The sequence below is a fragment of the Colossoma macropomum genome, unplaced genomic scaffold, assembly GCF_904425465.1.
Source record: "Colossoma macropomum unplaced genomic scaffold, Colossoma_macropomum, whole genome shotgun sequence".
NCBI classification, from domain to species: Eukaryota; Metazoa; Chordata; class Actinopteri; order Characiformes; family Serrasalmidae; genus Colossoma; species Colossoma macropomum.
In genome coordinates this window covers 29321754-29382701 of record NW_023494796.1, presented here as the reverse complement: position 1 = coordinate 29382701, position 60948 = coordinate 29321754, and the positions used below count along the sequence as shown (strand labels likewise).

The 60948-nt window shown below is 40.8% G+C and overlaps 1 protein-coding gene across 1 annotated transcript; it reads left to right on the top strand.

The window, feature by feature from the left end:
* Positions 1 to 4058: 4058 nt before the first annotated feature.
* slc30a6 (solute carrier family 30 member 6) lies at positions 4059 to 55526 on the top strand. The gene is made up of 15 exons (XM_036583269.1): positions 4059 to 4242; positions 5760 to 5806; positions 8185 to 8271; positions 13320 to 13404; positions 28715 to 28757; positions 28875 to 28940; positions 33231 to 33311; positions 34785 to 34820; positions 36388 to 36482; positions 41763 to 41811; positions 48570 to 48689; positions 49358 to 49460; positions 50396 to 50443; positions 52248 to 52316; positions 53499 to 55526. Exons 1-15 carry the CDS (start codon positions 4059 to 4061, stop codon positions 54063 to 54065), a joined length of 1680 nt encoding a protein of 559 aa, XP_036439162.1. The 3' UTR covers positions 54066 to 55526.
* The last annotated feature ends 5422 nt before the right edge of the window (positions 55527 to 60948 follow it).

Below are 60948 nucleotides of genomic sequence, written 5' to 3'. Positions count from 1 at the left end.
TAGATATTGCATGACTGTACCCTTTGGGAAATAATAATATATGAAAAGTGAAGCTAAAAGCTGCATTATGTAAGATGTTTTTTGTTAATACTGAAAGAAATAGTCAGGAGAAAAAAAAAAACAAGCTAAAATGGTGTGTACATGTCTGTGAGTCGCCCTGTAAAGCCGGAAATAATCAAATCAGAGGTGTTGGGTCAAATTTGGTGGGTGTTTTTTAGACCTGGACGCATGCAATTACACATTTCCACCAGAGAGGTCTCCAGATCCCCCAAACTTACATAGTACGGCTTTAAACAGCGATCTTGGCCTTTATATATGAAGAGTAAAATCATTTTAGGTAGAAATGAATGTCTTAATGGACTTCATTTCTTTCTTTAAATTTGAACGCTATGTATTTTTGCTGAATCGAATTTTCTTATAGAGATGATCACTTATTACACAAATACAGTGGCCTGTATTGACAAAGCTCCTCAAAGCAGAAGCAGCAGATCCTAGATCAGCACCCCTAGTCGGAGAAGCTTTCTGAAAATGGTGCAGTGTTTTTAGTACTGGACATTTTTCACTCTTACTATACAGCAGTGTAGTTACTTGACTTGTGGGAGTGAGCGATGAATGAAAAAGGAAAACCGGTTAGGAGAGCTTGTTGAACAGGTTACTCAGCGTGAAGAAACCTCAGCATAAGTGGAAACTTACCTGGAGCTTGCATGGACAGAAAGAGGAACACTGAAAACAATCTGTGTTGAAAATCTGGGCTTTTTTATCATCAGAAATGTACTACAGATGTCATGTGAATGAAATATAGTTCATTTTTATTATTTTCGCTAATGACTCTGAAGATCTCAGTTAATGTGAGGAAGAGCGCAGAACCACACTAGAACAGAGACTTTCCAGGAGAAGAAATGATAAAACAAACATTTGTTGCCGCTGAAGCATCAGCACCGCTATGGTGGGTGAGTTAGCAGCCAGCTAATTGGCGAAGCAACATGGGACCCCTCGAAATGAAACACAATCGAGGAATAAGGAACTGAATGTAAAGGACTAAAACAGAGCTGAGTGACTGAATGCGTATTGTTGTGTGTACAGCGCTGTGCCTTTATTTATTTTACCACTCATTTGCTTCCAGTCAAAACAGGCTTTAAGTACAAGTTATTGATTTTACAGTATCAGGAAAAAGCAGAAAATGTATATTTAATACAAAATTACACAGAATTCACAACAAGGATAAAAAACATAAACATAAAACACAAGTTGGTTGATCATTTTCTGCTTTTGGAAGAATGTCTACAAAATAAAGTAAAATTTTGATGTATGTACTTAAAATGTATTTTTTCAAAATGTCTGCATAATTAAGTTTTTCGAATAGGAGAGACTTAATCCCATATAGGAGAGACTTAACTCCAAATAGGAGAGACTTAACCCCATATAGGAGAAACTTCACCCCAAATAGGAGAGACTTAACTCCAAATAGGAGATATTTAACACTATATAGGAGAAACTTAGCTCCAAATAGGAGGGACTTAACCCCATATAGGAGAGACTTAACTCCAAATTGGAGAGACTTAACCCCATATAGGAGAGACTTAACTTCAAATAAGAGAGACTTAACTCTGAATAGGAGAGACTTAACCCCATATTACAGAGACTTAACCCCATATAGGAGAGACTTAACTCCAAATAGGAAAGACTTAACTCCAAATAGTAGAGACTTAACTATAAATAGGAGAGACTTAAATCCAAATAGGAGAGACTTAACTATAAATAGGAGAAATTTAACACTATATAGGAGAAACTTAGCTCCAAATAGGAGGGACTTAACCCCATATAGGAGAGACTTAACTCCAAATTGGAGAGACTTAACCCCATATAGGAGAGACTTAACTTCAAATAAGAGAGACTTAACTCTGAATAGGAGAGACTTAACCCCATATTACAGAGACTTAACCCCATATAGGAGAGACTTAACTCCAAATAGGAAAGACTTAACTCCAAATAGTAGAGACTTAACTATAAATAGGAGAGACTTAAATCCAAATAGGAGAGACTTAACTCCAAATAGGAGGGACTTAACTCTGAATAGGAGGGACTTATCTCTAAATAGAAGAGACTTAAATCCAAACAGGAGAGATTTAACTCAGAATAGGAGGTACTTGACCCCAGATAGGAGAAATTTAACCCCAAATAGGAGGGACTCAACATCGAATAGGAGGGACTTAACTATGAATAGGAGAGACTTAACTCCAAATATGAGGGACTTAACTCCAAATAGGAGATGATTAATCTAATTAAATAATAAATCAGTTAGCATTACTGCTACTGATTGGTAAGCGTTACTGCTACTGAGTGCTGATTAGTTAATATTACTTCCACTGAGTGCTGATTGGTTAATATTACTGCTACTGAGTGCTGATTGGTTAATATTACTGCTACTGAGTGCTGATTGGTTAGCATTACTGCTACTGAGTGTTGATTGGTTGGCATTACAGCTACTGAGTGTTGATTGGTTACCATTACTGTTACTGAGTGTTGATTGGTTGGCATTACTGTTACTGAGTGCTGATTGGTTGGCATTACAGTTACTGAGTGTTGATTGGTTGGCATTACTGTTACTGAGTGTTGATTGGTTGGCATTACTGTTACTGAGTGCTGATTGGTTGGCATTACTGCTACTGAGTGCTGATTGGTTGGCATTACTGTTACTGAGTGCTGATTGGTTGGCATTACTGTTACTGAGTGCTGATTGGTTGGCATTACAGTTACTGAGTGTTGATTGGTTGGCATTACTGTTACTGAGTGCTGCTTGGTTGGCATTACTGTTACTGCTACTTAGTGCTGATTGGCTGGCATTACTGTTACTGAGTGCTGATTGGTTGGCATTACTGTTAATGAGTGCTAATTGGTTGGCATTACTGTTACTACTACTGAGTGCTTCTTGGTTGGCATTACTGTTTCTGAGTGCTGATTGGTTGGCATTACTGTTACTGCTACTGTGTGCTGCTTGGTTGGCATTACTGTTACTGAGTGATGATTGGTTGGCATTTCTGTTAATGAGTGCTGCTTGGTTGGCATTACTGTTACTGAGTGCTGATTGGTTGGCATTACTGTTACTGAGTGATGATTGGTTGGCATTTCTGTTAATGAGTGCTGCTTGGTTGGCATTACTGTTCCTGCTGATTGGCTGGCATTACTGTTACTGAGTGCTGATTGGTTGGCATTTCTGTTAATGAGTGCTGATTGGTTGGCATTTCTGTTAATGAGTGCTGATTGGTTGGCATTACTGTTACTGAGTGCTGATTGGTTGGCATTTCTGTTAATGAGTGCTTCTTGGTTGGCATTACTGTTCCTGCTGATTGGCTGGCATTACTGTTACTGAGTGCTGATTGGTTGGCATTTCTGTTAATGAGTGCTGCTTGGTTGGCATTACTGTTACTGAGTGCTGATTGGTTGGCATTTCTGTTAATGAGTGCTGCTTGGTTGGCATTTCTGTTAATGAGTGCTGCTTGGTTGGCATTACTGTTACTGAGTGCTGATTGGTTGGCATTTCTGTTAATGAGTGCTGCTTGGTTGGCATTACTGTTACTGAGTGCTGATTGGTTGGCATTTCTGTTAATGAGTGCTGCTTGGTTGGCATTTCTGTTAATGAGTGCTGCTTGGTTGGCATTTCTGTTAATGAGTGCTGCTTGGTTGGCATTACTGTTTCTGCTGATTTGCTGGCGAGCTGAGCAGGCACCATTATAAACTCCTATAACTGGAGTTCAAAAGCACTCAGAAATATAGCAGCAGTGTTAAAATGTTTTATCCTGCTCTGTGTTCAGGAAATGAATGCATTCTTCTGTATCAACTTTTTAAGCACTTACAAACTCAAATTCTCCATATGAACCTATTCATTCTGGACTGGCTCGGCAGCGCCCTCTAGCGTCAGACAAAGCGAGAAGACACAACTGAGCGTCGCTTCTCTCCACAGACTCTCCGGCAGCGGTAGGTGGTGGTAACGTGCCGCGATGTAGCCTGTGAGTAAACGCAGAGCGGGGAAAGAAGAAGCGGAAGTCCCTGCCGAAAACATGGCGATGGACGGTATGTCCACGTCTCCAGCGGGGCTCTCGTTCCACAATGGTTCTGACTTTTATCCGAGGAAGCTGGGCCCGAAGCCGGACGTGGTGCCGTCCGGCGTAACGGAGAGGAAAGTCGGAGTCGTAGACAAGCCTGACATGGTGGCGGTGGATGTCATTAACTTCCAGGACTCGGGTATGGAAGGAGCGCAGCTGCTAACCGAGCCGCCTGACATTTCTTTAAACGCTTCTTGGTCGAATTTTCCCGTTCCACCTTAAATGGTGCAGCAGTTACATGTACTGCTACGGCATTTAAGGTGGAACATGGAAATTCGAATATGAAGCTGACTTCAGCTTCGAGCGGCTAAGCGGTCAACCCGGCTAAACACTGAACTCACTGGCTGTAACTGTGAATAGTCGTGTTTTAGTCTGTTTTTGGGGAATTTAAACATCGTTTCGAAGTGACTGTTTACACTGTTTACACTGTTTACCACGTCAGAGCTGCGGGATAGCTAGCTAGCTCTGTGTTATGATACATGGCTTGTTTAGCTACTTGCTAACGCTAACTGAGTTACCTGTAGAGCAAAACTTCAATCATAACACCTGATATTGTAGATCTGTGTAGGTCTAACGTTTGAGTTCAGCTTTGTATCCCTGTTTTTAATCATATGAAAACTGTGCAGATAGTTTGACATTAAATCTCCTCTCATTGTCCACTTTATCAGCTCCATTGACCACATAGTTTGACTTTGTAGTTCTACAGTTACAGACTGTAGTCCATCTGTTTCTCTGCATACTTTGTTAGCCCCCTTTTACCCTGTTCTTCAGTGGGCAGGACCCCCATGGACCTTCACAGAGCAGGTACTATTTGGGTGGTGGATCATTCTCAGAACTGCAGTAACACTGACGTGGTGGTGGTGTGTTAGTGTGTGTTGCGCTGGAGTGTTTAAACTCTGTGTCCACTCACTGTCCACTCTATTAGACACTCCTACCTTGTAGGTCCACCTTGTAGATGTAAAGTCAGAGACGATAGCTCATCTGCTGCTGCACAGTTTGTGTTGGTCATCCTCTAGTCCTTCATCAGTGGTCACAGGACGCTGTTGGCTGGATATTTTTGGTTGGTGGACTATTCTCAGTCCAGCAGTGACACTGAGGTGTTTAAAGACTTCAGCAGGACTGCTGTGTCTGATCCACTCAGACCAGCACAACACACTCTGTGAGGGTCCATGGGGGTCCTGACCATTGAAGAACAGGGTAACAAAGTATGCAGAGAAACAGATGGACTATTGAATAAAATGTCAGCAGTTAATGACAAACACTCTGCTCTCCCACAGTACATTAAATATATCAAATATCCGTTTGATGTGTTGGTCACGTTGAAACGTCTATCAGGTGCTGATATAGATCTGCCGACACTAATATGGTTGTGATGTCTGTATGCATTGCTAAGAAACAAAATAACTGCAGTCGGCTTTGGCGAAACAGAAACGTACACAACAAGGGCAGTTTATAGAGAGCCTTATAAAAACATCATATTCAGAATAAATATAACATAAATTAGGTATATTTGTGGAAGTTTTCAGAGGTCTACAGAGTCAACCCTGTTCTTGAATCGGGTTGCGTTGAGTGACTAATTGAAATCACAGTTTTTGTGCAGCCCCAGGTCTACGTGTTGAATAGTATGGACAGTTTTTCTTTGTTGTTTGTTTACAGACACACCTATACACCGGAAGAAGCAGGAAACAGACACCTATGTTCTGGTAAGTTCTTTATAGTCTGCGGTTTGGATTTGCTCTGCCATGCAACAGCAAATATATTACACTCTGAAGGTTCTGAAGGCGTTAACATGATATCGAACGTCTTGAGAAGCCGAAGGGGCGTCTAAAGACAAAATACAGTGCCGCACATCAGATATACTGATATTCTGTAGTGATACGTTTATTCCAGTAGGCGTCATTCGCTATAAAGGTTACATTGGCCAATTTTGGTGAAAGTTAGCGAAAAAGCCTTCATGACAGATGGTGCCTAAAGGAATAAGCATTTATGAACAATTACATATCAGTTATATCAGTTGTCATGACAGCCTTATGTGGGTGTCATGTAGCCTTATGAACTCTACAGTAAAGTGTTACCAAAGTGTCTTCACTCTTACGTGTTTGTGTGCTGTTCACATTTAAAGCATTTAGCAGACGCTCTTATCCAGAGCGACTTACAAAAAGTGCTTTGTCTATCCAGAGAAAGTATCTTCGCTAGTTACCAATAGGTTAGAGAGAAAGCCAGTCCTGAGCTCAGATACTGCTAGAATCAGAAAGTCATTATAGACACCTAGAGAAAAAGGAACAGAGTTAAACACAGAGCAGTGCAATACAATACAATACATAAGTGCAGTACAATGTTTAGGGTGTATGGAGTAAGTACTGATCGCGGAGTCTGATTGGCTTGAGTTTTGAAAACGATTTTGTCTGTATTTCTATTTTTCATTTTAAAAAATGAAAACTTTAAACCTGTAAATCTGTGTGGCCACTCTGTAGCCTTGCATTTAAAATATACCAGAAACTTGAGCACACAGTACACAGCATGTATAAAGACCCATTTAGGTGGTAGGCTAAGAATTAAAACTATCCTTTTTATGACACTGATAAAAGACACCCCTGTTTGATGGATGTTTAGTATTTGCTGATAAGAAAGAGGGGTTTTTATGATTTATTGTTTCAGCATATCAGCTGTGCTCTAATACAACAGGCTTATCTCTTGGCTTATCTCTAATGAGGTTTACTAACCATATTATTCATATAACTCATGCAGCTTAAAGTCATTGACTGAATTAGACGTGTTAGCAGGGAAAACACAAAAGTCTGCCGTTATTTGGGGTTACTGTGACGGGACAGTGGACTGTGCCGACCAACACTTGGTGCACCTTAAATTACAAAGCCGTTCCGTATTTTGTGAAATTTTAATATTACAGTACCGTAACAGAGAATAAGAGTGTTGTGGAGATTTTTCTTTGTCCTGTTCTGTAGTGTCAGTGCAGATGACGTCTGTTGAAAGTCTTGAATTGAGTTGTCTGTTGTGATAAAACAGGTGTTGGAGCATGTTTTAGAGCCCGTGTGTCAAACGCAAGGCCCGCAGGCCAAGTCAGGCCCATGGCACAGTCTAATTTGGCCCATGAAATTAATTTAATTTTCTAATATTATTAGCCCGTTTCACCCTGAAATGCGCTACAGTCTTCAGCAGCTTCTTTTCTTAAAAAAGAAAACTACTGAAAACAGTAGATTTTTATTTAGAGTTGTGTTTGAATAAGGATTCAGTGCCTATTTTGCTGTTGCAGTTTTGGCATATTTTAATAAACAAAATCAGGTCATGGCAAAACGTTAAATAAAAATTAAATAAAACACAGCTGCCCACGGATTTGCTGAGATTTTTTTAATATGGCCCTTTTATTGGTTGAGTTTGACACCCCTGTTTTAGAGTGCAGGCCTTTGGGCTGCCTGTGCAGTAATGAGATTCAACACTAGATGGCGGCATTGTGTAGGCTGCTGGTTCTAGTTCGTCAAGGGGGGCTCAATATTGTTTCCTTGCCTCCCCTATTAGTGCAGGTTTATGTTAGTAAGTATTACTTTCAAACCAGAACTTTTCAAGCAGACGTCTATCAATTTTGACCCCTGATGAACAAAAACAAGAGGACAGTAGATCTAAAAACAAAGTCAGACATGCTGAAAATGCTGTGGAATAAAACTAGAGCACAAATTTAGCTTTTTTACCAGCATTTTATGAATTTAGGGTTTTAGCAGAAAGACATTTTGGCAAATCTGCTGCAGAAACATTTAATAAGTATTAGCAATGATGGCGTAAGTCAGTCACTGAGTACAACAGATCTAATATTTTTTGTTTGACATGAATAAACATCCACTCTTCCGCTTCTGTATGCTGTGTAGGGTGTACGAAGTTAATACTGAGCACTGCGTCTGGTTTGAAAGAGCTTTGAAAAATGATTTTATTTGCATTTCTTTGACTTTTTAAAACTGAAACCTATAGATTTGTGTTGCCGTTCTGTAGCTTTACCTATAAAACTTAATGTAAGTGTGCCCACGCACTCCGCGGCGCTTATAAAGCCTCTTTTGCTTGTTTATTCTCACAGGGCACCATTCACCCCTTCCGCAAGAAGCACAAGTCCTTCGTGGGAAAGTTCGTTCAAGAGTTCAATCTGGTTGCCTCGGATCGAAGGGTGAGTTTCTCGCGTGGTCACGCCCACCTGGCTCACCTCGTGAGTTGTCTGCGCTTTGTGGGACATGAGGCTATTAATTGTTTGGGTTTATAGTTTAAGCGGTTTACTCACCCAGCAATGAAAGCAGACCGAATACTAGCAGTTGGATTTAATCCTTCAAACCTCAGTTTGTGTTCCCGGAAGTCATCAGTGCTCTTTAGCCAAATCAGCACAACTAGAGTGGCTTTTTGTGACACATTGCAGCAAACAGGTTGTAACACTGGTGGGCTGAGGAGGTTTTCGTTGCCGATGGCTGGGTGGGTTATATCACAGAGCGCGGGAGTGGGGGTTTGTTTCTAATCTACTTTTGCTCAACACCGGGGTCCTGCTTTACAAACAAACCAGGATTGGATTACACCGTGTAGATTAGGGAGCAAACAGAGTTCAAGGTGGGATCTGTAAATGAAATTTTTCCCGGGACTGGGAGAGGGGTCGGGATCAGGAGACTGGTACCGTGCTAACTACGCCAGTGTTAGCTTAGCCCAGAAGGCCACAGCTCAGAACACTACAGAACCTTCTCTCTGGAGTGAGTTTTTAATCATGTGCACTTCCAACAAGAAAAGGACCGGGTGGTTACCTGCACTGGGGTGTTTGGATCTAAAGGCCATTAATGTAACTAGGACGGAGGAGCCCGCTGGCATTAGCCTAGCTAAGAGGCTGCAGACACCACTGAACAGGTTACTCCAACGCCAGCTGCTCGACTTCGCTTCCTCAGATCTGATTCATTATCGAAGTTTAAGCTGTTTACTCAGCCCAGCAACAAAAACAGACTGAATGCGAACAGATTTAATCAGATTCAAACCTCCTTCCTAGAAGACTTCAGTGTTCTTTAGGTAAATCGTCAACAGTAGAGTGGCTTTTTTGAGACTTTGTGGCAAACAGGTTATGACACTGGGGGCCTGAGGTGGTTTAGGACACAGCATGACAATCAGACTTTGGAGTTTAATTAAGTGGAAAGTCGTGTAAATTGGATTTTTAGAACCGGTTCTGTAGTTTCTCTCAATTAATATTATAATTTGTATTAATTGTATTCAAGGATGTTATCGCTGACATTTGTGTGGGCAAATGTTCGTCGAAGAGTATTGGGGTTATACGCTGTTCAATCATCTCCATAGAAATTACAGGCTCCTGTTCCATCTGCCAGCTACACTTGCCTCATCCACTCATCCCTGAGGTTGGGAGTCACTGGGAGCACAAGCCTGGTTTTCCATTGACCTGTCCAGGGCTAAGCAGCTTTGGGATAAACGATGCACCAGCAAATGGTCCATCTGCCAGACTGGTTTTGTGTGGGATGACCTTTTACTGAGTTGTCCCAGCAAATCTGCGAGGCCTTTAGAGAAAGTGTAGGTCCTCAGTGTTGGGGTGGAACAGCTAGAATGTGAGGTAAATGGACAGAATAAGTGCTGAAAGGGGTCTTTGTCTAAAAAAGCAAGAGAAATGGTAGAGAAAAGGACTTGGTTGAAGAAAAGGTCTTGTGAAAACAGCCGTCATCAGCTTATCTCGCTGCTCTGTTAGGTCAAAGTACACTTACTCACACATTCTTACTGTACAGATGCTGTAGATGAGACCCAGCTGAAGGCATTTTTTCAGGCTAAGCTTTATCTGCTGCTTCTGTAACGTATGGCTGATTTACTATGGGCAGTAATTTCCTGTGATGTAGAAAAGAACAGGAAACATACTGACTCACAATGGACTTGTATTGCGCCTCCCAGTTAATTCTGTCCAATTTTAACAATTTCAAATTACCATTTTGTTTCATTTATTTTTTATTTTTATGTTGAAACAAGGGCACACCTCATATAACATGAGAATGAGAAAAATGGCCAAAGATTGTGACCGAAAATAACAAAGAAGTGTCAAAAAAAAGACTTTACAAATAATTTCAGTGAGTGTTTATTTCCTTCACTCTCCTACTTCAGTTTCTGCCAGAAATTCTACAATCATTTGGGTGCATCACTAATAAGAATACCCCGCCCAGCACCACCATCAGGCCTATTCAGACCCTGTTACAGTTAGTCAGTGTGTTTTGAGTCAACAGGTTTTCTGTTCTCTTAAGTAATTAGGAGAAATGCGTGGTTATTGTTAAGGAACAGTGGCGTATTTCCTTTAAAGCACAGAAGGCTTGGTATATGGCATAACTCAAGATAACTGCTGTTACAGGTGACACGGTACCACTTTTTCTTTTTTGATACCAATAAAACCTTGAAACCTCAAGTATGAGACGCTCTGCTACCCCATAGGAAGAAATACAGGGTTAACATCGCACCATCGGACAACAGCTCAATCGGAATACAATGTAAACACCTCAGTTGGAATAGACTAGTCCGATTGAGGCTATTCGGAATACAGTTTCTATCTGACTGAACGAGGTGGGTAATCCTGTAAATAATCCGTTAAATAGAAGAATAATATCCGTGTAAACGCCTGTATCTGATTACATTCCCAGTCGGAAAGTTTAAGTCCGTTCTGATCATGTTCGTCACGTCATAGTGAAAGTTTATACCGTTCAACATGGCGGGAGCAGAAACTGGTCTGCAGAGGAGACGAAGTTTATGCTCTGACCTTTAAAAGACGGCGGTGGGACGGACGTCCAGCTTATGTGTCTCAGAACACGACTTCTTCCTCTCGGCCTTCTTTAATAAGGACATGTGAAGGACGTTTTCCTGAGTCTGACATCATTTTAAAGTCATTAAAAACACAATCACTGCTCACTGCTGCTCATCTCACTCTGACTGGACCTCACGTGATGCTGGTTGTCATGGTAACGTCAGATCTGATTACTTGTAGTGAGCATGTAAACGTCAGATTGTTGAGTAGAGTGAGAATATAAACACCTCAGTCTTAATCTGGAATTGGAATATATTCAATCAGATTGGCAAAAATCTTTGCATGTAAACACAGCCAGTGTAAGATTTTTAGATTTTATATTGGTCCAATACTAATCAATACCGACTTGCCATCTTTACTGCTCACAGATACTGTTTGAAAACTATAAACCTAAGCAATTTCTCCATGTTTTCATCCACGCTCCCTGATGAGGTCACTGTAAACGGTGAGTCTCGTGCAGTGCCCCTGCTGTCCGGGTGGGGTCAGTCTTTGAATTCTGCGCCCTCCCTCCCTGAGGAGGGGGTGGGCAGTGCTGTGGGGGAAAAACTGATGTCGGGCAACGCGCTGTCTCTCTGTTTACACACAGAGACACACAGTCAAACGCGGGCAGACACCGCCACAGGCCCACACACACACACTTCAGCTCCCATCTCCGTCCACGGCCGGGCCTGTCACTTGGTGCCCTATTGCTGTCATAACAACACAAAGCCCCGTAATTGTGGACTTCACAGCACTCAGAGGAATGCGGCTGACTCTGATTCAACGCGACAGCCTAAGGATTGGTTCGAGATCATTAGTGTGTCCCCTCCTCAACCTTTATGCGTTTGAATGTGTAGCGATAGCCCCTTTTCAGCACAGTGCCAAGGTGAGCCACTGGTGAGCTGCCTCTGTTGGCCTCATGCACCTGAAACCAGGCACTCTTAAAAATAAAGGTGCCAGCAAGGGTTCTTTGGAGTGATGCGGCAGGAGAACCACTTGTGGTTCCCTAAAGCGAATGACCAGTTTTTGTAAATGAGGCGTGTGAATGTAAAGAACCATTTTAAATACGTTTTCCTTAATTTTTTTTAAATAAAAGTGTTTGAGATCATGTATAAATATTGTAATACGTTTTAAAACGTATTTTTTGCCTGTCTTTACAGTCCGTGTGTCGTCTCTGTCGTGCAAAAACCTTGAATCTCCATTTTGGTGTTTGAAATTTAGGCGATTTTGTGATTTAAAAACTCCAGTTACTCCAATTAATCGTTGCATTGTGTTCAAATTTCATGATAAATAAACCAATAGAGATGGTCCAGAATTACTTGGATAGATATATTTATAAATTTGCTTCTATTTCAATTTAAGTGCTTTTCCTTATCCTGAAAATCGTTACCATTTTGGTGATACAAGCTTTTGTTCCACCAGCGGCGATATATTGAAACTAAGCTGCAAAAGTTAAGTTGTTTTGAACTAATTGTTTTTGCAATGCTATGAAAACTGGCACAAAATCCTTCCACCCATTCATATAGAAGCTCTATAGAGTGTTTCAGCTCTGAGAGCCAATCAGAACACAGTTCCTTTACTTATACGTTACAGTGCAGAAGAATTAAATAAAAAGTTGTTTATCTGGGAAGTAAGTGTTTAATAGCTCAGAAAAACACTAATATTACAATAAATACATTCATAGAATAACTTGGTACTTTATGTATGTCAGTGTGTTCATTTAATCATTTCTCAACTCTCATCGAAGAAATCCAGTATTATTTGTAGCGATTGCCCAATACCTGGTTTGGCTGTTCAGTACTTATGTTAAATCAAATGTGCTGCGGATGGAATTTAATACATCTGTGATGTCTGGAGGCGTCCAAGAGAAACGTAGAACCAAATTTGTTCTACAGACTAGCTCACAAGATCAGCTGCTCTTTTGAAAACATGAAATGAATGTTATTTTTGACTGTATTGATGTTTATTAGTGTTTATTTAGATTGATAAGTGGCGCTTTTACAAGCAAAAACACATGTTGGTAATAAAAATGGTTTTAAATAATGCGTTTAGGTGCTTTGGTCCAGATTCAATCTTAGCATCCTGGCAGAAGCTGAATTTTGATCTAAAATCTTTGTGTGTGCTGTGTTTTGTTGCAGCCCTACAACATCACAGACCCAACACTGTGGAGATTATTTTTGTTATGGGTTATTGTGGTGGGTTATTTGCTGCATATGTCAACCCTAGCTCTGTCATTCTGTGGCAAAACAAACTTCACTTTAGTCTTATTTGACTGTAGAGCCCTGATTTTTGTTTTTATGTACCTTTAAAGTAGGTTATAAAGTATGGAATATAAATAATGATCAACCTTATGAAGTATAGACTATTAATCCAGTAATAGATTATGACCCTGAGAAATCCCTGTGTGTTTGAATGTGTTGCAGTCATGGAAGATCTTGCTCTTTGGGGTGCTGAATGTGATTTGCACAGCCTGCCTGCTGATGTGGTGCAACTCCACAAACAGTATGGGTGAGTATGACACTATACACAGCTTTGAACATAAGAAAGCAGAGCTCCTCCGTCAACAGATCACTAATTGCCTGATAGACTGTATTATAAATCCTTATATTCCAGCATTTTCAGCCTAATCTCTGTAGCATACAGTCTGTTGCCACAGACTGTAGTGTTGATGCCTTTCCATTTAAAAGAAAAGAAAAATGATAAACCTGGAAGCCACTAGGCAGGTGCTTCAGTTTTCTGTTCTTTTCTATGTACAGTGCAATTGTCCATGGTAATGGACTGTATTCTGTGCTGCAGATAGCAGAAATCAGACTCCCCTCCTTTTTTTATTCAGTTTCCAGTTAAGGCATGCCAGCTAGCAAGCTATTTATTTTTAAGCGCCGAAAAAAGTAGCAAACATATATTTAACACAAAGGTATGCAGATGTTTCCAGCACTAAATGTAATATGTCTGTCAGTATTTAATTTGTCCAGTCTTTATTCTGTCCACTCTACTGCCACTTTAACTCTTCCATCCTTCCAATCTTACAACCAACAATGTACAGCTGCGACAAAAAGCTTCTCACAAACATCTCACTGACACTCTGTTACCCTTCAAAACACTAACATTCTCACAAACATCTACCCAAACTCACCTCAGCTGCCTCGCAGATTTATTTCTTATGTGCATTTAAAATGGCTAAAGCAGATATTTCTGAAGACATAATATCACATGCTTAATAATACATGCTTAAATGAAATGTTTTGTGGCCGAGGGGGGCACCCAGGCTTTGAGCTCTGCCTTCCAGAGCTGTTGAATTGGTTTAGAATTCCACACTCAGTTTGCTCTTGTTTTCCCACCCAGATTTAGCCCCAAATTTCTCATGGTTGTCCAAAGATGTTCTTGTTATAGGATATAAGATATAATGTATCTATATATATATGCGGAGATTATTCTGATACACACACATATATATGTGTGTATATATATATATATATATATATATATATATATATATATATATATGTGTGTGTGTGTGTGTGTGTGTGTGTATCAGAATAATCTCTGCAGACTAAGTTTTTAATATTTAAGATAATCCACTCACACAAGGAAGAGAAAAACCAAGTAAGTAAAGAGAGAAAGAAAGAACCAGAGGTTCTTAAACTGCAGTTCAATAAATGATTAAAAGATTAAGAGAAAATGGGGCTCCTAACAGCCACCTGGAAGACCTGGTAGACCCCAAAACTTCCCCCATCAGATAAACAGCACTTTCATCTCTGAGACAGAGGAGAAAATCAAGCTGCTTCAGATCTGAAAACATCCACAGGTGTTTCTGTCCATCCTTCCACTGTGAGAAGACGACTCAGCGCTGTGGGTCTGAAAGGATGTGTAGCTGTGAAGAAGAACCTCACTGAGAAAAGGAGACGGACACATCAAACAAAGAAGCTGAACAGTGGACTGACCACCCCAGAGTCCAGACCTCAACACCACTGAATGTGTTTGATTACTTCAGAAAATGATCAACCAGCTTCTAAGACTGAACTTTGGAGGTGTGGGAAAAAATAACCCAGCAGGTTTCTGTGAAAAACTGCAAAGTTTCATGGAAAAACTGAAAACTTGAGATTATATTCAGTTGTTGAGGCTCCTGTGTAAATGAAAGGCCTACTGCATTACAGTAGAGATGTATGTTATTCCAGCTTTGCTGCTGCTGCGTGTTCTAGATAACTAGTGGAAATGATGAGTGAATGTTTATGAATGTGGCACGTTCTCTCATTACTTGCCCAAATGAAGCATGAGATTTAGGATGTGGAAGCGGGACTCGTAACCCCATCTTTGGTGGATTAAATCTGTTTAGTCTCGCCTGATTGTTTAGAGTGATGATCGTGAGGGGATTCAGTGCTAAATCCATTTGGGTTAAATCTTTCTGCCTAGCAGCTGTCAGGGAAAGGTGTGTGTGTGTGTGTGTGTGCGCGTAAGTAAAAGCATAAAATAAAGAGACTGCAGAAACCGCCACCGGTGTGTCATAGACAGGAAATGGAGGATGCTCATGTATCGAGCTGTCCGGTGAAAGGCGATCTCAATGTCAATACTTACAAGCCACGCTCCTTCCTGCAGACAGAGGACAAAAGATCCAGAGGACAGGAAAGTGTTGGTACACTTCCCATATGGTGTTTATCCACATCGAAATGAATCGCTAATATTTATGGCTTTGAGGGAAAGATACTCTTTCTCTCGTCCCGGGCCCAGTCGCAGCAACAGGTCGAAAGGGGGACGTATGAGTTTACACCTGCTGCTGCCTTTCAAACATGAATTATGTGTGTGTAAACAGAAATATAACTGAGTTTAAGCAAATAACAGAAATCATAAAAGCACATTGTTTCATATAGTTGCCTGCGTCACTGCACGGAGCTGGTGTCCGGAGGTGTGGAGGTGTTGAAGGTGGAAGATGTTTGTTTGAGGGTAGTTCGATTTTGCTCATTTCTGTTGTTTGAAGTACACTGCCGCTCTGAGAACAGTCATGATGTTTGAAGCATTTTACAGGCTAGAAGTTAGCAGAATAGGGTGAGAGAGCAAACCCAGTGTAGGGAAACTCTTGTTGGTCAAGCACATTAATCTGGCACTGTAATTTGATGTGTTCTGACATCACAGCCCTTAATAATGTGGTTTTTGTGCAAAATCATATCACGATAACTCTGAAAGTATGATGTATTGTGCAGCCCTGATATAAATTGCTCATAACAAGCATAAAAAATCGCTAATAGTGTGCTGATGTCTTGGTAGCTAAGTAGCCAAATTACCCATTCCACCTTAAATAGTCCAGCAGTTCTGACGCCTGAAGTGCCAGAATGTAGCTGCTGCTCCATTTAAGGTGGAACGGGAAAATTTGAACAAGAAGCTGGAGAATATCTGACTTCAGCTTCATATCACTGAAGAATTAGGGGTGGGTGATAATAAATAATTGCCCCCCTATTTGAAGGCATATGATGCCCTAAGTGTAACTAAAGCCCAGCAGTGAGGAGCTGAACTTTAGCAGTATCTGCTGTGTTCTAGTCATTCTGTGTCTAATCCTTTCAGCACTGTACCAGAACTGGTCGGCACTTGGCTCCAGTGCAGCTTGTGGAAGTGCCTGAGCATTCAGCCTGGTTTTAACACCGTCCCAGCATTATTAGAGCGTCTGTGTGGCAGCTGAGCAAATTAGATCTCTTCCACATCTCTGGAGGTTTTCCAGTCATTGCATAAAAGGCCCTGGTGTGCTACGCTGCTGCACATTGGACTTCTGCCTCATTTAGCCCTGCGCTGCCTCGCCTGCGCCGAATACGCTGTCCCAGTCCACAGCTCACGCACACACGTACCCTCAACCAGTCTCCACAGATTTCACAAAACTGGGGTTACTCAGAGGGGCACAGGTGTGTTGGAGGGTCTGTGCTGCTGTGTACATGCTTTTTGTGAATGGTGTGGTTGTATTCCCCAGCTCACCACACATACTTCAGATAAATGATTCTAACAATTCTGTTGCTGCATAAAAATCTCTCGTCAGTCTAAAAATGATATAAAATAAAAGGTGTACTAAATATAGACACATGTATTTGGACACCCCTCCTAATTATTGAGTTCAGGTGTTTCAGCCACACTCATTGCTAACAGGTGGATAAAATCAAGCACACAGCCATTCAGTCTCGATAGACAAACGCTGGCCGCTGAATGGGTCGTACTGATGAGCTCTGATAGTGTGTATAATACCAGTTTACCCTGGCAAGTCAAGTCCTTAATAACACAGCAAAGCTCAAACTCTTCCTGCGATAATCCGTCTGTTTTAGTGCAGAAAATAGCTTTATATTCGAATGTTTCGTTCCACCTTTAATGGCACTGCCAGGATGAAACTGCTGCTCTGTTTAAGGTGGAACATAAATTTTGAAAAAGACATGGGCGAAAGAAGAAGCGAAGACGTCAGCCTTGTGTGTCGGTGCTGAGTCTCCAGTACCATTTAGTCTAATTATTATTTAAGGAATGTGTTTCACTGACAGTTGTCAACTTATCATGACTGCAAATGATCTCCGTCGAGGGGTACCCTGCTCAACTCTGCCTAGGTGCTCTGTTTTTTTATTGCTGTTTTATAGGCCATTATTAACGGCAATACTACAATTAGCTCATTTTGACACGCCGATTTATCCATCGATCAGCCAACAGCATACCTGGATGTCATAGATTGGATTGAGAGCGAAGAATTAGATTAAGAAATCTGATAAAAAGAGCTGGTTTTGAGCTCGGTCATGTTTTTTTCAGTGCATGTAAACCCTTAAGATTTTAACCACTACCCCTCATAACTCAGTCCCAAGGGGCAACACTCGAAAACAAGGGATAGAGGTAAAAATAAGAAATGGGATTGGGTCTATGTTTGTCCTCTGAAGATGTGGTCCATTGCATAGCAGCGTTGAAGATCCAGAATTTCTACTCAGTCTGCTGTGTTCTATTCATTCTGTGTCTAATTCTTTCCGCACTGTACCAGAACTGGTCGGCACTTGGCTTCAGTGCCACTTGTGGAAGTGCCTGAGCAATCATCATGGTTTTAACACCGTCCCAGCATTATTAGAGCGTCTGTGTGGCAGCTGAGCAAATTAGATATAGATGTCGTAGATTGGATTGACGGCAAAGAATCAGATTAAGAAATGTGATAAAAAGAACTGGTTTTGAGCTCAGTAATGTTTGCAATGAAAGAAATGTTACTCTGATTTCTTTCATTTTTCTCAGTGTACGTGTGGGCGGAAACAACAAAATGACACTGAAACCAAATACATGCTTGTCGAAATGAAGAATTTTTTATATTGCATTATGTTTGTCAGCTTAGTTTTTGAGTTTGCAAAGCAGAACTCCGATTACTGCCTGACTTGTGTGAACCTGGAGTTTCCCTATTATCTGATGATCCCAAGTGCATGTAAATGCATCGCATGGATTTCTGACAAAATCTGATTGTTCTGTAGTTATCAGATTAAGTGCATGTAAATGCATCGCATGGATTTCTGACAAAATCTGATTTTTCTGTAGTTTACATGCACTCACTGTCTGATTCATCATATTGGAATTGAATGATACTGAAATAAAGTGTTAATTTGTGCAAATTAAAGAGAAAATAATGGTGTTTATAGTGCGGCTTGGCTAATATAAAGTACCCTAAACGTACTAATGTGGAATCTGCCATGAAATTGAACGAGTGGTGCACTGCTATTTTTAGTGGCTTCTTAAATATCATCCAGTACTATGATACTGTGTTATTTGGAAAACATTGGGATATTGAGAATTATCAGCACCGCCCAGCGCTAGCCTCAGCTGACCTCAGCAGAAACCATAGTGCATGCTGGCACTGCAGTGCTGTCCCTTCCAGCTAGATAAGCCCAACAAGGGCAACTTTCATACACGCATGCATGCATGCATATATGCAGGCTGAATTGCTTCATTATAGTGTGATTGCGTTTTTGTGTGTAACTTCATGTGGTGTGGGGGACAGGCACTTGACCTGCCACTCAACCGTAAAGATCAATTTAAGGTCGTCTGGATGTGCACAGTGATCATTAGCGAACTTCCCCATCAAAGGTTTCCAATTCAGCGACTCTGTATGAAGCCCACTAAGCCTCCGTATTGTTTCTTTGCCCCCCACCAAATGGGGAGGTATGTTCTTGCCTATGGGATGCCCCCCTCACGTTCGCCTCTGTGCGTGTGTTGGGTGTGTAAGCGATCCTCAAGGCACTTCGGAGACCAAAATGTAAAACAGATGAGTCTACAGGACGCTGCTTGCTTTAGTCAGCTCGCTCAGCTCAAATTCTGCATCGGAAGACAGTATTAGGTTACAAGCTGTTGAGAATGTACGCACTTTAATTCGATATGTGCATTCTTCTTTTGTCAACACTTCTTTTAGCCAGATCGATGTGGCACACCAGCCCAGACGAAAGTGACTGTACACTGGAGGTCCTTGAAAGCACGGAATTGACGCAGATTTTCTGTCAGTGTCATTTTTCCACTTTTCTCTACCTACCACACAAATGATGATCAGTATTGTTACATTCGGTTGCACTATTTAAAGCTACCGTTAGTGACTTTTTCTCTGAAGCTTTTGGTTTTTTGTGGCTTGGGCTCTGTGGTACTGTTGGCTGATTTACTCCCTAAGGCTTTGCGTTATCCTGTAAAACAATAACTAAAGGAGTCTGTATTGATTAGTGCTAAGCGGTATATTGTCCGGTATTGGTGTCGCAAAGTGAAATTGATTTTTAGCTTTACTGGCAATGATGGAAAACGTAACATCTGTGCCATCGTTATTTGTTGGGTGCTTCAAGTTAATAACCAACAATATCTTGTAAAAATCAAGTTTCTGTTTGGTTCATATTTATGGTAATATGTGAGGTTATGCAAGCAGGTTATGTCAGGTTTCAGTGTTTCCTCCATCAGTAAGTAGTCTGTGCAGCCTGCTTTTATCGACGAGGAAGAAGAGCTCCCTCTTCTGGATGTTTGCAGATAAGCAGTTAACTTTGTATAACATTCTTCAAGCCCTAGTAAATCTTGACAGTGTTTACTGTTGGCTTAAGAAACTATTAGCACTATTTCTATAGAAATAAATGCAAGTTATACTTTGGCCCAGTGTGAACTGTAAAGTCGGGCCTCACGATAAATCGTATTTTTATCAAAATCACAATATGACTTTCCATGATAAACACATTATTAGTGCGGTGATGACAGAACAGATCTATTTACCTTATACACACAGTGCCAGAGAGACGTCTTTACATTACAGCACAAACCGTTACAAGCAAGTCTCTCTGAGCTGGGACTAAACCTGCTCTCCCATGAGTGACTTAACCATTAGGCTAAACAGCAACTACAAAACACACACTCAGAGACCTTAAAATGTCCCCATAACTCAGCTTTAATGGACATTCAACTACAAAACACACAGTGAGACCTTAAAATGTCCCCATAACTCAGCTTTTATGGAAATTCAACTACAAAACACACACTGAGACCTTAAAATGTCCTCATAACTCAGCTTTAAGTATCAGAAATATTCTGGATTCCAGTGCCACATGTGAAAGTGGCCCAAATCTGAATAGTCAGTGTGTTCCCCCTAATTTTGTCCTCAATTTAGTCATACGTAATTCCACCCACTGGTTAGGTCTCCCCCAATCACGCGATACCACCAGAGCTACGAGCACGAAAGCCAGCACAGGGTTCCTCAGAGTCAGAACCACCACATCTTTTCGAACTGCCACTATTGCAGTGTCCTTGGACGGCTAAATGCGCTCCTCGGAGAACACCAACCGATTCACCAATTCTGTTACGACAGCTAACAGACACCTGCACTGACTGGCATCGCGCTGAGGAGTTATCCTTCCCACCCAGAGAGAGCGATGCCAACTGCGCTCTCTTGGACTCCCAGCCACTTTTAACGGCAGTTTACCTGCAGCCTTAAAACCTGTTGGAGCTGGATTGGTTTTAGCAGAGGGTGTCCAGTAGTGTAATAAGTGCATAATTTGACTGGCCGATTCACAGGGGGTAAAGCATCTTTTGTAATTTCCCCAAATTACCTCAAATAGCCAGGATCAAGACCTGTAGATTAGTATTGGGTTAGTAAGTGGGTTCATTCAACTTTCAACCAAATGCAGCCTAACAAGACAGAAAACGCACTGCCTTGTGAGAGGAGCTTTCAAGATATTTCCTTTTTAGAACAGTTGTGGAGAGAATTACCATTAGAAGGTAATTCTCTCTGCAATTGTTACTTAGCAGACTTGTGAAAACTACATTATTATGGCAACGTTATTACTAATATTACTAAATATTACTAATAACTACATTATAAAAACTAATCCAGCTCCAATAAGGCTTTGTCAGAGATTTCATTTTAAAGCAGAAGTGATTGACTTTTCACTTCTTTGCATCGCGTGCGAGTGATACATTTTTAAACAGCAGTTAAAGTAAGCCTGGTTGTATGTGTGAGTGAATCGGCGGAGGTCCCCTGGCACATCTGCTTGTATATTTACTCGCTTCGTTTTTTAGAAGAAAGCAGTTCCTTCTCCCAAAAGGCACTGGCCTAAAGATGGCATGTGCTCAGCGTTGCGGAAGCCAAGCGAAAGGAGGTCAAGTGCCTGGTTTGAAGGCACTTCGGTACCCTGTGTGCTCTTTATGCTATCCTTCTTATTGATATGTGCGTTCGACATCGCTTGTCTTGTACGGCTTCTACACAGGTAGGTTTTCCTTTGCGTGAAGTTCTTTTACTGAAGAGAAGCCAGCATGTGTTTATCTTTTTCCTTGTATTCAGTTACATCAAGATCAAGACAAACTTTGTCAGCCCCACTATGCGCAAGTATGCAGTGGAACGACACGGTGTTCCTCACCACCTCACTGAAGTATCGTCCCCTGTTTACTGGACCACACAGTACAAGTGAACAAGTCCTAGACTCCACAGCGTCTTACAGTCTTAGAATAATCATTGGAATTTCTGAAAGTGTCTCCAAATACTCATACTTTAAGACACCCTTAAAAACAGTAATATTTAATCGTTGTATTTCACCAGAATTTAAAGTAGATTCGTCACTGTAGTTCAAAATATCCAGTTACAGCTCAGCTACTAATGACCTGTATGTTGATCTTATGTAATTTGTGATTGAATTACATTTCAGACACTCTTATTCAGAGCAACTTATAATTTTAATCATTTTACATACATAGGCAAAAGTAGTGTTAGGAGTCTAGTCCAAGGACTCTTATTGGTATAGCTTAGGTTACTCGCCAGGCAGGGAATTGAACCCCAGTCTACAGCGCAGAAGGCAGAAGTGTTACCCACTATGCTATAGCAGCCGGCTGTTTCCTTCAAATACAATCTGAGTCATTTACCACTTGTGTGGTGTTTGAGTCATGTATCTAGACGCGAAGGTCCAGCGAATTGTAATTGTAGTCTTAATAATCGCCGTCACGGTTGTAGTTTTGGTTCATTTTAGTGTAAACTCTGTCTAGGAGTTCGCCCACAGTGTCAGCAGTGCTCCAGCAAACAAAGCTGAGGCTCTGAGGTTTTAGCATGACCCTCACCAGAACCAAGTGGTACTCGGTTTACTTCCATCTCTTCCACATCTTCACGGTATACCAGCTTTGTATCGCAGATTTTGCACTGGGTATTTTTCTGATCTGATCATTAAAAAGCAAGGCAAGTTTATTTGTAGAGCCCCATTTGTAGAGTACTTTACAAATGAGAAAATACAAAGTCGTTTAAAAAAAGTCAAACATCACTAAAACTATAGATTTAAAAGTGAAATTTATTAAATTAAAAATCAAAAAAGAAATGAAATTAGGATAATTAAAAAATCTAATTAAAATTTAACAACATGATTTCTTGGGTATCTCTTGTTTGTTGCGCTCTGAGGCGAGGTGACGTGGATGCCTGGAATTATTTTATGATGAATTCAGCCAAACTGGCTGTAATTTCTTTATTTTTAACATCTCTATACAGAGAATCCAGTATTGCTGTAAAAAAACGGATACTCGTAAATTGAAATTATTCCGGTAATGTGTGATCCTTGAACAATTGTAACAGAGTAAACAGAGATGGAGGTGGTCACACAAGAGTCCCCCAGCCTTCCTCTGTGTCATGGTGTGGAATCCCTCAGGGCAGTGACTTATGGCACTTTAGCTTGAGTAATCAGCCTGAACAAAGCAGGGCTTAGTGTGTCATCTCTTGTAAGGCATTGTCTCCATATCTAACATCTGAAAATACTGACTATGAATTTGATTTGAGTTGAAATCTTTTTATGGTGTTAAGTCTATGGGTTGGGCAATAAAATAGTGGAGTATATTATGGTATTTAAAGAAATTTTAACAGTACACAATACTTATCACAATATTTTTGATGTAGACAAGATGTACTAGAAGTGTCACATGTAAAAAAACTGCTATCAAAACTATGAATACAAAGATTATGAAATATTCCAAATACTTTGCTGCAATAAGTCCAGTTAAACAGGACTAATTATGCTCTCTGTGTAATGAAACATGCAGTTTAGTATTCTGTAAGTACTAGAGATGTATCACTATAACAAAAATGATCACGTTAACCATAAATCATTGTCATATTGCCTACCCCAGAATAAGCCCCAGCTGGATTGTTTTGGTATTGTGTTGGTGCCTGTTTGTACTAATACAAAAGGTTTTAGTTTTCATTTATTTTTCAGATTTCATGCTCAGACCGTTCGAGTGTTTCAAGTGGTCTCAGACCGCTGACTCGTAGTTTTCTGTGCTTATGTGTTTACGTCAAACGAAGTCAGACCCCTCTAAACGGACCCACAAACAAACTGAACTCAGACCACCACCCGAGGTGGTCTCTGTACGGTTCGTTTTGTGGTTTGACTGATTTTGTTCACTTTAAAAACAAAAACAGCCCCGATACGCTTCGCGTTTTGCGTTATGGTTAAAGAACCTCGAGGCGTACACAGTCTTTCAGTACGTAGCAGCTAAAAACAAACTGCTTAGGCTGCCTGTGGGTTTGTGCAATCTCTTGTAGAGACAATGACGTCGGCATATTAAAGCAGTGAGCCACGAGAGCCCATGTGTTTTTGCTGTGGTTAAAGGGTAAAGCTAGGCAAGATGTGGAGTTAAACCTTCTACACGTGGTGAAATCACTTCAGTATTTCAGTCATTTCACTATTTAGATTGTCCACTCTTTACCTTCATTCCTGCTCCCATTCTATTCACGAGACTCACTTTCAGTTCCTCAAAGAATCTGCAGACACACCTCCAAAGTTCAGTCTTAGAAGCTGGTTGATCATTTTCTGAAGTAATCAAACACATTCAGTGGTGTTGAGGTCTGGACTCTGGGGTGGTCAGTCCATTGTTCAGCTTCTTTGTTTGATGTGTCCGTCTCCTTTTCTCAGTGAGGTTCTTCTTGACAGCTACACATCTTTTCAGACCCACAGCGCTGAGTCGTCTTCTCACAGTGGAAGGATGGACAGAAACACCTGTGGATGTTTTCAGATCTGAAGCAGCTTGATTTTCTCCTCTGTCTCAGAGATGAAAGCTTTAAGTGCTGCTTATCTGACAGTTTTGGGGTCTACCAGGTCTTCCAGGTGGTTGTTAGGAGGCCCATTTACTCCGTATGATTTAGAGATTTAGACTAGAAATTAAATAAATGTGGGGATGGTCTGTACGAGTTTTACACAGTACTGTACCTGTAAAAACACCCTCAGAGTCGTGTCTTGAAACAGACTAATTAAGTGGCTATAGTCTTGAGGAAGTGAGCTCTTGAGGGCGCTGGACATTGATATGAGCTCCTCTGAGACTTGTCTGCTCTCTTCTATTCATTACTGACAACCTACTTAAAGTCTAGTGTTCCCTCCTCCATCTGTGGCTTCGCATTACACAAACCTATTAATTATTGTTTTAAACCAGCCTCTTATGCTCCTTCCATTTCAGGGGAGTCTTGGCCCTCATTTATCAAGTGTTACCAGTCATTGCACACAGTGATTACCTGCTGTTACGCGAGGGACTCCATCGCTTACTGATGTTGTGAGAATGTATAACCATATGGTTCAGAATGATGAGGTTTTACAGAAAAGTTATTAAACGTTTAATATTTAAGAGAGGCACTCCCAAAGATATTTCTCGATTCGAAGATTCTGGTCAACAGTAAAGAGGTTGAATTAATTGGCTTATCTTAAAACCCTCGATCGCTGTTGGGTTATTTGCTAGATTTATTGGGCTTTATTTTGATATGACAAAATAAATGTCAGGGCTTGTGTGTTTGTTCATTATCATTGGTTTTTATGTCTCTGTTCACACTGTAAAAAAAATGTCTCATCATATCAGCCTGAAAAATTACTTCATGTGGTAACGAGCAATTGAACTAGTTTTATTCAACTCAAAAATTACCCATCCGTAGCCGGGAGTCCAAGAGAGCACAACTGGCCTCGCTCTCTCTGGCTGACGCTAGTCAGCGCAGGCGTCTGTTAGCTGACGTAACAGATCTGGCGGTTGGCGCTTTCATCCGAGCGCGTTCATCTGTTCAATGACGTTGCATGAGCGGCAGTTTGGAAAGATGCGGTGGTGCTTCACAGGCCTCGGAGGAAGCCTGTGTTTGCCTTGGCCCTCCTAGCGTTGATAGCGTCGTGTGATTGGGGGAGTCCTAACCAGCGGGTAGAATTGAAGACGACTAAATTGGAGAGAAAATTGGGTAAAAATTACATTCGATGAAATGATTTAAAGCCACAGAATTTGTGCAAAGACCTTTTAAATAGAGCATTTATAGTTAATATTTGGAAATTAAAATAAATAAGTAAATAAATGGTCCATCTCACCTCAAAGCACAACAAAATTAACAAAAATTCTGATGCGTGTTTTTTTTATCATTCTTTTGCTAGGCTCAGAAAATAAATATAAATCTGAAGTTTGCTAAAAAAATGTCTTATTTCCTGTTTACCAGGTTTGTTTACCCAGTAATGGATAAGAAAAAAGGAAATTTGAATTTTGCATACAACTGTATTGTATGTTTTCTTGGGGAAAGTCTCATAGCATACGAGGTAATATAAAATATCGACTTAAATGTTGTATACTCTGAAAAATAAACAGAAACATTGACATGATATTTTAATTAATATTAATATTAACGTCAGTCTTTTTTGCAGACTTTTATTGATACTTGAAAATCAAAATTAGTCAGAATGAAATAATTGATTTCAGCCGTTAAAGTGTTTCATTAACACATTCGTCAGTTTATGTCCCCACATTCAAGTTAAAAACGTTGATGTCTGTTGTTTTTACCTCAGACAGCGTTGTGCTGTGCCATACCTCCCTCCGTTTGGCTCTTAGCGTTTGCTCTAACAGCAGCAGCATCTGCATGCGGCCAAGTCTCAGTTTACCCCTCAAGCAGCTCATGTCAGCAGGGCCTGGCTGGTCCCCTTCCACCCCGCTACCACCGGCTTCCTTCCACATTCTCCCGTTTCCTTGGCCAGGTGTTGCCGTGTAGTCAGTCAATAAGGCTTTTGGTTTACATATGGGCCGATCTATTGTTATTTTAATATGCCGCGTCGACAGACACCTGAGCCTCCCCCCGCTCGATACCGTGTTGCAGAACTCAATGACAGCCGAGTGCTGTAGTTTGCAAATCCTCTCTTACCGAAAGTACCCGGCCTGCTGCCCGACGTGCGGTTTATGAGACCACTCCGTCCTCAGACGAGAGAGGGGGCTGAAACCGATACCCGCCCTGGGCCACCGCTACTGACGGCTGGGTCTAGGGCTCCTCAACTTTATGCTTATGCTTTGAATAACCACGCGGCACTTAATGCCTTTTAATGGAGCTCCGGTCCCGCGGGGATGCAAGGGAGAGGGCTGCGAGGGCGAAGAGCACGGCTGATTAGACGTGTTTTGGTGCTCCGGCCTGCAGACGTTTATTAAATATTCAGCTCCAGGGCCCGGCTTCGTTTACCACCACTGCGCCTCCTCCTTTTATCTCCATTGATCAGGTCTGTAAACATACACAAGTGACCTTAATCTGCTCACAATATGCTACAAGGATTTGGTTCTCCTCCGATGGGATTTGGCTATGTCTCTATTACTGTTTGATGTCTCTTAGACCTCCTCCTCAAACGAGGGGAAAGGAGCTGAAAGGGCTGTAGCTGGTTTTAGTTTTATCCGGCAAGGACAGCTTCCACGTTTCATACGATTTTCAACACCGAGGTCAAGATTTGGTTCATTTTTCAGTGATTTATGTGTTACAAATGTCTTGTTTCATCAGAGCCCCAATTATATACAGCGCACAGATTGCTTTGGCTCTCTAATAGAGCTTTATCAATGCCTGCCTCGCCAGCCTCCTGATGAAATAAGCCCCAAAAAATTGGAACCAACTTCTTAGAAAAAGCCTAGTCATTTGATTGTGGGGGTGTGCATAGCATAAAGCCCTCACCCATCCTCTCCCACTTTACTCTGATAGGATCCACCCTTATGCCTAGTTTCGATTACAGATCGCGGTTTCCCTGAACGACGGAAAACGAGAGACCTTTGGGCGAGACTGAGGGGCTTATTGGCAACACAGTTTTTGATTTCTATTGTTTTTAACTCTCTTTTATGTGAATGTTTTTCGAAGCAGTATGAAAATTATTACACCCTTACTAGTCTAGCTACATGCTTTCCGTTAGGGGTAGGAATCAGAGGGTATCTCATGATATGGTATTATCACAATACGTTGCCCACAATAATGATATCACGATACTACGATTATGTGATACTCAATATATTGCAAGACATTCCTTTACGATGTATCACGATATCTGTGTAACTCAGTGAAATACTCTTAAATAGGCAAATAGCAGGAATTATGTATTTATTAGTGTCAGTTTCACAGAATTTGTCAACCAATATGAAACAATGTACAACAAAGTGCAGAGCTTAAAATGTCCAAAGGTAGAACATAGCTGTAAATACTGGGAGCCCTCGAGGAGGTAAAGGTAAGTGTTGCTTTAAAAACTGTGTTAATTGCAGGCTGACTTTGAGTTGTGGCAACGTTAGCTGTTTTCTTAACAGCAGGATCAGAATGATGATGAAGAATGGCTGTGCATGTTCGTTGTGTTGCCTGTGTGCTTATTATAGTGAGACAGTTCTTGCAAATCACAGTCTTTGTCTATTTCATTTGGCCCTTCAATGCTGTAAAAGCGGACCCGGACCTTCAACTTGAAAGAGGACGGTGCCTGTCTGATTCGTTTCCCCCCCGTTTGTCCACCATTTCCCCCCGAGTTTCTTTTTCTTCAGCGCAGGTTTACCTTGTTTATTTGATTACGCCGATTACAGCGCATACATATTTCAGTAAATAAATCGATATTTGGCACCAGTGTAATGATAACGTATTGCAAAAGAAAGCGATACGATATATCGCTGTATCAGTGTTTTATCCACCCCTAATACGCCCCAATGTTCCATTGTTTTTCAGTTGTTCTGACCAACAAACCTCTTGGCTCAGTGGAGTAGGGTCTGCTCTGTCCTTTTTGGGGCTGAGTCATCACCCAAAACCCAATGCTGGCAGCTCTAGGATTACATCACCTCAGTTTGGCCCACATATGTGATGTGTAAAGCCAAATTTCTTGCATATCCTCCGTAATCTATTCTCTTTCATATCAAGTCTTTGCTCACTCCTGGTTTGCAGAGGGACCTTCCTTTGGCCTGTACTACATACTTGTCAGTTAGTGCGTGAAGACCCTTCTGACAGTGATTCGGTCCCCCCTGGAGTAGCATCACTGCAGTGCCTTGTGAATCATTCTTGTTTTTCCATGTAAAGTTTGTTGTTCTTTAATAATTTGTTTCTCTTCTCTTCTTTCTGTTTCAGCTTTAACTGCTTACACTTACCTCACCATCTTTGATCTCTTCAGGTAATTACAACCTGTTTGGCCTTTTCTTTAGTCTTGAACCTGATTTATCACCTCTGTTTAAAGTTGTGTCCATAGTGCTTGTTCTAAATGTTTGTGCTCTTAATGTGTCCATTGCAGTTTGATCACCTGCCTGATAAGCTCATGGGTGACTATGAAGAAACCAAGTCAGCTCTTTTCATTTGGGTGAGTTGCAGTAGTGAATGGTGAAATCATTTGCTTTTACTCTCTACTACATCATCTTTGGTACATTTGCTCATTACTGAACAGTGGCAGATGGCATAGAATAGTTCCCACGCCATCCTAGCTTACTAGTTTATCATAATGGTGCCTGTTATTTGTCAAAGTGTTGATTTGACCTCAAACTTGGGCCAAACTTTTGTTAACACGCATTAAAGTCTACCTCACGTTAATATAGACCGTTTTTACCTTGTTAGTTCATGTCCCTTTTCGAAATTAGGGCGAAAGTTTCTAAGCCAGTCCTTCACACACATACGAAGTTCTCTCTAGTTGTGCCTGACTGACAGCATTTGTATGGCTTGCTGTACACATTCATGCTTATGTTGGTCCTTCAGGTTGAACACAACTTACGTAATCAGATATGTCACAAACGAAACATACATTTTTAAAAATTTGTCTGGTCGAGGGGTTATTTTACACCACTTCTCCACCGTCAATCACCATGATGGTCTGAAATGCCCACACAATTATGTTAAAGCAGTTTTAATTAACAGTGAGAGTTAACATACTGTTAACTTCCTTATGGGATCTGCAATGTTATGGTAGCACTGAACTAGTGGTGCTACATGTAAGTTCCAGTAAAACTTTCTAGCTTAGACACGTGAAACTTGTAATAGACATTTCAGATCCTCAGTTAAAAGATGTAGGGCTGCTTCATGTATGTACCAAAAAAAATAAATCAATACTTTTGGTAACACTACTAACTATCAAAGGTTCTGTTGCTGAGAGACTTCAAGGTTCTCTGGTTTTGAACACGGAATAGCTCCCCATCAAAGTGGAAGACCTGGATCCAAAAATAAAAAAAACCTCAATTAGAATAGCACTCATTTACAAAAGTCTAGAGGACGTTCTAAGGACTCAAAGGTCCTGGTAGAACTCAATGCGTCTCATTGGTTCAAGTATCACCAGGCTGAGGTGGGGAGACCTCAAAGACAGTATGCTGCATAAGAAGACCGTAGGCTATATTCACATTCCAAGCCTCATTGCTCAAATCTGATTTTTTGCTCAAATCCGATCTCTCTGACAGGATGGTTCACACTCGTTTAGGTAAGTGATTCATGTCAGTCATTAATGTGAACAAACTGGCGTCCTGAAATGACCCTCATGCGCACATCTTACTCAGTAACGTCACGTGAATGAATCACGAGCATCATCAGCACAAACTAACGAGCAGAACGAGCTTCGCTGAGAAGATCATTAACTCTGATCAGCTCTCAGCTTCATTATTAGAGTGAGACGAAGGAGAAAAAGGTGAGATGAGCTGCTTTTCCACCGTTTACAGGCTTTAACTTCTGTTCGGCGCTGCTGCCATGGTAACGCTGAATGATGGGGGGGGGGAAAAGCACATGAATTCCGATCTGAGCGTCACATTAAGGTCACATGGCCACGAATCGGATACGTATCCGATCTAGGACCACAAATGAAAGTGCCTCAGGTCGGATTTGAAAAGATCAGATTTTGCGTGTCCACACAGCTCTGAAAATATCAGGTCTGAGTCACATTAGGGCAAAAAATCAGATTTGTGCCACTTCAACCTGGTTATGTGAACGTAGCCTTGGACCGGTGACGACACAACAAATGACTAATATTCGTGTCATTCTGTTGTGTTCACACTTTTGAGAGGATCCTCGAGAACCAAGATTTTTTTTTAGCCGGATAAAATTTAAAGGCATTATGAACTGGAAATCACGCATTTTCCTTCTGCATTTTAGAAGTGGGCAAAAGTCATTATATTCCAGTGTAAGATTACAAGAACAACAATTTTACATAAAATTTATGATTTATATGAGAATTGTTCCAGCAATTATTTAAGCATACTAAGCTACTACACAGTTACTGCAGCCAACTGTGTGGCTTACAAACTTTTACTTTACCTACATTTCGTTTACTCGTGCTTTCAGCGCAGCCACTCCCTTTAGCTTATAAGCTCAGTGGGAAATCTATAAATGAATCTATAATCAGAATGTGTTCAGTCAGATTGTGAAAAATCCTCTCTTGTAAACACAAACATTGATTTAGAAACCTGCCGTTGCAGTTATGTATCATTATCTATGTATTTCTGCTGTCTTGACAGCCCTAGTGAGGCCCTAGGCTGAAGCAAACGCCAAGCATGAACACTTTTACCGAGGCAGATCATCGGCCTCCTGAAAGCAGCTGAAAAATGTATCTTGTTGCTACAACTCGTTTAATATAATGTTTGTTTATTTGAGCTGAATCTGTTTCTACCTTCAGTTGGGACTTATTTAGTGTAAATAGCTAAGAAGTAAGATGCAGGTTGGTAAATAATTGTAAATAATGAACAAAAAGACACTTAAATAGTTAAACTTATTGTTAAATCATTTATATGGCAGTTCATCATCAGCTAAAACTTTATGATTTTGGCTGGCTTCAAATAAGTTCACAACCTTGTTAAATAGCATTAAAAAGCAAGCTAAAAGAATCTGTCTCCACTGTTAAGCTGGATATTTGCTGTTTGTTTTTACCCCCATACTGTCCTGTGTATATGATACATTGCATGCTCTTTCTTGTCCACTCTCCCCCTGGCGTATGAGCGTGAAATCGTTGCGCTACAGCTGAGGGGTGTCAGTGATCCAGGTCTATGAGTATGTACGTATATGCGGTTGTGTGTTGACCCTATCAGGCTCAGCAGGGCGGCTTTGTTGACATACACTGAGGTCTTTGTTGATGGCATAGCTTTGTATGGGACAATGCGCTGCTCTCTGTTCAGCTGCCTCTTCTGACCTAAGGGTGTCGCAGTGTGCTGATTGCATAGAAAGCTGCTTTTCAGCTTCGCTTGGCCTTAATGTGCTCAGTGGGCCAGCACAACGGGTCAGCCAAGCCTCGTTCTTCTTTACACACAGCAGCTTATCTTTTCTCAGACGGAGCGTAGCTGTATTTTCGCTTTCGCTTGTGTTTAATATTCGCTTTGTGTCATATGTGTCTGCATTGAGCACCAGCTCAAACCCTCAAGGCCCCAAACTGGAAAGGAAAAAAGATGCTTAGCCAGCAGTTTACACTTATGAGCCAGACGAAAATGATTCAACACAACTCCCTCCCTGGTGCTCGAATCCAGCGTGCAGCGTGCCAGCTCAGGCGGGTGTGCTCCTAAGCTTTTGTTTGGTCCTGGCACCGCCGCAGGGGGCTCTCTGCTGGTAAACACACACTGACCCTGCAGACTGCTCAGTGCGACAGCCTGCCTACCCAACATCACTCTGTTGTCCAAACAAACCATTTTTTTTTTTTTTTTATCCGGAACGGCTGCCGAGTGGCCAAACAGGAACGGGGCACTTCAGTAAAAGGGGCAGGACCACCAGCTGTGGCCCCGTTTTGTTATCGATTGGGTCTCCGAGCAGGAGGGCTAAACTGACGCGCACTGCCCACTAGCCCGGAACAGTGTTTCCATTTTAGCTGCCTGGTGCGATTTGTTGGTTGTAAGGAAGCTGAGGGTAGGTTAGATGCGGCAGTGTGATGGGCTGGACTTTTGGTTTTGGAAGCATTTAAAAGAAGAATGGATGTTAGGGGCCATTGGATTAAACATAAATCTAGTCAATCCCCTCATGGATCAGAAGATGGGATTGTGATCAGATTTACGTGTGCTCTAGCAAGACTGTTACTTTATGTAGTTTAACATAATTTCATCATTTAGGTTTTGAAAAGTGCAAAACTTTTGGGCTCTTGCAAACATTAGATTTAAAAAGCTGTTTATCTGGGCAATAAGCATTTATTTGACCTGAAAAACTGTCATTATCTGTTACAGAAAGTGGTGGTTTTATGTATGTCCGTGTGTTTAACCATTTCCAATCCTTACCTTTTGGCAGCTCAGTATTATTTATTTGTAGTTATCATGTAATGCATAGTTCTTCAAACTAGCCCACAAGTGTGCGGTGTGTGTGTGTGTGTGTGTGTGTATATATATATATATATATATAATATACACACACACACAAAATTGTCACCTTGCATGTTTAAGGTGGTAACGTATGACTCCTGCAGATGCCGTTGCATGAGGATGATCAGGCTATAAATACCTGAGGGGTGTTTGACAGGATTCATGGATTGAGAAAAGGTGGTACAGTGCAGTGAATGTCTCATTGGATATGTGGAAAATGGGTTGCAAAGCAGATGTTAATGATTGGAGTGATTACATTTGGGCAACCAAATGAACCGTTAAGCCAATGTAAAGAGCATATATTTCTGTTTATATTTATGTGTTTGTCCTCTGTGCTCTTTCCTCAGTTTCGAGCGGTTCGAGGTGCTGGCGGTGTTTGCCTCCACAGTGCTGGTTCAGCTGGGCGCTCTGTTTATTCTCAAGGAGAGGTGAGCTGCTCCCATCTCTGCTCCTCTCAGCTCCTCGCTGCTCTGCGTGTGCAAAATGGTGCTCATGAATATTTCAGAGCTGTGGGAATGCTGATCAGAGCTCAGGTCCAGGCCTCCCAGAGTGGGGTTTACCTGCCGGTCACTACCCATTCACAGGAGGGGGGAGGACCACCACGCACCGCTTAGGGCAGGAATGTAGCTGTGAGTGTGAGAGAAAGAGTGTGTGTGGCTTTAATCAGCTAATGTCAAAGCTTCTAGATGTGTGCAAGTTGACCATTTCACCCTGAAGCTTAGGCAAGCTGGCTTTCGCTTTCAAATACTACTGAGGTCAGAACTGGGGTAGCAACAGTGGCCATTTACCAGTCTGTAGCGGAAGTATGTGAACCTTTCATTATGTGCATTCTAAAGATTGTAAACATGGTAAAATCAAATAGACCACATTCCACTATATTCTATTGCAATTGTATTGCTACGTTTTGCTGGTCAAAACGGCCATCAAGTACACAGTATTCATTTTTTAGAAGATATTTCTGAGGAGATTAAATATGAGAGAATTCTTCCAGTCTTACAACCAGTGAGTTGGAGCTGCAACAAAAGCTGCTCCCAAGGATCTCACTGACATTCTGCTCCCCTTCGGACACTTAAATCCACACAAACAGCTACCCAAACTCACCTCAGCTGCCTCGCAGGTCCGTCTAAAATGGCTAAACGAGATATTTCTGAGATTAGACGTAAAATAATACACTTGCACAAGGAAAGTTTTCAAAACTGGAGTTCAGAAAATGATTAAAGGCAAGAAAATGGGGCTCCTAACAATCACCTGGAAGACCTGGTAGACCCCAAAACTGCCCCCATCAGATAAACAGCACTTAAAGCTTTCATCTTTGAGAGAGAGGAGAAAATCAAGCTGCTTCAGATCTGAAAACATCCACAGGTGTTTCTGTCCATCCTTCCACTGTGAGAAGACGACTCAGCGCTGTGGGTCTCAAAGGATGTGTAGCTGTTCAAGAAGAACCTCACTGAGAAAAGGAGACGGACACATCAAACAGAGAAGCTGAACAATGGACTGACCACCCCAGAGTCCAGACCTCAACACCACTGAATGTGTTTGATTACTTCAGAAAATGATCAACCAGCTTCTAAGACTGAACTTTGGAGGTGTGTCTGCAGATTCTTTGAGAGACTGAAAGTGAGTCTCCTGAAAAGAATAGAAACCGGTAATAATAAAGGTAAAACTACACTCTGAAGTTGGTCAGGTGGTTGATAGCATACATTCGATACAGGACTCATTTGTATATTTCATCCTGCTGTGATATCATTACTGCAAAGGCCAACATCATGATGATGAACAAACAATATTGTGCAGCCCATCTGACCTGCAAGCTTGCTTTAGTGTTATGAGTATAGTGTTGTACCAATAGACTTATTTTTACATACAGTGTGATGTTTATGGTCATCTTCTCTGTCTTACAGTGTGGAGCGATTCATGGAGCAGCCGGAGGTGCACACGTAAGCTTACTTGATTTTGCATTGCTCATGCACTCACATGTTTGCACATATACTTGCAACAAAAAATATTCAACCCCTCTGGACATTGTACATATTTAGACCTTTGTGCATTTTCTAAAAGAAATAAAGCAGCATTTATGTATGTTTTGTGACTAATTGATTATGAACACATTCAACACAGTTTAACAATAAATGATCTTAAACGCTGGAGTTAATGTAGAACTGCTAATTCACCCTTTAACCCTGAAGATCAGCGCAGACTGATGGTCACCTTAGAAACGCAGACAACAGCAGCACTGACATTCTGGGGCCTCAGGCACCATTTAAGGTGGAACGGGAAAATTAGAACAAGAAGCTGGTGAATGAGAAGAGACTTGAGCCTTGTAAAAAATCGAATGCTAAGAGACAATTTACAAGAAATTATTCCACTTTTAAGGAAAACTTTCCTGCCGGAGATGCGAGAAAAGCAGCTATAGCTGAGTTAATTAGTGATCTTCAGCAGGTGACTTTCATGGATTCACTGCAATATCAGACCGTTCTAGGAAAGAATATGATGCCCTCAGTGTATAAACTGAACCTCGGTGATCAGTGGACATTCTAGCAAGACGATGATCCCAGGCAAACACCTTAGTGAACCAAAGCTTGGCTCAGAGAGAATGAGTCCCACAGTTAAATCCCATTGAAAATCTTTGGTGGTATTTGTAGGAAGCAGGGGCAGCACAGGAGGCAAAGAATATTAGTGAACTCAAAGCCTTCGCACAAGTGGAGTGGACAAAGATTCCAAAAGAGTGGCGTCAGACGGTTATTAGCACTTATAGGAAACGTTTATTTGAAGGTATAAAGGCAGAAAGAAGCAAAACGAAGTGCTGATTTTGAGGGTTGAATCATTTTCAATCTTATTTTTTCAGAGAATTTCCAATTTTTCTGTGTTTGATGCTTTGCCAGTTCACTTTAAAGTGTACTTACAGTTGCTAAAGCTTTAGTTAACACATTTTCATTCCTTTTGGATACACATTCTGAGTAAGCAAAGATGCGCACACACTCAGATTTGCTCCCAGGGGCAAGACTGTTCACACACGGACACACATATAGAGCACCTGCTCCAGCAACACTGCCAAGAGACAACAGCAGCCCAAATGTTGAGTCCAGCTGGGCGCAAGTCCGTCCTGCCGTCCCCAAAATAGGATTCCCAGCTAATCATAGCGCATTCCTCCAAATCAGAGCACAGATTAATACTCGTTTCTCCTGACCAAGACCCCCCGCTTCCTCCTGTCTGATTACTCTTCTTAGCAACATTGCATGCCTCTGATCCAGACTGAAATTCCTCCGCTAATACGTTTGCGTTAAGACCCGCGATAATCATGTCATACATTCAGATAATGCTATAATGTTGCAGACCACCTACACTCTCTAATCTGTCGGACGTAATTCTCTCCCAGCCTGACCTTAACTGCTTTGTGTGGTGAAAGGTGGCGCTGCTGTTGATGTGATGGCTTTGAATGGATTATGTATGTGTTGATATTTGCTGTGGACTTGCTTCAACATTTTCATGTTGTTTTTCCTGCAGGGGGCGCCTTTTAGTCGGGACCTTTGTGGCTCTCTTTTTTAACCTGTTGACTCTGCTTTCGGTGAAGAACAAGCCGTTCGTCTACGTATCTGAAGGTAAGATTGCTTGGGGAAAAAACTGTTGTTTTTCAGAATGTTTGTGAGAGAAAAGGCGATAGCATCTTTTTTCTCTTTGATGGACAGCAGCAGTTCGTAACGCATCATTTTCATCAACGACGTTTACATGCGCTTTTGTTAGGGTGCAAGGCCCCGGATCGGTTTGACTCGACTCGACTCGACTCGACTCTGCTCTGCCTTTTCTGGTTTTCTATTAGCCAAGTCTTCTACCTGGTACACGGCACTTTTTTGGTATCACCTTTATGAAGGTTCCAAGCGAGCTGAGCCGACACCAAAAGGTGACATAAAAACGCTGCAGACTACTGATTGGTCGGAGAGAATCCTCACTATCACCCTGAATACATGTGCGAACCGTTAGCTGCAAGAATCACTAAAGATTAGGCAAAGATTTCAAGCCTGGTAGACAAACTGGGAAATCTGTTTGCAGCACGGAATGTTTAACTAGTATTTCGTCATGAATTAAATACAATTTTATTTAATTTTTATTCATTATTTATGGCTTATTTCAGTATACTTTGCTCCGTGACACAGGTCTATTCTCTAAACACCGCGATGCTTCAGCGCGGCGTCTGGGATGCTCTGCCGCTTCGCATGTTCAACCTGTGTGAAAGTGCTGACCAGTGAACATAAGCAATGAAATAAAAAGCAAGACTTTCCGCATTGCTCACGCCACACAGAAGCAGTATTTGTGATTCAAGCCTGTGTGGAGTGCAGGATGGCTGGGTCTACAGTCAGTAGACCTTTAAAATGCACCAGTATGGTGGATGTTTCTGATAAAATGGCCAGTGAGTGAAGGTTCCTAGTTAACTGGAAACTGATTTTGGTGATTACAGTCCTTTCTTGTTCACCTTCAATGGTCATTCCCTCTCTTGGCCAGCAGAGGGCTGAAGTCTCCAAGGCTCGTATGCAAGAGCGCTGATCATGGATCAGTTTCTGCCTCTCATATGTAATTAAACGTGGTTAGATGAACGGAAAGAGAGCTGATTCTAGACCAGCTCTCATATTGGATATTCCTTGTTTTACACATATTGACCCTGATCTCACCCTTCATTTGGCCCCAGTGTTGTGTGTAAATCCGGCCTGCTGTAAGAGGGGCTCAGGCCTAATTGTCCGCCATAGACATCTAAATCCTTGTCTGCTTCTGATGAGCTGCTGATTTTCTCTCCATTTATGCCTGTGCCCCCTGCAAAACCAATGTCAGGATGTGGCTCCAGGATTTTAAATGGTGTTCTGGACTCTCGATTAAGGGTAGATTTTTGGAATCTGGTATTTGGCAGTGATTTCGTTTTAACTGTTTGCAGTTTATCTATAGTCTAAACTCAAAGTAATCCAGCCTAACTGATCATGAAATCACAAAATTATCATTTGCTGTGGTATTAGTGATGATTACTCTCACTTTTCCCTACTTTATCTTGTCTTAGCAGTTCTGCGTGCGTGTCCGCCTCAGCAAGTAGGTAGCCTTGCCAGCTGCAGAGCAGAGGTCAGACTGGCAAAGAGGAGCCCAGGATTTGCCTTATTTATGCCTCTCAACACTGTACACAGGTCTCCAGCGAGGAAGCAAATATGTGTAAATGTTTACAGGCTGTCCCTCTGCGAGGGATGCCCCCTGCTCAGAGGCCTCACCTCATCTTCAGTCGGTCCAGATGGGACTGTTTGGCTGACGGCAGCTCTAGGAGGCAATAATTGGCTTTTGTTTTTTATGCAATTAAGCTGTTTAAGAGAAGGTTAGACCTTCTTTGCTGTCTACCTGCCTCCGACACAGAATGAAGCACCATAAGCTTGTCTGAGTAGTATTTTTCAGCTGGTCAGTTCTAGGGCTGCAACAACTGATGAACATTATTGATTATTGTTAGTAGAGATGGGCTGATCAGTTTTTTGGGAGTTGATATTGACGATTGAACACGATTGGTGGAAAGCCACATTTAAAAGTGAAGCACCCCTCCCTTCAGTGGTCCTTCAGAAGCTCCGCCCCCAGATTCATGAAGCGCATATATATATATATATATATATATATATATATATATATATATATATATATATATATATATATATATATATATATATATGTATATATATATGTATATATATAATTTTTTTTTGAATATTTATGGCTGTAAAACCTATCAGAAGCGCTGCACGGACAAATGCCTTGATACAACGTTAGAGTGAACAACAGCACAGCAAGTACTGTAATCATTAGCTAGGTTGTGGGTTAGCAACCTGTCGCTACAATTCCTAGTGAATTGTAGTGAAAAGCTGAAGTAGCTTCTTTTTTTTACCAGCTTCTTGCTAACCTTAAATGGTGCAGCAGTCAGGCTGGTGTAACCATTGATATGACCAGCGCCTACACAGCAGGGCAACAGTCCTCCTGTGTTGCGGATGGGTTTTTTGGTGTATTGAAGAGGCTAAAAGGGCTGACGTACGATCACTTTTGCAGTTCTGCGTCTCATTTTTATTTTCAGTCTCTGCTAAATCCGTAGGACATGAAACTTGTGCAGTGTGAGCTGAGATTAACGCTCGGATGCTAACATGCTAACTTAATCCTCAAGGCTTTGACACCAAATCATGGTAATTACAGCTCTGCACGTTCACACAGCAAAATAGGAGCCAAATAGCCATTTATACCTCAAATATATATACACATCGCTGCTGTTGTAACAAAACCATGTATCTTCATTTTTGTCATTTTTCAGTTTTTGACATAATCTGAAAATGCCTGTTGCTCTTTACATTGTGTGCAAATTTCATGATGTACAGACGAAAACAAACGTCCCAAAATGACGTGGGAAAAAGTCTGGTTCCATTATCTTACATTAAAAGTACAGTAGGTTGTTTCCTTCTCCTGTAAAGTTACCATTTTGAGATACGAGGTTTTGACCCGACAGCAGCGATATGTAAAATACTACATGCTGCTTTGTTCGAATTTTCCTGTTCCACCTTAAATGGTGCAGCTGTTACGTTCTGGTGTAAAATTCAGCTCATTTTTTTTTCCGTCACTGATCAGCTCTCAGGTTCAGCTTAGTTAGAGAAATATCAGCAGATCACCGATCGCGTATTTGGGCTGAAATTTGGCAAATACTGATACGTAGCTGATCGATTCTTCGTCTTTTATTGTTCTTGCTATCGGTGGCCGTATCATGACGTTCGTGCTCCCCTTTTATATCACTTGAACGAAAGAGGGAAAGGGAGCAGCGACTACAGTAGAGAGTTAAACACTTTAGTTAACATTCTAAAATACAGGGTGATTCAAAAAGATTCATCTGATTTCAAAATGATTTATTCACTTGTAAATCATTACAGATCAATGCAGTAAACTGTAAATGGTTTAAATGAGCATAAAGTTTATTATGTAATTGAATATGTGCTCAGTATGAACCTCCTCCAGCTGTACAGACAACATCAACGCCATAGTCAGATTCATCCCATACTCGATTGAGCATGTCGGGTGTCGCTGCACTCACGGCTCTTTCAGTGCGATTTCGGAGGTCATCCAGTGTTGTGGAACCAGTGACGAACTGAGCTGTTGGAGGTTCACTGCCCACGAAAATCACTTCACAGTTATGACGGATTCACTCTTATTGAAGTGGAGAACGCAGAACACTTTCTGCTCAGGGGTCTCATCTCCTCTCAGACTGAAGGGAGCCATCTTCCACTGACAGTCCAGAAACTCTATGACCCCCTCTTACAATTGGATTGTGATTGGTTCCTAGAAGCCTCACGGGTGTAAAAAAATATGGCACTTTGAAATCAGATAAATCTTTTTGAATCACCCTGTAAGATGTAAAACCCTCTATAATGAGTTTGCCTTTGACGGCAGCGTGACTGTCATAGAGCTTTGAGAGAAAACTAATTCACAGAGGAAAATGACAAAAGGTCAGCTGAGCTAAGTAAATATAACTAGTAACAAAGTTAATCAACAGTATGTTCTCTGCTTTTCAGCAAACTCTGTTTTGGTTTAGTATTGTTGTTGAAACTGCATGGCTAAATTCTACTTATTCTGCTTGCTAGTGCGCTAATGCACACAGGTCTGCTCGTCCACACTCATATAAGTGTACAGATACGTACATTTTTTAATAAAATTTATTTCTCTGTGTTTTTGGCCTCACTGACAGGAAGTTTTGCTAGTTTTGCTATTTTGAATTACTGAGATGAGATTTCACTCTTGAATAAGGGTGGGCGATATGGCAAGAATAGAACATCGCGATACTTGAAGTGCATTGAATTCATTTAAAACAGACTGATTACTGGAGATGGCAACAGTCTAATAACAGGTATCCACATTGGGCTGATATCAGCAGAATTCTGAATCGAATATCGGTGAAAAGAAAGAAAATATCTGATCTGGTTCTGTGACAAATCTAGCCTGAGATAACACACACTACACTGTAAAAAGTGGATTAGGTTAGAAGTCGATTTGAACTGTTTTTTTAAGGTTTGAATTGACGTAAAAAGTGCTTTTGTTCCGCTAATTTTTTGCATTGTTTCATTTAAAGTTTTAATTTAAAAAAAGAAATACTGCTTATAAAAAAGTATCAGTATTGATATCGGAAAAAAGAAGTAGAAATGTCCGACTTCTACTAAGTATATATCTCTGAATTAAGACATGCAGTTGGTCAGTGTTCTTAAAGTACTGATGACATTCACCAGCTCAGAAAAGTGTATTGTGGTGTAATTTAACACGATAAATCTGAGTTTCTTGCCCACCTGCATTCAAACATTTGGTGAAATTCCTGTATTCATCTTTTTGTGTCCACAAAAACGCCTTCAAACTGATATAAATTCACTCCCATTTTATTCTCTGAGTTAATGATTGATATTAAATGCTTTGCAGAAATGCTGCTGTTGTTGATTTTGCTGGATTTTTATTCATATGCTAATGCTAACCCACACCAAGCCAGGCCAACCAGTGTAGTAGGCAGCAGCTTATTGAGTTTATATGAGCTGACAGCAGAGAATTTCACTGTTTTGTCCCGGAGGTTTGTTTATATTACATCAGCGTGATGAGGAAAGGAGCTTTTTATCAATATTGTATATCATATTATAGATATGTCCTTGAAGAAGGTAAGTGTTTGTGTGCGCTTAAGTGAACGAGTGTCTCACGCTGGGGTTTCGGGATTTGGCGTGACCCCAGCCTGATCAAATGGCAAAGTGGCTGCTGTTACCTCAAGTGAGGACCCTAAGTGGGGACATATGTTAGGTTGAGGTGAAAGGGGTGAGGATTGCAGTTTTCTGAATATTCTCTATCTCTGTCTCCAACAGCTGCCAGCACCAGTTGGCTCCAGGAGCATGTAGCTGACCTGAGTCGAAGGTAAGATCCACTTTCACTGAGTCAACTTTCTGAATTGATCTTTATCTTTCAGGTCTGAATGGATGCCTTCAGCTTTGGACTTGCCGTAAAGTCTGTAATATTTGCTCATAGTGAAATACTGAAAGAGAGAGACCAATATTCCAAAGGAGTAACACATTAGGGATTCACAGTCTAAAAAAGCGGTGCTGAAAGTGTGAGGGGTCCGAAATGTTGTGCATGATAAAAATCTGGTATTTAAAACATACAGGTTTATCAGTGAGTGCCTATCCATACACTCAGTACTCTGATCATAATTGGATTTCTGCAGTTGTCTGATCATTCAAATGGTCATGTAAACAGCATACTCTGATTTCTTAGATCAGAGTAAGATCTAGAAATCCTATTTATCATTGATTTCTCAGTGCATGTGAACTCTTACTCTGATTTCTTTCGGATTTCTCAGTCTGTGCATGTGTGAAAACAGACGGCGGTACCGGAAATAAGCGAGCAGTGTTGCCACGAGACGCAACAAAGCACTTTTGGAGCGACGCTGAAACCAAATACATGCTTGACAAAATGAAGGGTTTAAATATTCTTCATCTTCTAGAGATGTATGTTCATATTTTCAGGAAAAGTAGAGCGATACTTAAAAAAAGCTGCAGCATGAAGTTTCAGGTTTACATTATGTTCACGTTACTTCTGTGATTTTATTGGCTGGTTGCAAAGCAGAAATCCGATAACTGCCTGACTCATGTAGGTCTGGAGTTTCCCCATTATCTGATTATTCAAGTACGTGTAAACGTGTTGATCGGATTACTGACAAAAATCTGATTTTCTGTAGTTATCAGATTATTAAATGCATGTAAACACACTCAGTATCAGCAAAAATCCCACAGGTAAATGTCCTCTTATTGCCCAACTCAAATTTTTTATATTTGTGAATGATTATATATTAAATGCTTTGCAGAAATGCTGTTGCTAACTTTTTTGTATTTTTGCTCATATGCTAATGGTAACGCACACCAAAGCAAGCCAAATAAGAAAAGTATGAGTGTCCGATATGTTGTTGTTCATTATAAAATCCAATATTTAGGACCTACAGGTTCATCAGGAACGCTTTAAAAAGAAAAAATACAGAAAAACAAAATTCCACATTTTTCACAGTTTCCTAAAACAGGGCTTCATTATCCCATTCGCTGCTTTTCACTTCACTAGGTTCCCATGTACACTACCTACCATCTGGTCTTAGAGAAGATTTCATTCTAAAGAGTGCTGACCTTTTAAGTATCTGTGAGTTCAGGAGACAGATGCTCTATGAATGGTCTCTATTTTTAATAAATAACAGGTCATTGCCCCCGAGTACTGCTGCTGATCATGAGGAAGTATCCTACATATTTTCCAGTGCCACTTAGTAACAGATAGTGGCATAAATTATTAAGAATACATGTCCTGGCTAACAATTTATCAGCAGTTTATGACATAGAGGGGATAGTGAAACTGTTTTGAAAGGGACGCCCAATAAAAACAAGCCTGAGTTATATATTTTATACGTTTATTCACAATCTCAGAAGTAATGAGAGTACATCCCCAAGCATGTATGTCTCTTGTGGTAAATGGACGCTCCTGATGCGAAGAGAATAAATAGCCAAAGTATTTTGCCAAAAGTCTCCAATTTTAATGTAAACTGGTTGGTCCTAATCTTGGGTAAATCTTATGTATCGTCTCCAATCACAGGACTATTGTGTTGTTATCTTAAAATTGATATCAGTATTGTTTACATTTTTTTATGTCAATCAAGCCTGGTTGATACACAGATTTGTCTGGACTTGGTCAGTTGATTTGGTTAGTTCATTTGGTAGTTTTGCATGGCAAAGAATCCATTAATGACCTTTATGAGCGGAGCTGCCGTTGAGCCACGTTCGTGATGGCCCAGCTGTTTGGTGTTTGGTCTGCGTCCGGTACCTCACTTTGCCCTGAGGTGAAATTTCCTCCTCTCTCCACCAGTGAACAAACCAGTTCTGCTGCCGCTCCAGAAGGCTACAGAGTGTGGACTCGCTTCATTGGCTTGTCTAAATAATGGATGGGGAGATATTGTGTTTCAGGCCAAAGTGTCAAGATCTTTTAATCATTTTAAAACCGGCAGCTGTTAACACACACACACACACACACAGTTCCCTTTAGTTCTTAGATGTACATTATGACGAGGGTGTGAGTCACGAAGGCATGTTGAAAACTGAAGCAGTGCAGTTGCTCTAGTCAAAAGATTTCCAATAGTAATAGACATATTCGCTCGACCACCACCGTGAAATCCAAAATGAGGCTGAGGTGGGAAAGTTCCGGAAGTGTAAATGGTGGAGGGCTTGCTGGATTGCAAATGTTGACCTGCTGTTGATGGAATATTGACCTAATTTTGCAATACATTGTATAGAAAAGTGGCTACAGCAGCTGGGTTGTTGGAAATATAGTTCAGCTTTGGCAATTTCAAATGTAATAGTAGACAAGGTAACAGTTTGCAATGCACACACAGATATTATCAATGCCACCCATTGGGCAAAAGGCACGAAACACCCTGGACAGGTCGCTAGTCCATCACAGGGCAGACAGACAGACAGACATGCTCACAACCTAGAGGCAATTTAGTAACTCCAATTGGCTTGACTGCATGTATTTGGACTGTGGGAGGAATCCCACACAGGCACGGGGAGAACATTCAAACTCCACACAGAAAAAACCCTGGTTACCCAGTCGGGGAATTAAACCCAGACCCTTCTTGCTGTTTTTAGCAATTAGTACTTATTAGGTATGTGCCTTCTGACTAACTGTGAGATCTGAGTATCTGTTAGAGCAGGCATGTCAAACTCAACCACTAAACGGGCCATATTAAAAAAGCTGTGGACCAGAGAACGCCAGTGTTTTAATTCCTTTTTAATTAACATTGTACTTTAAACCGAACTGACCATTGTTTATTCAAAATGCACAAAAACTTCAACAGTGAAATACAGGCACTTGTAGTTGGCCTTGAAATATTATATGAATACTTGAAATATTCAAAATGTAAACGTCCCCAGGAGCTCAGTCTTTTAAACCTACCTGTTTGCTTGAACAAGACACCTGGAATCCTTTCTTTGCTGCAAGTTCATTAATACTTGGGCTCAGTTTCTGAGCTGCTGAGCTGACATTAGATGTTTATATTGGCTGATCTGCAGCTAGTTGTTTGGTGATACGACTGGTGTGGAACTGAGGTATAACCGCTCTCCCATAGATGATTGTTGGGCTAGCAAAGTCAAAGCACATTACGTTGCAGTGCATGCTGGGGACTGTAGTGCAGTACATTGTGAAACGAGCTAATATTAATAGAAAATGAAAATAGTTTTGCGGGCCTGATAGGATTGACAAGACGTGGGCCTTGTGTTTGACACATGGATGTTGGAGTTAGCGAACGGAAGATCTGTCATCCACTGAAAAAGAAACAAGCAACATGTTGCTCTCGTGTTGGAGAGGCTGATGAGCTGATGCTGAGTTGTCGTCTTCTACACATAACGAAACCTCCTTAACCCTCTGCCACACATATTATGAGAGCATAAACATCTTGCTTAAAATGGTCCTTGATTTATTTTTTCAGACCTGATTATTAAATTCCCTGAAGTGGTGAGACCTGGCTTGTGAGTGGCTAAATCCATTCCACTGTCGCACAATGTTGCTTTTAGGCAACAAACATATTTCTGCTAATTCTTGTAACAAAAAAAATGATACTGAATTTAAAAAAAGGGGGTTAAGAGATAGTATGACCAAGAACATGCTTTTTATTGACTTATTGAAACTCTTTCCTTTATTGTTAATCCTGTCGTTGTCGTTAAATATGTATAATATTATTGTAAAGTGAGGAAAATTAGTTTGTTGCCCTGAGGCAACATCATGCAGAAGAGGATTAACAAGGCATTCTTGGGAAACATTCTCACGTTCAAGCATTTGTGTTTTGTAGCAGCAAAGTGTAAAATAGTAAACACATTTGCTCATGAAAACAAGCTAAACTGTCACTTTTGCAGTCCAGGTAAGATATGAATTCATCGTTTGACTGAATTCTTGGGCAAAATATTTTCACCATCTCCCCGAATGGTGATTTCAGTATTAAAATACTCATTCACATCCCTAATTCTTATAGCTTTGTGATCACATAAATATTTTTCAATTGGCTCAGATTCTCCGTCCGTAAAATCGATCTCTGGAGTTCATCAGAGACTTTACTAGAAGGCTCAGTACCCTTTTACATAGAAAGAGTCACTTCTCCTGCTAAGTATGAATGCCTGGCATATTTTAAAGGATTATTTGGGTTCCTTACTGAGTCATTTGAGGTCCATTCTCCTTTCGTCAGCTCTTCGCCCAGGAAAGCTCAGATTGAGATCCTACATTAATGAAATGGTGATATGATTGCTTGGCCATCATCGCGGACAGGATGTACTCTCTTCTCGTCTCTCCATGCTTAAAAAAGCCAAAAACAATGATGTCATGCATGTGTCTCCACTCCTCTTTGTAGCCACCTCATTTGGGGGCAAACATTACATAAACCTGGTGTGCGTTGCCTTTGCTCTCTGGAGTGGATTGAGGTTTTAGTGCTAGGTGAACAATATCAAGTATTTGCTTGTCTTGCCGTAATCTCAAACGCGCCGGGATTAAAACACAGTGGACGGGCCGCCGAAAACAACAGGAAGGGTTTTTTTTTTTTGTTGACAAGCTCCAGCGGAATCGCACTGCTCTGTTCATACTCAAATTATATCAGTGCACCAAGGAGATTATCAGATATTCAGGATTACAAAATCTGCCCACATCACAGCCCCATCTCTCCCTAATAATGCCTGCTTTACTGTGTTTATGCTTATTTATACTTATTCTAATGGTATGTGCTGGTTTTTTGTGGCAGGAACACACTTACTGGTGCGATAATTGTTTGTAAACAGTTTGTTTATGTGCTGAAGACTCTTCCACAGTAGTGTACATTGAGCCCGAGTTATGGCATTTATGCTCATTATAACATTGGCTAGTCATGAATTGTAAATATAACTTGTAAACTTTGAAGTATCATGAATAGTTTTTAGCCCTCCAGTTTCGTACCATATTCGTACTCATGCTGATGTCTGGTTTCACCTGTCAGTATTGTGTTCCACACATGTAAAGAACCTTTTTTTTTTCAATTTTCTCCCCAATTTAGTCGTATCCAATTCCACCCACTAGTTAGGACTCCCCCAGTCACACAATACTATCAATGCTAGCAGGGCAAAGGCAAACCCAGGCTTTCTCTGAGACTTCGAACTGCAGCTAACGCAACGTCATTGGACAGCTGAACACACTCGGAGGAGACCACTAACCACCAGATCTATTACGTCAGCTAACAGACGCCTGCGCTGAGTGATGGTGGGAGACGGGGGGGCCATCCTACCCACCCAGAGAGAGCGAGGACTACTGTGCTTTTTTGGACTCCCAGCCACAGATGGCTGTAGCATCACCAGGGATCGAACTCGCGATCTCCTGGCGACAGGGCCAACGCTTAGACGGTTGCGCCACTTTTAAATATCTGCACTAATACACAATTCGGTTGATTTGGAGGCTCAGAAGTCTGTCTATCAAGTATTTTACAGCTGCTTTGAGGATAGCTTAGCCAATCAGATTTCAGAAACAGAAATTTATGCGGGTCACATGCTGAATTTACGCTTGCTGATTAAAGATTAATCAGCAACTAATGACATTCGGTTACTGGTCAAAAGAATTTGACAAAACTTTGTGTCCTTCATCATTCCTACATAGAACACAGTGAATTAAACCTTAACTCAAGAAGTTTCTACTAGAAATGAACAATTTTTACATTTCCTGCCGAGCATAATATATGTATAATGTATACATGTATAATATGCTGTATTGATGTTGTTGTTGTTGTTGTTGTTGAGCACTGACAGTGATCTAATTGGTATATTGGAATGCTTGCGCTCTTTATATTGATACATTGGCTTATATATTTGAATGTAATGTGATGTTTTCCCTCACCCACACTGACAGGACATCCATATATATATATATATATATATATATATATATATATATATATATATATATATATATATATATATATGTATATGTATGTGTGTGTGTGTGTGTGTGTGTGTGTGTGTGTGTGTGTGTATATATATATATATATATATATACACACACACACTTTTTTCAGTTTTTGACATGTTTTGAAAATGCCTGTCATTCTGGTACTGTTGACTTACATTAAAAGTAAAGTTTTTTCCTTCTCCTGTAAAGTTACCATTTTGGTAACTATATATTGAACTATAGATATATCGAACCATTTTGTTCAGTGGGGATGTGGTACGATGGTTTTAACTTCAGCAGTAGTACATATAAAGGTACTGTATAAAATTAAGTTGGTAGTTGAAAGTGTTGATAGTTAGCAGCTAATCTGTGGATAGTGAGTCAGTTAATGGACATCCTTAGGTCAGACAGTAACAGCAGTTTAAAAAAAGAAAACCTCCGGTCAGTATAGAAGTGAGGATTGTTTGTATTATTCGCTGGTCTCATACAAAAAGTCATCCAGCTGAAAGGGCACGTTTGGATAAGAGAGTGTGACCAGTGGTCAGTGAGATAATCCTAAATACAGAGATCAAACAGCTACAGCTATTGAACCTTTCAGGCCATATTATTATTATTATTATTACTGTCCATTACTGGAGCTTTTATACTGCAGAGAGATTTTTGTGGTCATTATTCTGTATTTGTGTTTGCAGTCTCTGTGGGATCATCCCAGCATTGAGCAGCTTTCTTTTGCCCCGAATGAATCCCTTCGTCCTGATCAACATGGCTGGGGCGTTCGCTCTTGGGATCACTTACATGCTGATTGAGATCAAGTAAGAGCATCAGTTTGTTCTGTATGTCTCTTTAAATGAAATTGTATTGGAATGATTGCACTGGTTGATGCATTAACCACCATGTCTTGCTCCACTGATTGACAAACTGTTGCACTTTTATATCGCTGTCAACTGAATAGATATGAGTAAATAAGTGGGATAATAAACAAATAAAATAATGGACATACATAATATAGACAACTGTGACTTGGTAATATCTAAAATGCAGTAGTTGAGAATTTATGCCAGACCTGAAACTTGGCATACTGGAGCATTTAAACACTCACAGCCAGTGTAACTGGTTTGACGGGAACCATCGTGGCCAGTAATTAACACAAACAAAGAGCTTGAGTGGCTAAATGTCTGTTTGACATGAGATTACAACTCGAAGAGAGTGAATTTAATGAGTTACAGTTTACTTTGGTCTGTTTGCCTAGCAAAACAAGCTGCTTTTAGATCCTGTATACAGAGCACTTACTGCTAACTACATAAATGAGTTTACATACCTGCAGCTTCCCTTCAACTTATTCACAGAAGGAAACTTTATATTCAGTGTGATTTAAAGGATGGTTATATGTACATGGCGAATTGACAGACTCACTGCTAAACTGTAGACTAGTTTATTAATATGATGTACAGTTAATCGCACTGTTTTCTGCATTTTGCAGCAACTACAATGCAGTGGACACGGCCTCCGCAGTGGCGATCGCCCTGATGACCTTTGGTACAATGTACCCCATGAGTGTGTACAGCGGAAAGGTCCTTCTACAGGTATACATCATGAAAAGTCTTGTTGTTGTTGTGCTTTCTCACTTTGCAAGGTGTCCACTTTTACACTCTTAAACTGGTTCTCGGCTTGGAGATACATTTCTAAGGGAAACTTTTGGTTGGTATAAAATCTTGATGTTATGTGGAGTTTTTTTTTTTCAAACATTAAAAAGTTTCTTCTTTTGTAAATGTGCATTTTTGCACATTTGTAAAAAATTGTTCATACATTAAAGGGTTGTTAAACTGAACCCGGCACCTAGCGGGCAAAAACATAGCTCACTTCTAGCCTTCATAACTTCAGAACGGTTTAGGCTATAGACACGATACACGTATCAGGACATTCAGCAGACTTGCCCCAAACCAGATAGCACGGCATCGAGCTGTGACGTCAGCATCAGTGAATAATTCAGCTCAAAAAATCACCCAAAATCCTGATATTATTGCTCTGGCTTTAGCCTTCATACTTCAACAAAGGGTTAAACCAGCGACACGATTGACACATCTGCTTACTTATTAGACTCACTATCCACAGTGATTTCATCCACCTGTGACCATCCATCAGCCAGAAATCCAGCTCCAAAATCACCCAAACCCACTCGCTACTATTATATCTCTGCTTTTAGCCTCTATATTATAAACCAGAACACTCAGAGAAACCTGCCATCACTAGCCAGAGTGAGAGAAACCAGCTCTAACACCCCACAACCCAGAAATACAGCACAAACACACAGCCAGATCACTGTAAAACCTGCTATTAGCTCTCTGCTTTAGCCTCCATATGGCAACAAAAGGGATAAGGAGCTGAAAGGGGCTCTTCTATGGCATAGAAACTTTTTAGCACTTTTATTTTTAAGAGCATCGGGAGAAAACAAGTTGGAGTGAAGTCAGCGAGAGAAAAGAACCGGGACTAATGCTAACTCATTTTGTGTGCCCTACAGACCACACCTTCTCATGTCATTGGTCAGCTTGACAAACTCCTCAGAGAGGTAAGTTTTACACATGTTGACAAATATTTTTGATTATTATTGATTTGACAATTTAAAGAAATGGTTTTGCAAAAAAAAAAGTTTTACACAGTTTTCAGCTTCCCCAGATGTTCACCATTAAAGAAGGTGGTTATTTAAGGGTTCCTCAGTTTGAGAATGTGCTGTAGATGGTTCTGTATAGAACCTTTTTGGAAAGGGTTCTGTATAGCACCAGAACGGTTTCTTTTATTGTCATGATGTCAAGCTTACAATAGAAGCAGGCTTTTTGGTGCTGTATAGAAACCTTTCCAATAATCAAACCAAATCACGTTTATTGTCCCGTCACATTTACACAGGGTCAAGGTGATTGATCTTAGGTGCGTAACCCCCTTATAGAATTTAAATACAAAAAATATATATATAAGAAAAAAGAAATATATATATATATATATATATATATATGTATGTATATATATATATATATATATATGTATATATATATACACCGACTCTAAATATATTCACATACACAATATACACTAGTATTGCACTTTTCCAATGTACAGTTGTACAGTAATAAGTTATGAAATGAAGCTATGATTATATACTGTTGTACATGTGCAGTTAGTGAGTCTAAGGTAGATAAATAAATGAGATGCAGGTACACAGGGGATAAAATATTGATGGAGAAATCTTCCAGATTATACAAGATATGGATAGAAGATGTACAACATGTCAGTCTATATGTGTAAGTATAGATTTGCCAGATTGAGGGTGCAGTAAGATCAGAGTAAAAGGCTAATATACAGCACATTCTCCATTAGTCTGAAGAACGCTTTCACATTGCAAGTGACCTTTTAATCATGCACTGTTTTTGTTCATAGTTGTATATAGAACCACTTTTTTTAGTGAAGAACCCCTAAAGAACCATGCTTTTTCAAGAGTGTAGGTGATCAACCAAGACTTATTTGGTGCTGAATTCTGACTCCCCCCCACAGAATATGACTCCCTTTCACGTTCATGCACATCATGTACATGGATGCTGGATTACATTCGCAACTTCCATAGTTTTTATTTATAAACATATATCTTCAGTTCGAACACTCAAGATTAACAGTTGCTTAGAAAGAAACAACAGAAATCACAAACATAATCTGTAGTGCTCATATACCTACATGACGTCCATGTTGGACGGATTTGGACACAGCTGCAGTGGTCTAGATTGGCTGCCCGCTGCATCCGACTACAAGGTGAAGTTTAGTTCATTTTTATAGCTCATGTAAGTTATATTGTGTCCCAAACCACGTCAACAAGCCCGTGTGACCTTAATGACTGAGACTGAGAGACATTTTTGGGGCTGTATTTGCAGAAAGCTAATTTGGACACCATACATGTCTTGGCTGATAAGCTACGCCTGTGATAAGTGGTTGATTTCTAATTTGATTTTTCACCAAACCATTCCATTAACAGCGGTTGGTATAGCGTGGTGCAATGGCTTTCACCTCCAGTCTTGAGGACCCTCTACTGGTTCAGCTATTGTCTTTCCCAGCATACCTCATTCAGCTCATCAGATAGTTTTCAAGCACATCCTGAGCTGGATCAGGTGTGTTGAGGGCCTGAAACCATGCAGGGTTCCTGGGAAAGGAGTTGAAATACCATTGACCTTCTCAAAGCAGACTGGGGTTCAATTCACCACTCAAACAAGCTTAGTAGAAGTCCTTGGGCAAGACTCTTAACACCTGCCCTTATAACATGATTAAATTGTAAGTGGCTCTGGATGTGAGTGTCCCTCAAATGCCGTAAATGAAATGTGTTCTTGTTCCAGGTCTCTACGCTGGATGGAGTTTTAGAAGTGCGGAATGAACACTTCTGGACTGTAGGCTTTGGCTCTTTGGTAACCCATTCATTTATCCCTTTTAACATCCACTACGTTTATTTATCCAGCAGATTTATTATAAAGTCTACTCTTGATTTCCTTCAGATATTCTGATGCTTCACGATTCACCTAAAGTTGGGCGTACACTACACGGCTTAGTGTTAGTTTGTCACAGAATTCCTTGTCTTTTTTCTCGTGCGGGCACTCAAACTAGACGACAGGTCATAGAGGGAGTATAATAAACAGTATAACAAGTTTGGGCTACGAAAAAGAACTCAAACTCCCAGATCTCCTCAGATCACATGACATAAACAAAGCTGAATGTACTGGACCTGTTTGTGCTTTTATGAGAGCTGGAGAAATATTGCACTACAAACTGGCAGCTGAGCTGAAACTTTTTCTCCGCTCTTCTAGCTCTCTGATTGGCTGTTGTTTGAATCACTTGTTGAGTTCATCTCTGACCTTGTCACTCTGCAGGACTCGTGAACGTTTAGAGTCATAAATATCAAACGTTCGACAATATCGGAGAGTCTCTGATCACTTCAGAGCTCGATCGGAGGGCTAAAGATGCACTCATTTCTCCTCACACACCTGCAACATCGCTTCAGATTGTTAATATCTGTCGCAAGGGGCAAATCAGGGTTAAAATCGGGTAAAACACTGTGTAATGTGGGCCCAGCCTAGGAGAGAGTCTTGAGAGAAATAAGGCTAGTACTGTGGCCTTGGTGGGCCTCCAAATGTTCCTGTTTTGTGGGGTTAAAGGCTCTTTCCACCACAGCACTTTAGGCTTTGTTTTGCTGAATTAATCAAACTGAAACTATTTAGCAGTCATTGAGTTTGCCCTAGTTTTCACCCCAGAAGTGGGGTTTGTCCTGGAATGCTCTGGACGTAATCCATTGTTTGCTGGTCTCAGGCTTCAAAGGTGGGAGTTTAAGCTGCCCTGCATGCTCAACAACCAAGCAGCATATAATGGAAAGTAAACACGATAGAGACCCACTATTAGAAACGAACTTTTCAATAAAAAAGTGGAAACAATAACAGAAAAATCTGCCACTCAGCTCTTTCAGATAGTTGGCATATTTGGCACAGTAGTGCAGAGTTTGGTGACCTGAGAAAACAGAGGGAGGCAGACGCTCCCTAACAGAACTCATTAACCCCGTCTCGTAAACGCTTTTTTTTTGTTGTTGTTTTGGCGCGCAGGCTGGCTCCATCCATGTCCGCATTCGCCGGGACGCCAACGAGCAGATGGTCTTGGCCCACGTGACCAACCGCCTCCACACACTGGTCTCTACGCTGACCATTCAGATCTTCAAAGACGACTGGACCCGCCCATCCCTGGCGACTGGCGTTTTGCCAGCCGGCACACTTAGCGGGTCGGATTACGGTGCCGCGTCTGGGTTCCTCCCCCCGGCCTTGTCCAAACAGGCCGAGGAGCTGGACCCCCTCACCTCCACCCCGACCAAGCCGAGCAGCCCGCCGCCCGAGTTCTCCTTCAACACCCCTGGAAAGAACGTCCAGCCTATGGTGTTACCAAGCACCCATCAGCACAGGCCCTACAACCTGGGCCTCGCTTACGGGGCCGCACCCTACACCAGCATGCTCAACCAAGGCTTCGCACAGCCAGGCAGCGGCCTGGGGGTTGGAGCTGGCTTAGGAATGGGAGCACGACTTCCCTCAGTCCAGGGCTACAGAACTTCGTTCAGTGCAGCTCCGCATAGATACGGAAGCAACCTGCTGCCTTCACAGACGAGCCAGTACAGACCCTGATTTGAGCACCAGAGCCATTGCCCTATAACGCTGGGCTAGAAACAAGCTGACCTACAGAGGATGCTGACTGTAACTGAAATCTATATTTATTTAATAGGACCAAGGCTTACACGTCTTATCCTTAATGGATTTTCTAATTGTATTCTCCTTTTTTGTACTATTAAACCGACCACAGGCATAATGGGACTGTACGACTGTGCTGTTTTCCACTGTCTTTGCTATAAGAGGATTGCTAAGAGGCCCGTGGTCTTAGTATTGTAACTTTTGGATTCTTTCAGAAAGTTAATCTACTTTTATGCCGGATGTTGTGCAGTTTAAACAGGGGTCGATTGTTTGAACAGGGTCCAACTCATTGTCTGACCTCGGTGCTCGGTTAAGGGGGTTTGATCCCATGTCAAAAAAAACTTTTATTTGGGAACCTAGTAATTCCATACTTGACTAATAAGTGGTGAACTGAATGCATTTAAATGACACTCGAATTCTCATGCATTAAAATAATGGTGGCTAACCAAACTGCAGCCTGGCGTAAGAGGATTACTTTATTACCAGCATCCACAGAAATCAGATAGTCGTGTCAAGTGATGATGCATTGGGTTTTGATGGAAAACATGACCTCAGCTGAGACCCACCTGCAACCATGATGTGATATTTGCATTTATTAAGCAAATGTTTCAAACCAAAAAGGTGGACATTTGGGTATTACTGCTATTATTTTATATGTGTAGCAGTAATAGCAACCAATATAGAGCTTTCAAAACAGTACGGCCAACTTTGGAACCAATATTTTAAGCTGTTTGTCCCATTGATTTCAGGGCACAGGGATTCTGATGTTACGTTGACTTGTAAATTACTTTTTCCCTTTCAACAAGTGTATGAACTGAAGCAAATGTCCATATAGTGCAAATATGTGTGGTTACACTTTAAACCGGGTCTATTCTGTACATGAAAGCTCAGTTATTCCAGAGAAACCCACAAGTCCAAATTGTTCACTGTGGTTTTGATAGGAACCGGACGTCCCAAGTCTTTAATGCCTCTCCAAGCTCCTTCACATGAAGCTTTTCATTAAACGGTTATGGATATATGCTGTCTGATGCTTGTAATATTGTTCAAAAAGAAGGTTTTGGCCTAAAATATAAATATATATATATATTTTAAACATTAATGGTAAAGAGGTACTCGCAGGGCGCTGTAAGGCGAAGTTAGTATCCAAATAAAACGTATCTTTTTAGATTTATGTCCATTTTACTGTCGACATTACACATAAAAACTTGTAGGTTCACTGGAGGTTTTGGTCTGTATTCTGAACTACAGTCTGGCCTCACGGAGAGCAGGCTGACCAGGTCAGCAGAAAGCTAACAGGCCAATAACATTCAGGCAGGATGTAAAACTTCAGATGTCTACTTAAGTTTCAGAGCTTAAATGCTGTGTTGACTGTCGATGTAAATAAAGTATTTTATTTAATGTCTGTTTTTATCATTCATAAGGTCTTTGTACTCTGTAATCGGTTCTTTTGAGTTTTCAGCCGAAATATTGCAGAAACCGTCTCATCCAACACTTCGACTGCGTAAGTGAGTCAAGCATGTTGGCGAGGTGATGAGATTCAGTTCAGGCATGAACCTTTACAGTGACTTTTAGTACGACTCATGAACTGGTTTTCGGTTCTTGCGGCTCAGTGAGTCTGACTCGGCTCAGAGCGCTCGGTCACTCTAGCAGGGAGCCACTAGCGGTGCCATAAAGGCTGTTCGATTCCAGAAATTTTGGAGTCGACTCTGATTCGAAGTGATGGGAATCGGTTGAATCCAAGAGTCGATTGCACACATTATCAACTCCAAAAAAACAAAACGGAGAGAAAGCTGTCCAGCAAAATAAAGAGTTCAACACTATTTATCTCTGACCTTGGCAAGGAGATTTGGAGAGAGAACCGAATTTACACACTGCATTAATACGGAAGGCTAAGTTGTACCTGATTCTCCAGTCGTCTTCTTCGGGTGGGTAGATGTTTTAGCACTACAGTGTTGTTTGTATGTTATAAATATTGCATTTTATTTTCTTTTCCACTTGATTTAAAGTAAAACATGATTATGAAAGGATGTGTTTTCAGACTGGCTGTCGAAACAGATTACATCGCATTAGCGATGGGGAATCGATTCCGAAAGAATCGATTCGTCGACTCCAACACGTCTGGGAGTTGGTGTCGGCCCTTGGCCAGTGACTCTGGGAGCCGACACCTTGATTCAGTCAACTCCGTATTTTTTCACTGTGATTAGAAACAGTAAAAGGAACAAAAAAGAGTTTTTCAGTGTTGTGAAAAAGAAATTGAGTTTTTTTTTTCACTTGTTTGCCAACTTCTTATTCAAATTTCTGTTCCACCTTAAATGGTGCTGTGTTTGCATTCATTAAGGTGACTGCTGAATCACTTAAGGTGGAACGGAAAAGGTGAATAAAAAGCCAACTTCAGCCTCTAAGAAGAAAGAGGAACAAGAAAACATCCAACTGATTCCTTTTCAAAGAATTTAAAAGGAGTTTGGTCAGTTTTCAAAGAACGCTGACTGGCGACAGTAATGATTTCCTCTCCCTGAGTTTCGTTATGTGAAACAGGCTGGTGGTGAGCTGTGTTGAAACATTATTCAGCTGTAATCAGATGTAAAGCAGTTGATATTAGTTGGTATAATCTGTGAATTTTAATCACTGGTATCCACAACTACTATAAAAACTGGGTAAACTATGTTTAGGATGGTTTAATCTTGGCTGAGTCCAGAGAGGCCATGAGGTAGTTATAACTTTCTGAACTTTTATCTTGAGATCACAAAAGTTGTTTTCTCAAGATATCAAAATAAAAGTTGTTTTCTCTATATCACTACTTATTTATCTCAAGTTATTTTGAGATCACAAGATAACAACTTGTATTCTCGAGATCATAACTTATTTTTGTGATCTCAACAAACGTTTTCTCTTTGCCACAGCTTTTATCTTGATCATCAAAGTATCTCAAGAAAACAACATTAATCTTGAGATCACAAGATAAGTTGTTTTGTTGAGGTCATAACTTATTTTTCTCATGATATCAAGATAAAAGTTGTATTCTCGATATAGCAACATATTTATTTTGCTTATCAAGTTATCTTGAGAAAAGAACTTTTATCTTGATATCACAAGATAAAAGTTTTCTTGAGGTCATAACTTATTTTTCTTATGATCTCAAGATAGAAGTTGTTTTCTCGATATCACAGCTTATTTATCTTTATTATCAAGTTATCTTGAGAAAACAACTTCTGTTATCTTGAGAACACAAGACAGATTGGTCAAGATTTTAAGAATAACAATTAAGAAAATTGTAGCTACCCCAGGCCTCTCTGGTCTACCTCATCACCAGCTCTGGAGCTGCACTGCTTTTAACTTAAGTGAAGTTGAAGAGTCGACTCCCTCGATTCCAACAGGAGGAGTCGAGAGTCGGAGTCGTGCGAGTGCGGGCCAAACGTGATCGTTACTAGAACCGAGTCTAAAGCTTTTGAGTCGACTCTTGGTTCCCGAATGCCTGGAATCGAGGAGTCGATTCTTTTTGGGTCGACTCCCAGCCCTGGGCGCCATCCGCACAGCAGGACGCTGCGGACCACAGAGAGAAAACACGCGAGTTCAAAGAGGTAAAGGCTAATACGGGGCGAGTCGGTTCACGATTTTATGAGGTAAAGTTGTGAAAGATCGTGTTTATTTCATCAGAATTATTCAGCCAATAACAGGGACGAAAACGTTGCAAAGATGCTACAGAAAAGTTTGATTCAGCTGGATTTTTCATTGGTTCGATCTGTTCATTAAAATGAACCGGTTCAAAAGAATGACTCGTTAATGAATCGGATATTCAAATCAGCAAACGAAGAGAAGTCGAGGTCCTCCAGTGTACGGCTAAAATAACAAGAAAGAAAGGACAAAAGCACATTAATTGAAAAGTGTTGGCCTAAGAAAAACGATAAAAGCTCTTCCTAGTAATAACAGCACAGTGATGCCCGACTCAGACTCTAGAATCGAGGGAGTCGATTCCTTAACTCCACTTCATGTTAAACGAGTACATGTCAGTGATGGGAGGAAAATTCAGCTTAACGTTATTCCACACAGTGGGGTGGAACTGGGAGTGATGAAAACCATTACTGTAGTCAAAATTTATCAGAAAAGAAACCAGTTGGATGTTATCTTGTGCCTATTTTAAGGGCCTGAAGTTGGCTTCGTGTTCGCCTTTTCCGGTCCACCTTAAATGATTCAGCGTTTATCCTAACGGTGCACCGGCCATTTAAGGTGGAACGGAAATTTTAATAAGAAGCTAGCAGGTAAGTAAGAAATCTTGGCCTAGTCCTCTTTTACTCAATGCTCTGTGGAAAAAACGTTGTTTGTTTTCGGTTTTAATTTCTAATAAGTGTTTATTGCGACCCAAATTCTTAAGAAACGGATCTAAACCGTTTCTCTTTACAGTAATGGTGAGCAGCGTTAGCATAAAGCTGCTAATCAAACAAACTCACACTACTTAAACTCAAACTGCTGCTTATGAAGGAAAAACGGTCAGTCGAAGAGTCGAGTCTTAGCATTTCGACTCTTCGAGTCATAGGCCAAGAGTCGAGTTCTCAGACCTGCTGGAGTCGGAAGAATCCATTGGATTACCCACTGGGTTACTTGTCTATCATGAATGATATCCAATTACATGGCCCTGTCACCCAGGCCTACACAGGATGTCAGTATTTAAACAGGAACGGCACTGCTATCACTGTCTTCAAAGGGGAATTCCACCAAAATTATGCATATCTAAATTGTTCAGATGTAAACAGAGTCGTTCAGAGTGGTTTGGTGTGAAATGCTGCGTTCCAGAGAAACTTGCCGAGTCAGAATTGCACACAGCCAGGCATCGGAAGCATTTATTGCCCCGAGAAGCTACTTCTTAAATAAGCTATTTTAAGTCCCTTATTGAAGGGAGGCAAAATAGTCTCCAAAGACAATCACTATTTAACCACTACCCCTCGTTCCTGCCACCATCACCGTAAAGTGGTCTAGGTCAGTAGGTCAGGAAGTTTCTCCACAATGCACCATTTCACAGCAAACCACTCTAAATAACTGTTTACATCTCATGATTAATGCAGAAATTCAATCAGTGGAACATATATATGTGTGTGTGTGCTCAATCCTGGTCCTGGAGATCTACCACCCTGGAGAATTCAGATCCAGCACACCTGATTCATTGAGTTAGATGCCCTTGAAGGCCTTGATTACCTGGGTCAGGTCAGATTAGGGTTGGAGTTAAACTCTGCAGGGTGGTAGATGTCAGGGCACCCCTGTCTTAGAGGGAATGGTCAATTCAAAATTATTCTGACTGATCACTTTTTATGATGGTCAGTGTTTATCTGTGTGAACTGTTCATGTCTTTTTTCTGTCTTCCAGCATGAACTTGTACAGAAATGAGGAACCATCTCATTCAGAGAAGAGCAATTAATGGTAAGTTGTCTAAAGGAGACCTGAAGAAGGCAGTGTTGCCCAGAAGTGTTCTGTGGATGATGCTTACAGAGTTTGGCTGTAGGTCAGCTAAATGTAATATAAAACTGTGTTCAGTGAGTCACGCTTTCCCTTTATTCCAGCTTCCGTTCTTTTCAGGAGACTCACTTTCAGTTCCTCAAAGAATCTGCAGACACACCTCCAAAGTTCAGTCTTAGAAGCTGGTTATATTTTGTGCTTTTCACGGTTTAAATAATCCCAATTACAGATCTATCAATCTATAAAACAGTCCTTCTTGGCCGCTAGAGGAGAGCGGGACTTTTTTGCTAAGTAATTTTAACAGCGATTTATCAAGATTTTTATTTTTTATACAAGCAGTCTATGCCTTTTTGTAACACTGAGTGCGTATACATGCACTCAATAATCCGATCATAATCAGATTTCTGCAGTTATCTGATTATTCAAATGGTCATGTAAACGCCACACTCCGTTCCAGAAATCCGATGAAGAAATCTGATAAAGAGAGCTGGATTTTAGCTCAGTAATCAGATTTCTCAGTGCATGTGAACTCTTACTCTGATTTCTTTCAGATTTCTCAGTCTGCACATGCGAGAGATCAGACGGTGGATGTCGTGAGATGAAGCAAAACACTTTTAGAGCGACGCTGAAACCAAACACGAAGTGAAGGATTTAAATATTTTTCATCTTCTAGATGATGTGTGTTTCAGGTAAAGTGATTCATCACATCACGTCGTCTTCTGTGAGTTTATTGGCTGGTTGCAGAGCAGAAATCTGATTACTGTCTGACTCATGTAGACCTGGAGTTTCCTCCATTATCTGATTACTCAGATCTATATAAACGTGTTGATCGGATCACTAACAAAATCTGATTTTCTGCAGTTATCAGATTATTAAGTGCATGTAAACGCACTCACTGAAAAATGAATAACTGGTAATTAATGGATGCTTTGACTGGAAATGAAATACATGGAAGGGTGGTCTGACTTTTTAATGGGCCAAACTGGCGTTTTAAATTCTAAATGAAAAATCTGTTTAAATAACGTAAAATAGAAAAAAGTGCTATGTTGAAATTTGGAGGCGACTGGCTAATTAGCACAATGAGTCATGTATAATTAAGGTGCAACAGCAGCAAGCAGATACAGCGCAGGTGTGCTTACCTTCCTCAAGTTATTTACGTTATTGAATTTCATCACATCAGCCGAAATAATAATAATAATAATAATAATAAATTGGCGCGTTGCCCATTCCAACTTTAGTCTTGGCCAATTGCGATCACGAGTCCATAGTATTTGGTATATTTGTATAAATGTGTTAATTGTACCAAAATAGTTTAATTTCGTAGTGATGAAATTGTAAATATGAGGCCATGAATCATTTCCTGAAGAATCATAGT

Coding starts and splice junctions, on each gene's coding strand:
- slc30a6 (XM_036583269.1), top strand. CDS start 4,059: ATGGCGATGGACGGTATGTCCACGTCTCCAGCGGGGCTCTCGTTCCAC. Junction 8,272..13,319: donor TGGTTGCCTCGGATCGAAGG/GTGAGTTTCTCG, acceptor AATGTGTTGCAG/TCATGGAAGATCTTGCTCTT. Junction 28,941..33,230: donor AGTCAGCTCTTTTCATTTGG/GTGAGTTGCAGT, acceptor CTCTTTCCTCAG/TTTCGAGCGGTTCGAGGTGC.